This window comes from Quercus suber, unplaced genomic scaffold (assembly GCF_002906115.3).
Source record: "Quercus suber isolate HL8 unplaced genomic scaffold, Cork oak 2.0 scaffold_346, whole genome shotgun sequence".
Lineage (NCBI taxonomy): Eukaryota > Viridiplantae > Streptophyta > Magnoliopsida > Fagales > Fagaceae > Quercus > Quercus suber.
The window spans coordinates 72,656-144,744 of NW_027069798.1; the positions used below are offsets into that span (position 1 = coordinate 72,656).

The 72,089-nt window shown below is 34.9% G+C and overlaps 6 protein-coding genes across 6 annotated transcripts in view; 2 read left to right on the forward strand and 4 right to left on the reverse strand.

Annotated features, from left to right (window-relative positions):
- Positions 1 to 4,593: 4,593 nt before the first annotated feature.
- LOC111989005 (peroxidase 29) lies at positions 4,594 to 5,979 on the reverse strand. Its single transcript, XM_065759904.1, is given in 3 exon segments — positions 4,594 to 4,994; positions 5,328 to 5,688; positions 5,773 to 5,979. Coding segments are annotated over 3 exon segments (969 nt in total).
- Positions 5,980 to 15,547: 9,568 nt separating this feature from the next.
- LOC111997680 (uncharacterized) lies at positions 15,548 to 20,543 on the forward strand. Its single transcript, XM_024029794.2, has 7 exons — positions 15,548 to 15,640; positions 17,212 to 17,602; positions 17,724 to 17,887; positions 17,977 to 18,057; positions 18,572 to 18,647; positions 18,742 to 18,834; positions 20,102 to 20,543. Exons 2-7 carry the CDS (start codon positions 17,230 to 17,232, stop codon positions 20,260 to 20,262), a joined length of 948 nt encoding a protein of 315 aa, XP_023885562.1. The 5' UTR covers positions 15,548 to 15,640; positions 17,212 to 17,229; the 3' UTR covers positions 20,263 to 20,543.
- Positions 20,544 to 39,074: 18,531 nt separating this feature from the next.
- On the reverse strand, positions 39,075 to 40,087 carry LOC111997687 (uncharacterized). The gene is made up of 2 exons (XM_024029805.2): positions 39,956 to 40,087; positions 39,075 to 39,851 (listed from the first exon to the last, which is right to left on the reverse strand). Exons 1-2 carry the CDS (start codon positions 40,010 to 40,012, stop codon positions 39,267 to 39,269), a joined length of 642 nt encoding a protein of 213 aa, XP_023885573.1. The 5' UTR covers positions 40,013 to 40,087; the 3' UTR covers positions 39,075 to 39,266.
- A 3,846-nt stretch (positions 40,088 to 43,933) lies between these two features.
- Positions 43,934 to 45,222, reverse strand: LOC111997673 (uncharacterized). The gene is made up of 2 exons (XM_024029788.2): positions 45,029 to 45,222; positions 43,934 to 44,850 (listed from the first exon to the last, which is right to left on the reverse strand). The coding sequence occupies exons 1-2, from the start codon at positions 45,086 to 45,088 to the stop codon at positions 44,242 to 44,244; spliced, it is 669 nt and encodes a 222-aa protein (XP_023885556.1). The 5' UTR covers positions 45,089 to 45,222; the 3' UTR covers positions 43,934 to 44,241.
- A 21,080-nt stretch (positions 45,223 to 66,302) lies between these two features.
- Positions 66,303 to 68,413, forward strand: LOC111997688 (pentatricopeptide repeat-containing protein At2g45350, chloroplastic). Its single transcript, XM_024029807.2, has one exon. It carries the CDS (start codon positions 66,426 to 66,428, stop codon positions 68,334 to 68,336), a length of 1,911 nt encoding a protein of 636 aa, XP_023885575.2. The 5' UTR covers positions 66,303 to 66,425; the 3' UTR covers positions 68,337 to 68,413.
- A 1,212-nt stretch (positions 68,414 to 69,625) lies between these two features.
- Positions 69,626 to 72,089, reverse strand: part of LOC111997683 (LRR receptor-like serine/threonine-protein kinase RGI5) — a 4,107-nt gene continuing 1,643 nt past the window's right edge. The window contains exons 2-4 of the mRNA XM_024029799.2: positions 71,987 to 72,089; positions 71,027 to 71,887; positions 69,626 to 70,551 (exon numbers count right to left, since the gene is read on the reverse strand). The exon at positions 71,987 to 72,089 is cut by the window's right edge and continues 158 nt beyond it. Coding sequence (XP_023885567.2) covers positions 70,070 to 70,551; positions 71,027 to 71,887; positions 71,987 to 72,089 — 1,446 coding nt within the window. The 3' untranslated portion in view covers positions 69,626 to 70,069. The remainder of the gene's footprint in view (positions 70,552 to 71,026; positions 71,888 to 71,986) is intronic.

Sequence of the window (72,089 nt, forward strand, 5' to 3'; positions counted from 1 at the left end):
CTACAAATTCAGAATTCTCATATCTGCATATCTGAATTTTAGCCCATGATGACTTGAATTATTAGGGTTTCTCTCTTTACAACCCTAGTCATATATAAGGCTTATTTTAAAAGTCATCAAGTATAGAAACAAAGACCTAAAACTCATATACTCTATGTGAAACTACTGCGTTTGTATGCCTTAGGGTTTTGTAACCATGTGCTTCCTGATCTTTATCATTATGAAGTGAAGAACTTTGCAGCCAACAACAATCAATTAAGTTGCTAGAGTTAGTCATGTATTAGGATTTATGCAAAGGAGTTAGTCACAGATTGGAGATTTGTGCAAATCAAAGAAGTCTGCTATAAGATCAAGTTCAATTGGGTATTGAAGCGAAGGTTCAATTGTAGGTTAGTATTTTGGGATAGGCCAAGATAGTGGTAAAATTTCTCATACTTGTAACTGCTTGATTATTGATTAATGGATTCTTGGGAGTGATGACCTTAAATTCACCAGGTGAGGTTTTTGCACTGCGAGAGGTTTTTCCCATTTGTCAACAAATCACAGTGTAAATTTATTTCTATTGTATTTAGTTTATTTAGTGATTTGTTGGTGCCTTCATGATTTGAATGTAATTTGACATAATTAATCAACTTGGGTAAATAAATTAATTAAACGAGGTCAGTCTAGTTTAACCCAACAAGCTTGACTCTTGTTTGAAATAAAATTAAATAAACAAACCTAAATTTTTAATATTTGGCTTAGCTCAACTCATTTTCAACCCTAAAGATAGGAAGCCAATTATTATATTTTTTTTCAGTCAGTTTTACTCAATTAGAGATAGAGTTTTCCTTGCTAGAACATTTGGGCTCACTAACTTGATACATAATGGTGGATTTTTTTTTTTTTTTTTTTTTTTTTGATAATTTGATTGTTGAAAGTGGGAGAATTTGAACCTTAAATGTTTCATTTTTTTTTTTTTTTTTTTTTTTTGATAATTTGATTGTTGAAAGTGGGAGAATTTGAACCTTAAATGTTTCTATTGAAAATATCAAGAAGTGTCAATCAATTGAGCTACAAAGCTCTTGGCAATGCTTAATAGTAGAACTCAAATGCTAAATTAGTTTTACATTTTTCAAACCATGCTGTCACTAAAAAAATATATATGTCATTATTATAAGGGACTATAAATCACTAAATCTTTCATGAGGTTGATATCCCACCTAGAGCTAATTAAGTCCTATTGTGAAAAAAATGGAAAAATCTTGTATGCGACGGTCTTATGAGACCCATGTCTCATTGACATGTGGGTCCCATGCGTGCAATGAGACATAGGTCTCATGAGACCAACACAGATAATACTTTCTCGAAAGAAATAAATATTTGATTGTCTATAACCATTTCGACCCGTTTTGACAATATTAGTAATAGGTAAAATTTGAGAAAAAAATATGGGGAAAGGAGGCCAAAAACTAAAGAAAACAAAGGAGGCCAACGAATTAAATACCCAAAATATACTATAAATAAATAATAATAAAAAGATAATTTTTTTTGTTCTCTCTTTCTTTTCAATTTTCAACAAAACAAAACAAATCAGCAAAACATAAAATAAAAAATAAATCTCCAAACTTCTTCTTCTTCTTCTTCTTCTTCTTCTTCTTCTTCTTTTTGTTTGTTTGTTAATATCATAAGAAAAAAAAAATTAAATTGTTGGGTTAAGATTGCTTGATCCTAGTTAATTAATTCAATTACCCAAGTTGATTAATTAAGTTAAATTGCATGCAAATCTTAGAGGTACCAACAAATCACCAATTAAACTAAATGCAGCAGGAATTAAATTGATACAGTGACAGATCCTAGTACATGACTAACTCCAGCAAGCGCAAAGGTCTTCATTTCATCAACAATGAAGATCAAGAAGCACTTAGTTACAAAACTCTATGGCATACAAACGCAGTAGCTTCTCACAAAAAAAAAAATTAAACTCTTGGTCTCTATATCCGTGTGAGCCAGCTCTTAAAATAATACTTATATATGTCTAGGGTTGTGAAAAAAGAAACCCTAAACAGATACTTCAACATGGGCCGAAATTTAGATCTGAAAATTCTGAATTTGTAAAGCTTGACAGATCGAGCTTGTGTCGAGCTGCCCAGCAAATCTCGATAGCATCTTTTTGTCAAGCTATCTATCGAGCTTTAGTAAAATAGTTTTTCTTCACTTGTTTCTTGGATCAATCTTCATGTCTTTAATACAACCACTTGATATGTATCAAACCCAACTTAGATCTACCGAATTTACAAGTAAAGTGCGTTTTGTTAAATGATTAATCAATTACATAGAAAATACGACCCTAACAAAAATTTTTGCCTAGCCCCCACTTAAGTTTTATCCATTTGTAAATTTGTAATAACTCTTATTTAGTCTTTATAATGCAGCCTTATAAGCCAAGGGCATTGTAGCTAAATTGGTACATCTCTATGTACAAACTACTTTGAGGTCTAGGGAAAAATGATTTGAACCATAAAATTAACAGCATATTGTAATTATTCATAAATAAATAAAACTGCCTTATAAACCCAAAAAAAAAAAAAAAAAATTCAAATCCTTATGAGTCTCTTTGGCTTGGTGATAAATTAGAAAGGCTGTGAATCTAATGGACGGGTTAGAACTTAGAAACGCAAGATCACAAACCCAACTCTATAAACGCACTAAAAGTCGGCCCAACAGCCCAGCTCGAAACCATCTAAACTTTATGAGACTCAGCCCAGCCTTAAGTTGGAACCAATCTAAAGACCCGAACCTTAAGAAATTCAGACCATTTAGCCCAACCTTACGATCATTGTTTTGTGTTACAAGTATAATGCTGGTGGTGATAGCAACATAGTCAATGGTTGATGCTGGTAGGACTAGCAACCATAATGGTAGTAGTTGCTGTTACGTTAATGGTGATGTTGATGGTGATTGTAGAAGTTACAAAATTGATAGTGACAATGACGGTGGCAGCTACAATGTAAATGATAAGTGGTATGGGAGAAGAAATGTTGATAGAATCCGTAAAATTACACTTCGCCAGGAAATTTGAATTTGGAATTTGGATGTTAATTTCAAATCCACATTTCCACTAAATTTTCATATTAACCCTAATAAAGGAAACCAAGTTTGGAAATTCCCTCTTTTGTTTCCTAAAAAAATTTATTAAAAAAAAAAAAAAAGGTAATTCCCTTTCGTATAAAATTCCCTAATAAAAACTTATAGTAAAATTTAACTTCAAGAGCACGTTTGGTAAACTATAATAGACACTGTAATATAATAAATATTTTTATAGCATAATTATTCAATTGTTTGGTTATATTTTTATTATAATGAATAGTTATTCCTTATAAATAACTATTCTTCAAAATGAGGAATAACTATTACTTATTAAAAATACTGAATATCTATTCTTTCACCTTATGTAATAACTTTTAAAAAAAAAATTCCTAAAAAACCATTAGTTGTCACATCTTCAAAATGAAAGAAAATAAATTTTTCTTATTGTTAATTATTTGCTCTATTTTAATCACCCTAAAATAAGTATATTTTAAAAAATTTAACTTAAAAATAATTTAATTACATCTTTTTTTTATACTCTATTAAATTGTGGATGTATATTCAAAATTTTATTTCTAAATGCTCGTTAAATTAATAAATAATAATACTTATTATATTTCAACTTATTATATTTCTTATAATACTTAATCATTTTTTTATGTAATAATCATTATAGTGTATTAAATCTGCTCTCAAATTTTTTTCTCCTCAAAGTTTCGTATCTTAAAGTTGTCAGAAAACCAGCTGATGATAAAAGATTGAAGCCCTAGCCCCTATGTCCTGTCCTATCGTTCTAGCCCTAGCCCCTATGTCTTGTCCTATCGTTCTAACTGAATGCCTAAAGCTTACAGCTAATAATTTGATAATTTTTAATTTTTGATCTAAATCCTAGATCTTATCACAAAATTTCGATCGTTACAGTTAAATTAGACCCTCACAATTCAAATAAAGTTAGAATTAACCCATTTAGTTATTTAATTGAACTTTTGGACATTTTTAATCTAATAAGAGAAGATAGATTAAATAATAAATATTGATTTTTCTTTATAAAACTTTAAACATGATAACCTAACTATAAGCAACTAATCTATCTTAATGCTTGCTCAAATTCCAAAGAAAAATCTTTCAGAATTTAGTAATTCAACAAATATAAGAACATAATATTTTTTATAACTTTTTTACAATTACTAATATAATTTATTATGATTAGTACATGATAAAATAACGTTATTTGTGAACTCATATAAAAGTATGAAAGTAGTATTGTTCTAATCATTACAAACCATATTAGTAATTATGAAGAAAAAAAACAATTGTAAAAGATGTGTTTTTAGCATTACTTATAATGATTAGGAGCGTTGCTGACAAATTTATAATGAGTTGGCCATGACTATAAAATTGTCAGCTTCTTCAAACATAGACTTGAACTTTAAGATATAGGGATCATGTTTATTTACATCACATGACTACGTAAATATAAAATAAGTTGATAGTAAACTATCATCTCTAGTAGTTCAAAACCTCTTAGTCTAATACATTACAACGCTTTCTAATAACACCTTGATTCAGAGAGCCTGAAGTAGAGAGCTTAAAAAAGGCCGAGGAAAATGCACGAAAGAAATCATCCCGATCACTAGCAAAATGTTTCACAATTTGAGCCGTTCGAGGATCAGATACCATTTCAGCATCAATTCTCAGTACACCACGGCCTCCCATTGCATTCTTATAATATAGGTTATCAAATATAAAGGCAGTAGGATCATTAAGAACAAAACTTATGTTCGAGGTTAAAGACCATTCAGGACAATTTTACATCAAGAATGCTTCATACCCAGGTTCCATTTCTTGATGAGCCTTGTCACCTTCAGCTTTGTACAGACGATTCAAAATGCTTGCACAATGTGTAACTCCTAGTGTATGCGCACCTGCAAATTTTACAACCATCCTCTTTAAGTAAAAAAAAAAAAATCCTAGACAATTATTCCAAGGCATGGGGTAAGAAAATCAAGATAGGCAACAATGTGAATATGCATAACAGCTGGAAATTAACATGCCAACATGTATATTTTAAAATCTTGAAATAAACATATATTTTTTTTTATAAAAAAATATGCCAAAAAATATATTAATTAATTGTCATATCACTGCTATGTAATTTTTCAAGACTTGTTGGTCTAGTGTCTTCTTGTGTTTCATGTTTGCGTCCATGTATATATTATGTATGGCAATGAAAATTTCATGATCATTTGATTATATACCGATTAGGGCTACCGATTCTTGAATGGTCATTCCTTTACTAGTGAAAATGTGAAGCATGTCATCAACTCCAGTTGTGGCAGGAGGGACCCAAGCATCAGCTTGTTGATAGCTTGGAGTAGTGAAGGAATCCTTACGTCCCAAGGGAACCTCTATATGTGGCCCTCCGGACATAGCAACTGCCTCACGAGCAGCCAATATGAGAATGTCAGCACAAGAAACTTTCTGGGGACATGCTGCTTCCACCATTGATTTTACTATGCTGATTAACTCCCTTTTCCGAATTCCGAAATTTCTCACTGAAGCCATTTCGGATGATACATTTCCCTCAGTTGGATCAACAAGAATTGATGCATCACACCCCTTTTTAATTATGAAACAATTAACTATATGTTAGTGTCACAATTAAGTCTAACCAAATGTAGTTGCGTGTAAAATAGAGAGAACCTGAACTTGGCAATCATGAAACATGAGCCTCAACAAAGCTGCAGGTGAGGTGGGATCAGTGACAAAGAGAGGTACTAGGCCAGCTCTAACAATGTTCTCAAGTTGTGGACAAGACTTATCATAAAAGTTATAATGGAGAACTTCCCCCTCGGTCACATTCCCAAGTACAAACAAAAGAACCATCAAAACTGTAGTTGTTAGATCCATGTTATCCCAGTGCCAAACCACATGCGAACTTAAATGTAGATATGCACTATTTATAATCCGAGAACCACCACAGTACCACTAACTTAAGCAATAGAGAAATCAATTGTCCTAGCAGTTTCGTATTTACTTGAAAAGGAAAAGAGGAGATGGACAAATTACTGTGGGTGGTTGAAGAAATGGATCCTTTGGTCCCTACTTGAAATGGTCTCTATTTGATGGTTCAAATTGCTACACCATTTAAGTGTGGCACTGTATGTTGTTAGATTCTGGAAATAGAATCCTAACCGTGAAATGAATTCTCGACATGGAACTATATATATTGTTAGATTCCAAATATTAAATTTTAACTTTAAAATAGACTCTCTCTCCATTTCAAATGAAGTGGATGACAAGAAAAATGAAGATTCATAAATTACTCAAATCTTGAAAAAAAAGAAAATAATTGTCTCTATGGAGATCTATTTCATTATTCATATTAAATGTTATAAATATAAATATTGAAGATTAATATATTTTTATGATTCAAATTAAATATTATAAATATAAAAATTTTTCTAGTGTCACGTAATTTAAAATATAAAATTATGTGACATTTCATAATTTATAATTTATTAAAACCATAAAATAAAAATTTAACCGTGAAATATACTGGAAAAAAGTTATAATGGAGAACTTACCCCTCAGCCACATTTCTTAGTACAAACAAAAGAAGCATTAAAGTTCTTGGATCCATGTTATCCCAACACCAAACCACATGGGAACTTAAATGCTATTTGCACTATTTATGAGCAGATAAGTAAGTACCCACTGTAATTCTAACTTAGGCAATAAAGAAATCAATTGCCCTAGTTACGTATTTACTTGAAAGAGAAAAGAGGACAGGTAAATTACTCTGGGTGGTTGAAGAAATGAATCCTTATGGTCTTTATTTGATATGAATATATTTGATTGTGCAAATTAAAAATTATCAAATTAGGATGTATCCAATGCCACATAATTTAATATATATTAAATGGTGTGACACTATGTATGTTGTTAAATTCCTGAAAATAAATTCTTAATCATATAATCAAGGTTGTCAAAATCGCGATCCGGATCGTAAAATCGCACGATTTTACGATCCCACCTCACCAAAAAGATTAAAATCGTAGCAAGATCGTAAAAATATTAGGATCGTAGGTAGGATCGTGTAGGGTCGTATAGGATCGTAGGATCATATGAGATCCTACCGATCCTACCATTTGGCTTTTTTTTTTTCTTTTTTCTTTTTTTTTCTTTTTTTAATGTGGGATTCATTTGGGTCATTTGGGTAAGTCCAGTAAGATAATCCACGGTCCACCTAAAGGTCCTAAACCCACAAGTCCAATGGGTTATCAGAACCCAATAATAAATTGAAGTCCCAAATTTACCCCTATCTCAACATAAAATCTCAAAAAAAACCTTTAGTATTAAGTTAAATGTTTTCAAAAACAAAACCTAAATATTTTAGAAACACTAAGCTCCAGCAAACCAGCACCTCTGTCCCGCGCCTCCACAGTCCTCTGTCGAAAACCCAGCCCCTCTCAGCCTTCTCAATGATGTTGCCGTGAGCCATCCCATCGCTGCCTTTAAGCTTTATGGTAATTTGCTTTGGTAGTTAGTAATTTATCATTTATTTGTACTTTGATAGCTTGATTCCAGATTGTTGTGTTGTGTATATGATTTTGACAAAGCTTTTAAAGTTTTTATTTTTCTATTTTGTTAACTAAATTAAGTAAAATTTGAAAAATTATGAAACAGGATCTTCAGTATTTGATTCTTTGAGAAATATTAGTAAACACAATTAGTAGTTTAGAATTGCACACAATTAGCTAGTTTACCTTAGATTGAGAAATCTCTTTTGGATTACATATTGTAAATTTGTAGTTAGTTATTTTGTTGTTAGCTAGTTTTTATAAAAAAATTATGAAACAGGATCTTCAGTATTTGATTCTTTGAGAAATATTAGTAAACACAATTAGTAGTTTAGAATTGCACACAATTAGCTAGTTTACCTTAGATTGAGAAATCTCTTTTGGATTACATATTGTAAATTTGTAGTTAGTTATTTTGTTGTTAGCTAGTTTTTATATGCTAACTAGCCTAACTTATTTTGGATTTGGAACTTAGAATTTGGAAAATATTTTCCATATGTGTAGATAATATTTTGGTACTAAGTTGCTAATTAAACATGTACTAAACTTTTTAGATATATTATGTCAAAAGTTAAATATATTTTGTTTCGATAGAATGACATAAGAACTTTGTAGTATGTGCAAATTACATTTTATTATGCAATTTTTTTTAATGGATGGATTCATATTTTAAGTGATTATATAACATACAAAGTCATTATCAATAGGTTTTTTGCTTAAAATCTGAAAATAGATAGGATCTTACGATCCACGATTCGATCCTACGATCCACGATCCTACCTACCTCCCACGATCCTACGTAGGATCCCGATTTTGACAACCTTGCATATAATGAATTCTTAGCATGACACTTTGTATATTATTAGAATATGAAAAGTAAATCTTAACCATAAAATAAACTTTCTATTTCAAGTGAAATTGATAAATGAGAACAATAGAGACATGTAAATTATTTAAATCTTAACAAAAATGATCGTATTTGACGAAGCTAGAACTTACTCTTTTTTCCTTCTATGTCAAGATTTTTCAAAACAGAGGTAGAGGGCTCAGGCCCGAGGCAGTAGAACGCAAGAGTTCTGGGATCAACGAGATTGTCCCAGCTCTCGATTGTCTACGCGTACTTGATAGCCTTCTGCACACGTTCTCTATACTTGCTCTTAAGCTTTGGTCGTCTTTTGACTAAAAAAAAAAAAAAAAGGAGAGGGTGTTAGCGGCCATAATTGTAAGCACGACAGAATTCAAGAAACGAAGAAGAAATATTGACGCACCTAAAGTCGGGGTTTCCCACCGACGACGTAACACCGGGAGATCACCCCAAACCTCGCCCGAGGGTGTCTCAAAATCGTCCCCAGACACATAGAAGAATCTGGATTTCTAATACCTGAATGACGAAGGTAAATTTTTGACAATCCTAGTCCTCCTCTCCCAAGGCACTAGTTCGTAGTACCCATGCTCCTTTGACGCTTTCAAACGATACAAATACACCAGTTCATCAACCCTGATCATATCCCCGTCATTAGCTGCCAGCCATATCCCCATACAGCTGACTAAAATTCTCCACGAATTGGGCATAAGTTGCCCCGGAGCGATACCAAAGTGATCTAACAGCTCCATCAAGAAAGGATGGACGGGAAACCTCAACCACAAGTGAAGGCAGCCTCGTAAAAGCATACCTCACCTGGGAAGAAGTGACACGCCCGGTCTTCCTCACTGGGCAGACGAACCCTAACTCGATTCAGAAACTGGAATCTATCTCTAAACCTCGCCAATGTGTCAACGTCTAGCCCACACTCCTCTCCCAGAGCATAAAAAGCCCTAACCTCTCGAGGGCCAGAGACGGCGGTATCTTCCTCCGCTGGGCCGCCGTTGGACGACAACCCAGTTTCAAGCTTGCTCAACCTAACTTCAGACATACCTACTCGCACTCCAACCTCGTTCACAAACCAATCTAAAGACTGACGAAGCAAAGGCAACAGATCAGCCAAAGCAACACTCAGACAGTTACCCTCAAAAACAAAATCCTCAATATTAGAGGAAACCCCTAAAGACCCTCCTAAGCGAGCAAAAAGGAATGAAATTGAGGGGCAAGCTATCCTAACCTCAAAGCTACTAACCATGAAAACCAAATAAAAGACACAACGGTGAACTAAACTCCCATGGAATTTAGAACAAAAGAAAAGAGAAAAGAGAAAAAGATCACATGCAAAGCCACAACAAGGCGAAGAAGAGTAATACAGGAGAATGGGCGTACCTTAAGGAAACGATCAGAAAAGGGAGCACCACCACGCCGATTGCCAGTTCGGAGAAAGGTTGCAGAGAGAGGTCGCCGGAGAGGATGATCAAAGCAAATGATTGAAGGATTTTTGAAAAAAGTGAACAAGAAGAAGTTTTAAACTAAGGCTTTAGAAAACTGAAAAAACCAGCAGGAAGCCCAATAGTCCCACCAAATCAAAGCATTAACTCCACCCACCGGCACGTGCCACGTATGCCACGATTTGCGAAACGCTGCCACTTTGCATTTAATGTGGATCGAAATCCCAAACAACACTCGTAAACTGTAAACTCTTCACATTCTATGGTCGTCATTTAAATAACGAACACAGAATCGGGGGGCAACTGACGGGGCTGACGAGTTCATTTACGCATGGACGATCCCATCAATACGGACAAATCCAAACTCTGGCTAGGTGAGTCAAGTAAATGCTTTACTGACGAAGATATCCAGATCATTCAATGCAAGCAATCAAACCCATAACGGTTACAGGGACAACTGTACAATCCGTTGAAGGACAGTGATGACACATTAAACGGCCCCAGATGTTACCAAAAGGAGCATTAAGACCTCCATAACTACCCCAACGGCTAGAGGCCATAAGAAGATATATAAGTCCTAGACATCGCCAAAAAAAGGGGAGAGAAGTAAGAAAGGAGATTGTTTATTTGCTTTTCTGTTCATCTTATATTGCTTTTCTTTTAAGAGAGTTTCATATTCTGACTTTGGCATCAGAGGCGTTGTGGCAGGCACCACACCGGTGACCATCTGTGGAAGTTGAAGGATCATCTCCATCCGACGAACAGTACTGACGAGTTCACACTCATCAATATTCATTTGAAATTATTTTATTTTATAATTCAAATTAAATATTATAAATATAAAATTTTATCTTTTGTCAAGTTATCTAACATTTTAAATAACCTAGCATTTTATAATCTATACTTTATTAAACTAATATAATAAAAATAAAATTTTAATAGTGAAGTATTAACCAAATAAAAAGAAAAAAAAATCCTAATTTGCTGTAAAAGTCTGGTAGGGGATAAGTAAGTAATTAACAAGATCAATGCCCAAAAGCTTTTGTCAAAAGAGACTTCTCTTAGGATACACTATTCGCTCAAGAGTGAACATTAATTGAATGAGGGAATAGTTACATTTGTACTCAAAGTAAGAGCTTGAGCCTTGTACAGCTTAGGGTCCGTTTGTTTTGGCTTCAAACGGTTTCCGGAAATTATTTTCCGGAAAATTGGGTGTTTGGCTGTTCCTTCAAATTTGGTCAAACTGAAAACCATTTCCGGTTGACCGAAAATAATGCCAAAAACGGGTGAAATTGATTTCCGGTCTTATTTTCACTTCAAATGAAATTTTCCGGAAAAGAGAGAAAAGAGCACGAAGAGAGACCCAGCAGCTTCGACCCAGAGAGAGCACGAACCCAGCAGCTCCAAGCCCAGAGCTCATCGCCGGCGACCTTCGACCCACGAACCCACCAGTCGCACCGCGTCGGCGAGACCCAGCGAGTCGCACTGCGAGACCCACGAGTCGCACTGCATCGGCGAGACCAAGCGAGTTGCACCGCGAGACCCACGAGTCGCGCCATCGCACATCGTCGTCTCCTCGATCGCGCCATCGCACCTCGTCATCTCCTCGATCGCGCCATCGCCTCCTCGATCGCGCCATCGCACATCGTCGTCTCCTCGATCGCGCCATCGCCTTCTCAATCGCGCCATCACACCCATCGCCTCCACGCTCTCTCTTCCTCGATCTCTCAGTGAAAAAAAAAAAAAAAAAATAATGAACTGATTGTTGTTGTTGTTGTTGTTGCCGGAATTTGCTGTTGTTGTTGTGTTGTTGCTGGAATTTGCTGCCGAAAAATAGCATTTTCCTAATAGAACCAAACGCATGAAAATATTTTCCACAACCATTTTCATAATTCAACCAAACACTTAAAAATATTTTCCTTTTCCGGAAAATAGCATTTCCGAAAAATATGTATTTTCCGAAAAACGTTTTACCCGAAACAAACACAGCCTTGTTGTCGGATAACGTTTTAATGGTTAACATTTTGATATCACTGTTTTTTTTTTTTTTAACAAAAAAATCTTGATGTTTTGCTTACAAAATGCTAAGAAGAATGGGGGGTGGACTTTCAAGCTGAGAAGGGGTGTTCATGGGTGTGGTTTGTGGAGAAGTATTCAGATGGGTTGTGAAGTTTTTAGCAAAACATCCAATTAAGGTTGGGTTGGGGAATAGAGTGAAATTTTGGATAGACTAGTGGTGTCGGGATCTTCCTCTCCATTTGGCTTTTCTGATTTTGTACAATTTTGTTGCAAACAGAGCAACTTCTGTAGACTCATCTTTGATATGCCAAGGAATTTGGGAGAGGAGAACTTGGGATGTTCGTTTCATTCGGGGTCCTAATGATTGGGATGCGAATGTCATGAATGATTTTCTCTGATTCTTGGCATCCAATTTACCTTCAGTGACTGATGGATCTCGTATGAGATGGAAATTGATGAAGAACGGTGAGTTTAATATCCGCTCGTTTTATCATAAATTACATGGTTCTTCTTCAGTTGTTTTTCCTTGGAAAGGTATTTGGAAGGTTAACGCACCCCAGCGTGTCTCTTTCTTTGTTTGGATAGCTGTATGGGATAGGATTCTCACAGGAGATAACTTGCAGGCACTAGTGGCTCCACAAGCAAGCCAAGGTGGTCACAGGACCACCTTGACTTGCACCTGACTTGCAAAAAATTGAATATATACACTTACTAAAATATATATATATATATATATATGCTAAAATAACTTATTGTGATCACTACCGAATAAAAATATTGAACACCCTGACTTGAGAATTATAAAAATTTGGTTTTAACAAAAATAAGAGCAATGTTACTGTAAACACAAAATTTCCCAATTGTAGAAAATCAAACAATTGAAAAAGAAATATGGTTTGCAAATATAAACTTGTATTGATAAATAATGAGTACAATCTCTATTTCAATTCTTTTACAAAAAAATACCCTCTGATTCTATCTTCTTTGAACTTGACTCGAACAAGAGATCTTCTTGACTTTGGTTGGAAGATGGATTGAATGGTCTTCACAACAAATCTCTAGCTTTGAGCTTATTAGAGATTTATTGTTCTTCAAGTCTTCAAATGTGAAGGCTCGTAGGTTGAAGTTCTTCGGGGCTTTAGAGGCTTGATCCGTTGAGCTTCAAAGATTTGGGTTTGTTGAAGTTTATGGAGGCTTTTTAGCTTAATTCCAATAGAACTTCAAAGAACTCGAACAAGAGATCTCCTTGACTTTGATTAAAAGACGGATTGAACAGTTTTGACAACAAATCTCTAACTTTGAGCTTATTAGAGATTTATTGTTCTTCAAGTTCTCCAAGCCCTTTGAATGTTCTATTCTTCAAGTTCTTCAAAGATTCTTGAGACAGAATTTCTTCAGAACTCGAGCCTCTTGAAAACTTGGTCTTCAAAATGAGAGGGGGTGTCCTCTATTTATAGTGATTTTAGAGGATAAACTCCACTTTAAATTGATATACTTAAAAGTATGTAGTAGACTTTTGATTGACCCAAATTCTTCTTAGAGATAATTATCTCTATTTATCTATTTTGATAAAGATAATAATCAACAAAGATAAATAATTATCTCTATTTAATTTATTTTAATAAAGATAATTATCTATCAATTTTGAATAGAAAATTTATCTTTATTTTATTCATTTTAAATAAAGATAATTATTCATATATTTTGAATAGAAAATTTATCTTTATCTTGTAGACCAAATAACACATGACAAATTTCAATATTTCAATGTAATATCCATTTTGATGAGACAAATGTCATCATTTGATTTAATTAATTTAATGACATTAATTCAGAATTTGCCACTAAATTTTGATGTGGCATTTTATAATTGGCTTAAAATTTTGCCTCCAACAGTTACATTGATAACATTTTTACAATAATTTCACAATAAATTCAATGTAGTAAGCTGTTACTAATTCTAATTTGACCCAAATATTAGTATTATTTTTTTACCCACCAATAATAGTTTTTTGCATAAGATTTATTGTAAAAATATTATAGACATAGCATTACTCTAAAATTAATTCTCTCCCCCCAACATAATTCATGATCCCTTTTATAAATTAAAAAAAAAAATCTTAAATAACAACAAATATAAACCAAACAAAAATAAGACAAGACCAAACAACAACAAGTGAACAAATTATTTAACAAAAAGCCTATTATAAAACAAAAAGATAAAAATTTATAATCATTTAAATTTGTAGATTGTTCAACCTATTCAATAAAATAATCTCTAATTTCATTTTCCCTTAAAAAATAGTACTAAGAAAAATATTTTGGTTAGAGCCGCTTTATTAAATTTTGTATAATTTAAATTTCTTAGTGACCACCCTAAAAAAAATTCTTAGAGCCGCTGCTGCTTGCAGGCTAGGGGTATTGATTTCGTTGATTGGTGTATTATATGTCGAGTGTCGTTGTTATGGGGAGACAATGGATCATTTGTTGTTACATTGTGTGAAGGCTTATCGGCTGTGGAGCTTTGTCTTTAATACTTTTGGGATTTCGTGAGTTCTCTCACATTCGGTGACAGATTTTCTATTTGGTTTGTGGAATTGGTTGGGGAAGCATTCATCTCACATTTGGAATTTAGTTCCCTTATACTTGATGTGGTGTATTTGGAGGAAATGAAATCGGTGGACTTTTGAGGACTTGAATAGATCCGATAACCAGTTGTTTGCTCTCTTTTTTGGTTCTCTTTTTGATTGGTCTAGAGTTTAGGGACTCGCATCTAGTGATTCTCTCTCTTTATTTCTTAACTTTCTCTTCCTTTGTAATTAGTGCTTCTTTTATGTTCTCGTTTTTCTATCTTTTTTGTTCTTTTTGTTATGCTTTGTACTAATTTGCATTTAGCCATTCAAACTGATAAGTAGAAAGAATGGATAGTTTTTTTTTTTTTTTTTTTTAGCTAAGCTGCAATATTTGTTTCCTTTTACAAAATAATCTAATCTTAAAAATATCAAATTTTGAAAGGACATCATTTACTAAATCAACCCCTAACTTTAAAACAAAAAGATACTAGTTCTAATATTAGGATCTTCTAAAAATTAAATTTTAGGATTATTTTAACAAATTTTTTTAACTCCTATCAATCAAATTAAAAATAAATGGGCATCAGCATTTTTAAATTTTGATAACAAAAATTACTCAAGAACTCTAAAGAATTTTATTTCATATTTTATAATATGGGACGGAGTAACAACCTTATACTACTAGGTTCTACTTAGTTCAATTGATAAAATCTTTCATGATTGAATAAGAATATAAAATATTGCATCTTTTTTTTTTGTCAAATGAAATCTTTTTTGTTTTTTAACTTTTTTTATTAACAATATATATATATATATGTATATATGGAAAATACGAGAATGTTTGAAATTTCTAATCCATGTTGCCTCCGAAGGAAGAAAATAAAATAACACAGAAATAAAACCGAACATTCTAGCTTATGAAAGTCAAGATTCCACTACACGTGTCGTTCTGCCATTCTCAAACAACAGGTATATATACATTTCATTTCCCATTCATCAGAACAAACTAGAAACTCGAAACTGGGCCATTCTCGTTCCTTCTTCTCTCTCTCACATTCTTCATTCATTCAATCGTCTTCAAAGGTAACTCTCTCTCTCTCTCTCTCTGTGTCTGCGTATGTCTGTAGCAGTGTTGGGTTTTTGTAAGTTTAATTCCTTACTTCCCTTGAATTCAAAAACATAACTTATTTTCTTTTCCTACATTTTCGAACTTAATTATCATAGAGAGCATCACGTAGATTTTGGATTATAACATTGTTTCTTACTGTTTTCTCTCAGGGTTTTTTATTTTTTTAATTTTTTTATCAAACATAGTAATCACACGTTTCCTTAAGTCTCTGTATATAATGCTTGTTACAAAGAGAATGTTTCCTGAATTTGGCTGTTTTTGATTTGTTAGTTTATTAATTAAATTTGATAATTACTTTCGTTATCCTCATTTTTTTGATGATGTGTCAACCAAGTATGTCTTTTGTGTATCTGGGGTTGGGTTTCTGTATCATTCTTTTCTTTTCGCACTTTTTCTCTGCAGTGAAAGTGAAACATAGCAGAATAGCACAATCATTTTATTTATTTATTTTTTGTGTTGAATGTTTCTGTCTTTAGCATTTGATTTTGTCAGTTTATTGATAAATAAAATTCAGAGCTGTTTCTCAGAAATCAAATAGAGCTTAAAGGCGATCTTAACGATTCTGCTTATTGAAAAGTCATTCTTTTTGCAAACATTTGATTTGCTGGTTTCATGATCATTTGTAATCGGTTTTTTTTTTTTTTTTTCCAATTGTTTTTATGCTAAATCTCTCATATATTTGTTCTTCCAAGAACAATAACCTCTTGATTCGAGGTCAATATGCCACGGATTTGTATGCATTGCTAAATTGTTTTGTTAATTTTTTATAAATGAAATTAACACAGAAGATACCTATGAAGCACGGGTGCGGATCTGGATTTGGGTGTGGGTGCGGGACTCGGTAATTTTTGAAAAAAATAGGGTGCGGGTGTGGCGATTAAAAAATTATTAAAAGTATTTTTATTTATATTTTTTATATAATTTTACTATTAAAATATTCTTAAAAAACATATTATTATGCCTTGATTCACAAAACAAAGAAAGAAGAAGGTAAGAAACACAAAACAAAAAAGAAAACACAAAAGAAGCAACAAATATTCAGAAGAAAATTGAGAAATGACAGATTTAGGATGTTTGGGTCTCATTCAAAGCCGATTTCAGCTGTTCCGGCATGATTCAAAGCCGATTTCGGCTTGTTTAGGTGGTTTTTGCCGTTTTGGTCACCGGCTGATATGACCCGATTCTGTCGATACAGCTTGCTTCTAGTTGAATCGGCCCGGTTCAGCGTGAATAGAAGCTTAGCGCGAATCGAGCCGAGTTGACGCAAATCCGTTAAAAAAAAAAAAAAGCTCAAAAGTGGCACCGACACGTGGGCAACCATGTCGGACGCCGCACCCCGCGTTGGACTCCAGTGCAGCACCCTCCCAGCCGTGTCCGTGCTTCATAGGAAGATACAAGTTAAATTAGTATTATTTTTCACCAATTCTCAACTTGGTTTGCCAACAAAGCAGATTTGTACTTGAAAGGCAGAGGTTTTTTGAATGTTAGTTGTTTCTTATTCTTGGTTTTTTTTTTTTTTTAAGAGGCATTGGCACAATACGATATGCAGAGGGGAAGAGAAGGTGAAGATAGTTTCTTTCACCCGGATGACCTATTGGGTGGTTTCCAGGGCTTTAGATCTCGTAGAAGTATGACGCCGAGCCTTTTTGGAGATAGGGATCCGTTTGATGATCCCTTTTTCACTCGCCCCTTTGGAAGTTTGTTTGATTCAGGCATGTTTGGTTCAAGTGATCCAGCCAATGGCAAAGATCAGATCAGTAGAGACAAGGGAATAACAATAGAAGAATTAAACTCTGATGATGAGGGACAGAATGAGGAAGATGCAGGCACTGGGGCTGGGAAAGATGATCGTCAAAAGCATTCTCGGTCAGGCATTGAACCTTCTGTTGAGCTTCCAGATGATGATGATGCTGATGGTAATTGAACATACTTGTTTTGTCTACTGGTACATTGTGAATTCTCTATTTTATCTTGGGGTTTTTTTCTTTTTTTTTGTTTAATACTAATTGATAATTACTGCTGTGGTTGATTTCATAGAGACGAAGAGCAAGGATGTGACTTCTTGGAATGACCATAACAAGGTTGAAAGAGCACATTCCCAACCCGGCAAGGTCAGTATGCAGACTCGTAGAGTCACATATGGTGGCGTTGATGGAGCATATTACTCTTCTACAAGAACTACACGGACAGGTGGTGATGGAGTAAGTAACTTTTTGAAGGGCAAGTTGATCCACTGTTTATTTTTATTTATTTATTTATTTCTCGGTTTAATGCTGTGATTTTGAATCAGGTGGTGGTTGAGGAAACCAAGGAAGCAGATAGAACAACAGGTCAAGCTTCACACAGGATCTCTAGAGGAATTCATGATAAGGTAGCTGGGGTTACACAGTTAATTAGAGGACCATGATTACGACAGCTCTATTCCAAAAATCTCAATTTTAGGTTCATCAAGCTTTTGGAATAAATGATAAATAAAAAGAGAGTGTTTCTAATGGATAACCCATCCCTTTGTCCATTGTTGGTGTCTGGTGCAGTGTGTTAGTGCACTTGGTCCTCAATTATTCTTTCCCCTACATGTATATTCTCATTGTTTTGACTGGGAGATTTAAAACCCAAGAATAAATTCCCTGAAATTTATAACAACCATTTCACCTGCACAATTTGTGATCAAGATGTGATTGAGCTATATATGTTTTTATCATACTGTCCTTAGTTGATCCATTTAATATATAACTTGACCTCATGTGGTTCACAGTTACTCATTTCCTTCTTTAAACCCTTGTGGATAAAAGCTGATGGATGAAAGCATAAGGAAATGGTCTCTATATTATTTTAGACATGGAAATGTAGCCATGTTGATTAAGATGGTTGCATTGCTTATGCAGGGTCACTCAGTTACAAAGAAGCTTAATTCAGATGGTAAGGTGGATACGTTGCAAACTTTACACAATTTAAATGAAGGTTTGTTCCTTCTATCTTTCATGATTATTTAGAGACAGATTGTGTTTTATACCATTGTTCAGCCATAGGACTAATGTTTTGATGCTTATTCCAGATGAGCTTGCTGGTTTTGAAGAAGCATGGAAAGGTAATGTTAAGGGGCATTTGCCTGGCTGGGAACGTGGATTTCATATGCATGGCAATGCAGGTAAATATTGTGTTTGTTTCTCATTGTAAATATGTTGCAGTTAGATGATATTTATAGTGACAAACAAAAACTAAGCTTTTTAGAGAATTCATTGTTTGAAACCTATAGAGTGTTTGATCACACACACTATAGGGAGAGGGAATTTTTCAGGCCTTTAATCACTCTAATTTTTTATTGCATCACACTTTCACCTGTCATCCACCTCAATAGGTTGCTTCAGGTATGCATTACTATGCTGTTCTGGAAATGTGGGTCAATTTAACTGAGCCTTTAAGCCCAACTAATTGTAATTATAGCTGGAAATGTAAAAAATTTTAATTTAGTTTTATAGGTACTTCTGAATTAACTTGGCCATACTTAAATAGATGATTGATAAAAACAATTGGGAGTAGCGATCAGTGGTATGTCTTATCCACCGGTCTTTACTACTAGATTCTACCTCTAGTGTGTATTCGAAATTAATTCCATTTCAACTGGGGGCTTTCAGGTAGTAGCATACACCAGAGGACCTTTTGCTATTTATGTCAAGAAAATTTAAGCTGTCTAAACTGTGAAACATAGAAGGACATAATTGTCTGGAATCTAGGACTGCATGTTTGTCACTGTGTAATGTTGGAGGGTCCTTTCGTTTATTTCATTATCTTTAGGTACAAGATACAACTATTAGAAAGGCCAATGATGAATGCTAAACTCTTGGTTATTACACGGTATGGTATTTTTGTGTTTTATGCAAAATAGTGAACCAAACTATGTGCTTACTCATTCCATTGGTATCATGAATATTGAGGCATATAAAGCTGGAGATTAGAGAGTAACACATCCAAAACCCTTTCTTTTTTTAGTCTTCTTAGATTTTATATGTATGGTGCATGAAGATGTAAACTATTACAGAGATACAATTTTTTGTATATTTTTCATTTCCTAGGCGTCTCTGATTGAACACGTCTAGCTTAGCTCCATTACTACTACAATTTGTAGCATGTTCATTGTACTATTTGGCTATACTTATTTTTTGCTTATTTATTTATTTATTTATTTTTTAATTTGGTTGTGGTTTATTAAACATAAGTTTCGTGCTTTCTTTTTTCTTTTTTCCCCATGATATTGTTTTAGAGAAGGCATAACTGATGTTCCATGACATGTTTTCTATGTTCTATCCTAATTTCTTGATGTGCTACTGCTCTTTTGTTGCTGCTTGATTTTTTATTTAACATTTGTTTATTGTTTGGTCTGGCTACCAATTGTTTTAAATCCACTATAATTTTAGGTTCTAGTAGCCGCGAACAGGAGAAAGATATTTGGGGAGGTTGGGCCCTCCCATCTATGGAACAGCCCTGGAAAGCCGAAGGAATGGGATCGAACAATGAAGCTAGAAGCAATTCTTCTGCAGGGAGAACAAAAAAAGTTGTCAGAATCAATATAGAGTAAATTGCTTTACTAGGTAATGTTGGCTTAGTTTCGCATATACATACCTACAAAACCGAGAGCTAGGACTCTGTGCTGACCACCCCAAGTGTTTCTGAATGTTACCTGTGTTACTGTGTTAGCGATGATGTGTTTGGGTGAGAATAGCCGTGTCTAAAAGTTGTTGGTCAATTTACTTTTGTGACAAGATTTATATTGAAGTTCTAAAATATTCATTGTGAAATTGTAACTGTGTAAGTACATGCTTGCGTTCATGCAAAGAACAATCTTTCTATTTGTTTTGAGTTGATTCTTACCTTTATTGGGATTGGCTTTAAATGAAAACCAATGTTTATGGTGGTATTGGTTATGAATTAGATTATTATTGAGTAGTGTCTAACGATCAAACTTTCTTTGTGGCAAGTGATTATCTTTTATTAGACAAGTTAAGTGTTTGTTTAAGGTGTTCGATATCATACCGGCCGGTATGTACTGTATCGGTACATATATCGGAATCGAAATGTCAACGTTTCGTACCAGTTTAATTATCAATCATATACCGGTTATACTGGCCGATTTTAGGCAATTCTAGTTGGAATAGAAAAAAAGTTTCTTTTTTTTTTTTTTTTGGGTTTTGTAATTTTTGAATTTTTGTAAAGACAAAATAGTAACTTACTTGTATTAACTTATTAGTATTATTTATTTTTTTAGTATGCAATGAATAATTAAGTTTTCTATTTTTTATATTGTGTGTTTTTTTCTTCTTTTAATTGATATTAAAGTCTAAAATCATGAATAATTTGTTATGAATTGAGGTAATATTTTATGGTAAATTTTTATATTTATTATAATATATTTATTTATTTATTTATAAATATTAAAAATAACGGTAAACTTGAAATGGTACATCGGTATTGATCGGTATCAAAATATATCGTTTTACTAGTCAAACCGGTACAGATTCCGGTACGAGATTGACTTTCTTGGTTTGTTTGGCTTCAAATTAAAAAGTCAGGTTAATTTATTATTTAGCTTATTTGTGTTATTATTTATAGGTTTTATTGCACTTTTTGGTACTAATTATAGGTCTTATTGTACTATTTTAGTTAACTTTTATTTTTATTTACAGTACTTTTAGTAAAAAGTTTTCAGTTTTAGTAAAACAAACAGAATAAGTTATGTAAAATGAGGATTGAGATTTGATACAATATCACTTTTAAGGATTGAGATTGAAACTTGAAAAGTTCACTTTTAAATTATGACGCTTATAAGAAATTTTTTAACCCTTTAAATTTTGACATTTTTTACTACTGGATACCATTTACCTCACTCAATAAAATTATGTAGTTGCTCTCATCCTATCTGGGACCTGGGTCCTCTACCTTCTGGAGTGCGTTGAGTCTATTGACTCCTTTTCCCCTTCATGATGAGGGATCCCTCACCCACTCTCAAACTTTAAAACTCATTAGTCACTCTTTTAGAACTCCATTGCCACCAAAGCCCTCCTGCTTTTAAAATCTCCCAAAATAGCTACTTTGAAAACACTTCCATCACAGCCAATCTCAGATACTACCAACAAAACACCCCAAAAATCTCACCACCTCCACCATTCTACCCTCTCCCTCTTCCATACCATTCTTTCCTCTTCATACTAAGCATGGAAGAAAGAGAAAAAGCTCTCTTTGAAGTTTCGATTAAGACTTGAGAAGCCTTGAGTGAAATTCCATTAGAGGGAGGAAAAAAAAAAAAAAAAAATTCTCCTTCAGTCCTTTGTTATATAGGGTCTAAGATAAGAAATTCTTTCTTGTTGGAGGAAGGAATATAAGATGAGAGGTTTTCAAATCCTTATTAAGCCAAAATTTGAAGCCTAATTTCCGACTATATGCCCAATTAACCTAAATAATCAATGTGGAAACTTGTTATTGGGCCATAGACACAAGGCAAAATACTTAAATGAGCCCAAATACTTAAATGAGCCATGTAAGACAATTTAATTTCTTATAATCTTTTTCACAATTTTGTTAAGTAGCATAGGTAAGTAATAATTGGGGTCACATTACTCTCAGATGGACTAAAACTAACACAATTGTTATAGTTGTTATAGTTTATATTATGCACGGATTAGAATAGTTAAAAATGTTCAAATCACAATCATAATTATGAAAAAAAAGTATAAAAGAAAAAATATTGTCCTACTAGATCTATTTACACTTAAACCAACAAGGTGAGCTTTCCCACAAAAGCGTACTAAGACCAACTCACTAGAGTGTAAACTAAGCTCACAATTAATGAACTTCAATTAGGCCCTATTTCAATGTACTTTCCCCTAGGATATCCTTAATTACTAGCTTGTATTGCTCCTCCCACAGAAAAGCAGAGTTGCCCACCATTTTTTTTTATATTAATTGCTCACAATCTAAGAGGAAACAACAACCACAAACAGGAAAACAATACCAGAGTAGGAAACCCCTAGTTTTCAATATTTCCAATGGGACAGAGAGACAAGAAAAACCTTATATTATTAAAGGGCGGCTGTAATAATCAATGTAGCGCATTTAGAGCAATGTGATCCCAATTAGATCTCTGTGTTGGTGGTTGAGCCAAACAATCATTTGTTTTTGCCAAGTCATTTCTATTGCAAGTTTGTCTAGACATATCACTTTGCATGCATGTTCTGATTTTAAGATTTATTCATAATTTGAACAAATTGCCAGTCATTCTACAGTGGTTATGGTCAACTGCCTAATATGGTAAAATAGAATATGTTCACAATGTTCTTCTATTCCATTTCCTATCAAGAAAATATGAAGAAGGAAATGAAGTTTTCACTACATTCGCTTCGTTTTATTGTAGCATTTACGATTGTTGGCCTTTTGCCAAAATAAACATTGGCATGGTTTGGCCTGTCCCCAAAAAATGTCACAAATATATCTACACCCTTATCCTTATGCGTCCTTCATTTTAGTACTGTACCTTATTGTTCACCTAGTTGAGAACAGCAGAGCTAAATACACCAATATTTTGGCAATTGTGTAGAAAGTAGAAACTAGAAATCTTTCTGTAATAGAATTTAAAATATATATATATATATATATATATATGAATCTAATGTCCACCATTAAATTACTGCTTAAAATAACAACTTCAATAGCATCTAAAAAGGTCATGAAAAATATAATTATGTTTTAGGACGAGGGTTAACGTTACGGCTATTGCAGGATCCTTCATGGGACTAGTTGGCGACATGTTTGAATATTGCTTCCAAACTTTATAGGCTAGTTTAAGAATTAGATTGTGCTTTGAGTGTGCACAACAAGAGGCACCTAGTAACCAAGAATTGCTCAGCAAATATGTTTTTATAGAAGCGTATTATGAAAATTATTATACTTTATACCATTTATACATCATGTAGACATTTTTTTAAAAATTGTGGACATTGGTGTATACATTTTATATATGATGTGTGTAAAGAGTGTGCACACTATTGGCGTGAAACAATTACAATTCTAAATGATCGCATCTATACTTAATGACGAGAGAGGAATAGATGAAAACTTTATATATGTAAGCTGAAGCCCACCTCAAAATAAGTACTTTAACTCCCAAAGTAGTTTAGAGTTAAACACTTATAAAACCAACATCCAACACTCTTCTTAGAGCATTCGCATCAGTGCGTGTATTTTACACGCCCATTTTTACACTAAAAACCTACTTTTTCTATTTTATACATTCACTTTTACAAAACACCCACATCAATTAAAAAAAAAAAACCTTTATTCAATTTTAAATATTGAGAAAACAATTTATAGTTTCAATTTTTCTTAAACTTTCTTAAGAAACAAACATTAAGTTAACACCCCTTCTCATTCTAGGTTGGCGTGTCTGTGTTTGTGTTTGTATCTATTTCATTTTCTTCTTTCTTTTAAGATAAACCAAAAAAAGAAAAATCAAAATAAAAATAACTTAATAAATAAATATTATTGGTGAGTGTTTGTGTCTGTATCTTTCTTCTTTTCTTTTCCTTTTATTTTTTCTTCAGATCCTCCTTTTCTCTGTCTTTTGGTGCGTATATGTGTTTGTATCTTTCTTTGTTCAAGCTTTCAATCCTTCTCTCTCTCTCTCTCTCTCTCTCTCTCTCTCTCTCTAAACCTGACTCTCTAATCTTTGGGTTTTTCTAGTTTTCTGTGGGGTGGTCAGTAATGGAGGTGGAGATCGGTGATCGGGGTGGAGATCGGTGTGGTTGGGGTGGTCGGGGTGGAGATCAGTAATCCATGGGTCTTAGATTATGGGTTTGGTTGGAGATGGAGATGGCTGGGTTTGGTTGGAGAGGGCTGGGTTTTTCTGGGTTTGGTCGGGGTGGAGATCGGTGGTCGGGGTGGTCGTTTTTGTTAGAGAGGGCTGGGTTTTTCTAGGTTTGATTGGGGTGGAGATCGGTGGTTGTTTTTGTACTGTTTAGTTAACCATGACTCGGACTGGGCTTCGACTAGGTGGATTCGGTGCTGTTGATTTTTGTTGGAGAGGGCTGGGTTTTTCTGAGTTTGATCGGGATGGAGATCGGTGGTCGTTTTTGTACTGTTTAGATGAGGTTGACTCGGACTGGGCTTCGACTAGGTGGATTCGGTGCTGTTGATGGCAAGTTGATGGTGGATCTGGGTTTGTTGATGGCAAATTTGGTGTTGTTGATGGCAGATTTGGTGTTGATTGGCGGGGCGTTGTCTGATCCCCATAGGGAGGTTAAAGGGAATCTTCGACCAATCCCATCTTCCCAAGGATGTTACATCTTTAAGCTTGAGGTTGATCGAGTCTAGAGGAAGGGGACCCTGGATGAGAGCTCTAATGGAACCAGGATTGGACCAGCAGTCAGACCAGAAATCAAGATTACTCTCATGACCTGGAATCCACTTTACCCCTTTCTTAAAAGTGGCCTCACCTATCTTCATACCTTTCCAAGTAGGGGAGCTTGGGAGTTTAGCTTCATTCCTCGAAATAATTCTCTGCCTAGAACAATATTTATATTTAAGAACCTTGGTCCAAGGAGCATCATTCTCAGTGTGAAATCTTCAGTTTAGCTTGGCTAGGAGTGTTGTATTCCTACCTTTAGCCGATTGCAGTCCAAGACCTCCCAAAACCTTAGGCTTAGTTACAACATCCCACTTGACCCAATGCATTTTCCTAGCATGGTCAGAAGATCCCCACAAAAAGTTCCTGTTGACCCTATCAATGCCCTTGAGGATTTTGTTCGGGAGCGAAGCCTGTTGCATGACATAATTCGGAATGGTGGAGGAAGATGCATGAATGAGAACCAATCGGCCAGCCATGGATAGTAAGTTAGCTTTCCACCCCGCTAACTTTTTCTTGACTCTATCTAACACAAAATCAAAGTCATGCTTACGAACCCCTGCATGCTTTAAAGGAAAACCCAGATACTTGCCAAGGTTGTTAGTAGAGCTGAAACCAAGAGTGTTAGACAAAAGATCTCTTTGGTCTGGGTCCATATTTGGCGAAAAGAATACACGAGATTTTTCTTCGCTTACCTTCTGACCAGATCTAGAACAAAACTCCTGTAGAGCTTCATTAATAGAAAGACAAATATCTGTGTCCACCTCAGCAAATAAAACCAGGTCATCTGCAAAGAACAGGTGCGAGAAAGAAGGCCCGTTCCTTGAAGTTTTCACTGGCTTCCAACCCTTGGCAGCACACTTTCCTTCAATTAAATGCCCCAAATACTCCATGCAAAGAATGAAAAGGTAGGGCGATAAGGGGTCCCCTTATCCGATGCCTCTGGACGGGCAAAAGGAGTCCAAGCAGCCCCCATTGATGAGAAGAGAGGTTGAGACCGAAGAAACACAACTCATGATAAGGTCCGTAAGCTTTTTTGGAAAGTTGAACTTGAAGAGCATTTCCCTGATAAAACTCCACTCAATTCTATCATAGGCCTTTTCCAAATCAATCTTAATAGCCATATACCCCTTCCTTCCCTTCGCTTGACCAATTGTGTGAATCAATTCCTGAACAATGATAACATTATCCGTTCCTCTCCTACCCGGAATGAATGCAGTTTGGAAGGGAGAGACAATATTCTCCAAGAGCGGTCTAATTCGATTAACAATGACTTTGGAAATGATCTTATAGACAGAGTTACAAAGACTAATAGGCCTATAGTTCCCAATAGATTCCGGCCCTTGGACTTTGGGAATGAGAACAATGAGGGTTTTGTTGAGATATTCAGGCATCTTACTATCAAGAAAAACTTTCATCACTTCCTTCTTCACCGAATCCCCCACTGTGAGCCAAAACTGCTGGTAAAAACCAGCATGCAATCCATCCGGACCCGGAGATTTGTAGGGTTTCATAGACCAAAGAGCATCCTTAATTTCCTCCAAGGTAACCAAGGCATCTAATGAGTACCTTACTTCGTCAGATAGCTGCACTTGCCATTGAACAGCATGGCTTGGGACCCTCTCTACCTCCATAAGGGATGTGGTATATAAATAGACAAAACCCTTCCTAAAATGCTCCCTCACTTCACCCCCATCAGTGATCCACTGATCTCTCTCATCCTTAACCGAGGCTATATGATTTCTTTTCCTTCTAGCAAGGGCAGACACACGGTAGAAGGAGGTATTGCGGTCCCCTTGAATCTTCCAATTAAACTTAGACTTCAACAACTAGAGGTCTCTCTCTTAATCAAGGATAGACTCAAGCTCAAGTTGCAATTGATTCTCAAGATTGATCAGAGAGGAGCTCGGGGAGTTAGAAAGAGCTTTCTGCACCCCATAAATTCTAGCCAAGACTCTTCTCTTTTTGTGATGAATATTGCCAAAGTGTGATCTGTTCCACAAGGTTGCCTCTTTAGAGAAAGTATCTATGGCATCCACAAGGCTTCTATTACTGCTCCAAGCCTTTGAGACAATGTTAGGAAAGGACAAATCAGACAGCCAGAACTCCTGAAATCTAAAAGGCTTGTTAGAAGCCCGATGGCTGACAGGGAAGGCTTCCATAAGCACAGGGCAGTGGTCTGAATGGCAGCGGGGAAGATGAGTAACTTTTGCATCCGGGTATAACACACACCAATCCGGGTTCATGAAGTATCTGTCTATTCTTTCCAAAATTAGATTAGTAATATCTCTTTTATTAGTCCAGGTGTACTAGGGCCAGCAAAACCCATATCAAACTTATTGCAACCATCAAGACAATCTTTGAAGGCCAGAGAGCGGTTAACACTAACTCCCCTGCCTCCAAATTTATCTCCATCAATCAGAGGTTCATTAAAATCACCAGCCATAACCCATGGCTTATTGTGAAGCTCTGCAACCTTAGTGAGGTTACTCCATAAAATACATCTATCTTCCTTCCTAGGACTAGCATAAATGGTGGAGAAAATCCAAGAAAAATTGGAGGCACGTACCTTAACTTCAACATGGATTTCCTGTTCTGTCTTAGCTAACTCCTTCACTAGCACTTTATCAGCATTCCACAGTAACCAGAGACCACTCGAGAGACCAATAGTTTCTGTGTGAATTGCCCCATCAGAAGGCAGTCTATCCGTGACCTCCTTTGCTCTATTTCCTCCCAATTTAGTCTCCATAATTGCAAAAATAGCAGGATCATGCTTCTGAGTAAGATCATGAATGTAATTTTGAAAAGAGGGCTTTAAAGCCCCTCTACAATTCCAAATTAAAAAATTTATAGGGGATGGGTAAAAGAGAAGAGAACAATGATCGATCAGAGGAAGGCACTTCAACCCCATCCTCCAATTCCATACCAGCAGCACCTACACCTTCTCGGTCTGACCCCTTCCTGAAACAAGGGTTGGAGCGATCATCAACACTCTCATCACCGTTACCTTGATTGGTGAGTGCATCGGCCTTGGCTGGATCAACTAAATGGCCACTACCTTGACCGCCTTGAAGCTCCTGCCCAGTCAAGGATGAAACTGTGAACTCAAAGATGGGTTTAGAGGACCTACACTTCTTACGGGTAGGAGAGACACGGTTAGAGGAAAGAGAGGTGATATTTGCAGCAAAGCTATTTGAAAGGGGGTTGACGGCGACGTTGGATGATGCTTTTAATAGAGACCCTCTGGCAATTGCTTTCTTGCCTTTTACAGAAGACGCTAGCTTCTTAGTAGCTTGTCTTGATGGGCTTGGGCTAAAGCCACTGCTTTGGGCTAAGTTAGTATCTATAGACTTACCAAACCCCATATTGTAACTAGTTAGGCCCGGGTTCGAGCCTCCCACAGGCCCATTGAATCTAGTAGCCCACTTCTCGTGCCCCTTCCTGGGATAACCTCTTTCTTTACGTGGCACACTCTGACTACCCACAGGACCACTAAATGGCGTGCTCACCCAGTCCGGATTTCTTGGAGGTAGGTGAGGTGCAGTCTGCCAGGTGGATTTCCTGGTACTATCCGTATTAACACCTGGCATGGTCCCCGTCCTTCCGTACGTCCTCTTTCTCACTACCATCCACTCCCCGTACTGGTCGTCCACCTCTGATGACTCACCCACGTCAACCATAGGATGCGTCGAAGAAGATGACTGATCAACATGCAAACCTCGTGGCTTATCGAAACACAAACTCTGAGCTTCCACCGACGGGATTGACAGTTCTTTCTCCTTCCTTATAGTATACGGACAACCATTAACTTTGTGACCAAGCCTCCCACAAGAAAAATAGAGGCTGTGAATACCCTTATACATCACTACCTGTTTGAAACGCCCAAGGCAGATAGTGTTCACCAGAGGTTCATTGACATCAATCTGAATACATATCCTTGCATATTTACCACGAGCTTCCAAGGCCGTGTGAGAGTTAATCCTCAAAACCTTGCCAATAGACTCCCTAATCTGCTTTAGTACCTCAATATCATAAAGCTCAATGGGAAGTTCATAAAGTCTGATCCAGACAGCAATGAGAGCAACATTTGTCGTCGAAGGTTTGAAACAAGGCTCCCATGGTCTTATAGAGAGAAAATGGTCTCCTATGAACCACGGTCCTTTCATGAGAATTGAATCAAGATCCTCTTTGGAGAAGAATCTGACCAAAAAGAACCCATAACTAAGGTCCACAAAGTCCATTCTAGCTGATGGCCTCCATAGTTGGCTCAGTTTAGATTTCAAGTAAGTAAAACCCACTGACCTCCCAACAAGCTTGACAATGATAGCTCTTGACCAAGGTCCTCTGATGCGCCGCTTCGTTTCCTTAGAAAGCTTGACATTTACCCTACCAACTCGGTTCCGATTAGCAACTTCCTCATTTTCACAATCGGATTCCACATCTTCATCCATGAGATTCTCAAACTCAAACGCTTTCACATACGCCCCTGGTATGTCGCCCACTAGCTTCTCCTTAAAGGAGCCTCCGAAGAAAGCCTCTGCATTATGGGAATCCGGCGAAGGAGAACCCTTCCTGGATTCATTGTTGAAATCGGCGTGGTGAATGTCCTTCACCTTTTTATTACTCCGAGCCAGCTCCGCTTCTTCTTCTCTAGAGAGCAAACGTGGTTTCACACTGACAACAACTATTACGTATGATTTCCTTTGGAATACTTGTACTTGACACTCGACAGTGACAAAATTGTTAACCATTCTGCCACCACTTATGTCTTAAAAGATAAGGCTAGCACCTACTAGTAGTAGTACTATGTCACTCTAGGAATGACAAGGACGTGTACTACACTTACTTTGCAGCTTTTTTTTTTTTTTTTCATCAATTCGGGCACAGTTTCTTAAACAACCAANTGTATACACCAATGTCCACAATTTTTAAAAAAATGTCTACATGATGTATAAATGGTATAAAGTATAATAATTTTCATAATACGCTTCTATAAAAACATATTTGCTGAGCAATTCTTGGTTACTAGGTGCCTCTTGTTGTGCACACTCAAAGCACAATCTAATTCTTAAACTAGCCTATAAAGTTTGGAAGCAATATTCAAACATGTCGCCAACTAGTCCCATGAAGGATCCTGCAATAGCCGTAACGTTAACCCTCGTCCTAAAACATAATTATATTTTTCATGACCTTTTTAGATGCTATTGAAGTTGTTATTTTAAGCAGTAATTTAATGGTGGACATTAGATTCATATATATATATATATATATATTTTAAATTCTATTACAGAAAGATTTCTACTTTCTACTTTCTACACAATTGCCAAAATATTGGTGTATTTAGCTCTGCTGTTCTCAACTAGGTGAACAATAAGGTACAGTACTAAAATGAAGGACGCATAAGGACAAGGGTGTAGATATATTTGTGACATTTTTTGGGGACAGGCCAAACCATGCCAATGTTTATTTTGGCAAAAGGCCAACAATCGTAAATGCTACAATAAAACGAAGCGGAACGGTTAGTTACACGTTTGATTGGATAGAATGAAACCACGTTTGCTCTCTAGAGAAGAAGAAGCGGAGCTGGCTCGGAGTAATAAAAAGGTGAAGGACATTCACCACGCCGATTTCAACAATGATCCAGGGAGGGTCTCCTTCGCCGGATTCCCAAATGCAGAGGCTTCTTCGGAGGCTCCTTTAAGGAAAGCTAGTGGGGACATACCAGGGGCGTATGTGAAAGCGTTTGAGTTTGAAAATCTTATGGATGAAGATGTGGAATCGATGTGAAAATGAGGAAGTGCTAATCGGAACGAGTTGGTAGGGTAAATGTCAAGCTTCTAAGGAACGAAGCGGCGCATCAGAGGACCTTGGTCAAGAGCTATCATTGTCAAGCTTGTTGGGAGGTCAGTGGGTTTTACTTACTTGAATCTAAACTAGCCAACTATGGAGGCCATCAGCTAGAATGGACTTGTGGACCTTGTTATGGGTTCTTTTTGGTCAGATTCTTCTCCAAAGAGGATCTTGATCATTCTCATGAAAGGACCGTGGTTCATAGGAGACCATTTTCTCTCTATAAGACCATGGGAGCCTTTTTTCAAACCTCGACGGCAAATGTTGCTCTCATTGCTGTCTGGATCAGACTTTATGAACTTCCCATTGAGCTTATGATATGAGGTATATAAGCAGATTGGGAGTCTATTGGCAAGGTTTGAGGATTACTCTCACACGGCCTTGGAAGCTCGTGGTAAATATGCAAGGATATGTATTCAGATTGATGTCAATGAACCTCTGGTGAACACTATCTGCCTTGGGCGTTTCAACAGGAGTGATGTATAGGGTATTCACAGCCTCTTTTTTCTTGTGGGAGGCTTGGTCACAAAGTTATGGTTGTCCGTATACTATAAGGAAGGAGAAAGAACCGTCAATCCCGTCGGGGAAGCTCAGAGTTTGTGTTCGATAAGCCACGAGGTTGCATGTTGATCAGCATCTTCTTTGACGCATCCTTGGTGACGTGGGTGAGTCATCAGAGGTGGACAGCCAGTACGGGGAGTGGATGGTAGTGAGAAAGAGGACTACGAAGAAGGGGACCACACCAGGTGTTAATACGGATAGTACCAGGAAATCCACCTGGCAGACTGCACCTCACCTACCTCCAAGAAATTCGGACTGGGTGAGCACGCCATTTAGTGGTCCTGTGGGTAGTCAGAGTGTGCCACGTAAAGAAGAGAGTTATCCCAGGAAAGGCACGAGAAGTGGGCTAATAGATTCAATGGGCCTGTGGGAGGTCGAACCCGGCCTAACTAGTTACAATATGGGTTTGGTAAGTCTAAGATACTAACTTAGCCCAAAGCAGTGGTTTAGCCCAAGCCATCAAGACAAGTACTAAGAAGCTAGCGTCTTCTGTAAAGGCAAGAAAGCAATTGCCAGAGGGTCTCTATTAAAAGCTCATCCAACGTCGCCGTCAACCCCCTTTCAAATAGCTTTGCTGCAAATATCACCTCTCTTTCCTCTAACCGTGTCTCTCCTACCCAGAGAAGTGTGGTCCTCTAACCCATCTTTGAGTTCACGTTTCATCCTTGACTGGGCAGGAGCTTCAAGGGGTCAAGGAGTGGCCATTTAGTTGATCCAGCAAGGCCGATGCCTCACCAATCAGGTAAGGTGATGAAAGTGTTGATGATCGCTCCAACCCTTGTTTCAGGGAGGGGTCAGACCGAGAAGGTGTGGTGCTGCTGGTATGGAATTGGAGGATGGGGTTGAAGGCCTTCCTCTGATTGATCTTGTTCTCTTCTCTTTTACCCATCCCCTATAATTTTTTAATTTGGAATTGTAGAGGGGCTTTAAAGCCCTCCTTTCAAAATTATTCATGATCTTACTCAGAAGCATGATCCTGCTATTTTTGCAATTATGGAGACTAAATGGGAGGAAAGAGCAAAGGAGGTCACGGATAGACTCCTTTTGATGGGGCAATTCACACAGAAACTATTGGTCTCTCGGGTGGTCTCTGGTGCTGTGGAATGCTGATAAAGTGCTAGTGAAGGAGTTAGCTAAGACAGAACAGGAAATCCATGTTGAAGTTAAGGTCGTGCCTCCAATTTTTCTTGGATTTTCTCCCATTTATGCTAGTCCTAGGAAGGAAGATAGATGTATTTATGGAGTAACCTCACTAAGGTTGCAGAGCTTCACAATAAGCCATGGGTTATGGCTGGTGATTTTAATGAACCTCTGATTGATGAGATAAATTTGGAGGGAGGGGAGTTAGTGTTAACCGCTCTCTGGCCTTCAAAGATTGTCTTGATGGTTGCAATATGTTGATATGGGTTTTGCTGGCCCTAGTACACCTGGACTAATAAAAGAGATATTATAATCTAATTTTGGAAAGAATAGACAGATACTTCATGAACCCGGATTGTGTGTGTGTTATACCCGGATGCAAAAGTTACTCATCTTCCCCGCTGCCATTCCGACCACTGCCCTGTGCTTATGGAAGCCTTCCCTGTCAACCATTGGGCTTCTAACAAGCCTTTTAGATTTCAAGAGTTCTGGCTGTCTGATTTGTCCTTTCCTAACTTGTCTCAAAGGCTTGGAGAGTAATAGAAGCCTTGTGGATGCCATTGATATTTCTCTAAAGAGGCACCTGTGGAACAGATCACACTTTGGCAATATTCACACAAAAAGAGAAGAGTCTTGGCTAGAATTATGGGGTGCAGAAAGCTCTTTCTAACTCCCCGAGTCCTCTTTGATCATCTTGAGAATCATTGCACTTGAGCTTGAGTCTATCCTTGATAAGAGAGAGACCTCTGTTGTTGAAGTCTAGATTAATGGAAGATTCAAGGGGACCGAATACCTCTTCTACCTGTGTCTGCCCTTGCTAGAAGGAAAAGAAATCATATAGCCTCGGTTAAGGATGAGAGAGATCAGTGGATCACTGATGGGGGTGAAGTGAGGGAGCATTTTAGGAAGGGTTTTGTCTTTTATATACCACTCCCTTATGGAGGAGAGAGGGTCCCAAGCCATGCTGTTCAATGGCAAGTGCAGTATCTGACGAAGTAAGGTCTCATTAGATGCCTGGTTACCTTGAGGAAATTAAGGATGCTCTTTGGTCTATGAAACCCTACAAATCTCCGGGTCCGGATGGATTGCATGCTGGTTTTTACAGCGTTTTGGCTCACAGTGGGGGATTCGGTGAAAAAGGAAGTGATGAAAGTTTTTCTGATAGTAAGGTGCCTGAATATCTCAACAAAACCTCTATTGTTCTCATTCCCAAAGTCCAAGGGCCGAACTATTGGGAACTATAGGCCTATTTTTATATATGATGTGTGTAAAGAGTGTGCACACTATTGGCGTGAAACAATTACAATTCTAAATGATCGCATCTATACTTAATGACGAGAGAGGAATAGATGAAAACTTTATATATGTAAGCTGAAGCCCACCTCAAAATAAGTACTTTAACTCCCAAAGTAGTTTAGAGTTAAACACTTATAAAACCAACATCCAACACTCTTCTTAGAGCATTCGCATCAGTGCGTGTATTTTACACGCCCATTTTTACACTAAAAACCTACTTTTTCTATTTTATACATTCACTTTTACAAAACACCCACATCAATTTATCTATTTTATCACCACTTTTATTTAAATAATCATTTCTCCCAATTTTTTTATTATTTCCTCAACTAACCCTTATTATACACACGCGCTCTCTCTCCCTCTCAGCCCATTTTTTCTCAACCATTTTTTCTGATTTTGCTCTCTCTCTCTCTCATCCCATCTCTCTACCCATAACCCATCTCCATACACATTTCTGAAGCAGCTCTACCTCTCGGTCCATACCGTTGCACAGCTCCGATCCACAGCTCCCACGAGCTCCGATCCACAGCTCCGCACCACCACTCCGATCCACGCTCCGATCCAAGCTCCCACACGCTCCGATCCACAGCGCCGAACCACCGCTCCGATCCAAGCTCCCACACGCTCCGATCCACAGCGCCGAACCACAACTCCGATCCAAGCTCCCACGAGCTCCGATCCATAACTACGAACCATCGCCGATCTGAAATTTCAATATGAAACTCCAATCCAAGCACGGCGCCGATCTGAAACTCCGATCCAAGCACGGCGAGAAGAACTCCGATCCAAGCACAACGAGAAGAACGCCGATCCAAGCGCTCCGATCCAAGCACGCCGATCCGCCACAAGCGCCGATCCACTCTCTCTGTCTCCATTGGTGCGTCCGTGTGTGGGTGTGTTTGGTTTTGTGGTGTCTTTGGGTTATTTTGTTGTTGATTTTATGGTGGTTGATTTTTTATTTTGTCTGTGGGAGTGTGTATCGGAGGAAGAAGATGATGAGGGGTTGGTTGTGCAGATGGAGAAGAGAGAGAAAAAAAGGAGCGAAATTAGAAATATTAAAATAATCTATACATGATCTACAATAACCGTGTATATATACACGGTTACTGTAGCTCATGGAAATTTTTAGAAGAATTTACACAGTTTTACATGATCTGATGTGGGAGGATTTTTGGCCAAAATGTGTAAAATGAGGAAGTTTTTGTATTATAGATGATTATCCACATGCTGATGCGAATACTCTTAACAATGTAAAATAAAGCCGGACAAGAAAAATTCATTATCGATATGGTTGCGCATGGATATGGAATTGCCCATGTTAAAGAAGGTGAGAACTAGATCGCGAAGGATTTATGATTAATATACAAGCAATTCATAAAATCATTTGATTTGAGTTTATAAATTATGATTATAATTCACATCGTTGTGGTAGGAAGAATAGTTTAAGTGGTAAAGTTTTTGTGAAAAAATCTATTATGGAATAAACTACAGTTATAATTAAAGTACTTTGAAGATATTTTACTTTCCCATGTTTCATAATTTTAAAAAAAAAAAAAAAATGAAAAATGGGTAGAAGGGAGGACCTGAAAGTTAAAATCTCATATAAAAGTTGATAACATCCATAAAAATCTCTTTTAATCCAAAAAAGAAAAATGATAACCAATGGAGGGAAAGTTGGTAAGAATAATTAAGCTAATACTTCTATTCGAAAAATTGATAAAGGGTGTTGTTAGATATTGCTTATTTGCTAAAAATTGAAACCTTATTGCTAAAAATATTGTAGCAAAATAATTTTTAAATGTGTGAATAGTGCTGTGAGACCAAAATTTACCTAAAAATATGTGTTTTGTTGACTTTTGTGGGTTAATGAATAGTATCCATAAGACCCATTAAAAAAATGCGCACAAATTGGACAAAATGCCCAATCCAAACCCAGGCAAAGCAGTGGCAATTAAATACAGTATATCCACTTGGCACTACAATGTGGAAATTTTTTTGAGAAAGAAAGAAAGAAAAAATCTTTTGGCACTACAATGTGGAAATTAAATAGAATATCTTTTGGTATTCAATCATGACTTGTTAGATTCAAAATTTTAAAATATAATATATGATTTTATTATTGAATTTTTTTAATTACACTAGCATGATACTAGTATTACTTCTTTAAGAAGGAATTAATATTCACTGGAGGTATTATTGTATTAGACCTTCCTTTCCATTATATTATATTGAGAAAGAATATACTTTCCTTCTTAACAAAGAAAATCTTAAAAAGGCAACCAAATTAATTTTTCTTCTACATTAAAAAAGTCCAATTATTTATGACAATTTCAAAGCCAGTAGGTATGGTTACATCTACTCCTCTCTCAATTAAAACCTTCCTCAGTTGCTTCCATGCAAATAAATCAATGGCTAAGGCACATGCCACACCGCCCCCACAACCTCTTATATATAAAGCTAAAGCCCTACAAGCTCTCAATCACAGCTTTTTCTACCAACTAATTTGAGTGCCAATGGCAATGGGACATGGTTGGATCGAAGTGGATTGAATTTTTTTTTAAGAAACAAATCCACCACATATCACTACTTAACGGCTACAAATTTCTCTTTAAATTTAGGGGGCTGTAATGCTTTTTATTGGCTATTAATGAAAAGGTTGATCTTCGCATAAAAAGAAAAAAGAAAAAAAAAATCTCTTTTTTGTTTTGATGGAATGGTTTTGTGTGTGTGTGTGTTAATGTAGTACTCACTCAGAAAAAAAAAAAATAATGTAGTACTCATATCCATGACTAGTGTCCTATTAAATCCCATGTACAAGAGAGAATAATACATTGCTTCCTATCATATTAAGTCATTGACAAACACACAGGCTGGCTCAAGGCCAGGGCCTTAGGGCCCATTACAAAGTGGTCCTACCACTTTCATAAAAGGGTCCCTTTCCCATTATAAAAGGACCCAAATTTTATAACAATTAGCGTATGTTTGGATTGCAATTATAATAATAAATTATTTCTATTTAATTTATTTTTGTTATTATTTATGAGCTCATTATACTTTTAGTACTATTCATAGGTCTCATTGTACTATTTCAACTAATTTTTACCTTTATCTACGGTATTTTTAGTAATAAGTTTCAGTTTTATCAAAATAAGTGATATCCAAACAGACCTTGTATATTTGACAAAAATTATTTTTGCAACTTATTTTATTATTCAGTTTATTTTTGCTACTATTCATGGGTTTCACTATAGTTTTTGATACTATTTATAGGTCCTACTGTACTATTTAGCTAACTTTTACATTTATCTACAGTACTTTCAGCAAAAATTTTCAGTTTCAGCAAATAAGCAGATCCCAAATAACTGTTAATGGTTTAAAAATAAAAAAGGCTATGCTTGATTTTTTTTCAATTTCAAAAGGGTCTCCAAAATATCATAATAATAAGTCAACTTTATGGACTTATTTATTATTTAATGTATGATAATATGGTAATTTAAGGAGGAAAAAAATGTAAAGAAGTAAAAAAAAAAAAAAAAAAGCATTGCTCTATACTGTTTTATGGAATTCTAGTGCTATTACTTGTGAAACCTTAGGTTTGAATTAAAATGAGGAGTTATATTTAGTTAGGCATATACCTTTTTTTTTTTTTTTTTTTTTTTTTTATTTACATATTTATGTTATTTTCTCAAACTTTTACATATAAATATTCATTTTTTTTTTTGCTTTATGATTTGACTGGTGACCTAGCTAATAGACCAGGTTAATGTCCAATCCAGATTTTATAACTATGATTAATACTACTAGGCCATCTTCAATAATTAGCCCATTTCAGGAGACAACAGAAACGAAAACATGCATGAGCCCATTTTGTTATGTGGCCAAATATGGGCCGCGGGCCTAATCTGTGAAGTAGAAAAATATGCACTTTGAGTTCATTTCATGAAGTGAAGAAACGTAGGCCATAAGTTCAATATGTGAAGAGAGAAAATAATATGGATTGTGAGAACCTTTAATTATGTGATGTAAAAAAATATAGGTTATGAGTCCCTTTTGTGAAGTGAAGAAAAAAAAAAATGGTGTGAAAGTCAAGCAGCCGCCAAGGGCAGAAGAGGACTTTATGTAATTAGAGAAATATACCATGTTTAAATCTGATTTATTGCATCTACATTGTTCTCAAGAAACTAAAAATTTTGTTGTGATGATAGAGGAAACCTCATAAAACTTTAGCTTCCTTCTTACTAGATGTCAACAAAATNTTAGTTTTTGATACTATTTATAGGTCCTACTGTACTATTTTAGCTAACTTTTACATTTATCTACAGTACTTTCAGCAAAAAATTTTCAGTTTCAGAAAATAAGCGATCCCAAAAAACTGTTAATGGTTTAAAAATAAAAAAGGCTATGCTTGATTTTTTTTCAATTTCAAAAGGGTCTCCAAAATATCATAATAATAAGTCAACTTTATGGACTTATTTATTATTTAATGTATGATAATATGTAATTTAAGGAGGAAAAAAATGTAAAGAAGTAAAAAAAAAAAAAAAAAAGCATTGCTCTATACTGTTTTATGGAATTCTAGTGCTATTACTTGTGAAACCTTAGGTTTGAATTAAAATGAGGAGTTATATTTAGTTAGGCATATACCTTTTTTTTTTTTTTTTTTTTTTTTTTATTTACATATTTATGTTATTTTCTCAAACTTTTACATATAAATATTCATTTTTTTTATTTGCTTTATGATTTGACTGGTGACCTAGCTAATAGACCAGGTTAATGTCCAATCCAGATTTTATAACTATGATTAATACTACTAGGCCATCTTCAATAATTAGCCCATTTCAGGAGACAACAGAAACGAAAACATGCATGAGCCCATTTTGTTATGTGGCCAAATATGGGCCGCGGGCCTAATCTGTGAAGTAGAAAAATATGCACTTTGAGTTCATTTCATGAAGTGAAGAAACGTAGGCCATAAGTTCAATATGTGAAGAGAGAAAATAATTGGATTGTGAGAACCTTTAATTATGTGATGTAAAAAAATATAGGTTATGAGTCCCTTTTGTGAAGTGAAGAAAAAAAAAAATGGTGTGAAAGTCAAGCAGCCGCCAAGGGCAGAAGAGGACTTTATGTAATTAGAGAAATATACATGTTTAAATCTGATTTATTGCATCTACATTGTTCTCAAGAAACTAAAAATTTTGTTGTGATGATAGAGGAAACCTCATAAAACTTTAGCTTCCTTCTTACTAGATGTCAACAAAATTACAAAAAGAAAATTGTTATCTACTAGCTATTTCCTTTTACTTTCCTCTTTACTCTTCAGAGAATTAAACAAGGTTTTAAGCTTCAATTTGTTTCCTTGGTGGGGAATTAGTGACCCTGAAAACATGTTCTTCACCAGTACACTTATCTACTGCAACCACCCAACGGCTTCTTTTCTGGCCTCCATTAGTAACCATTCTAGTCACCAAAAGCCCCTCTCCAATGGGCAAAAAATGTGTCTTCAATTCAGACCACCAATAAGATCCCTTGTGGAGAGCATTGTACCCTACTATAAGTGCCTTCTTCTCATGCTTTAAACCCTTTTGTGCTGCTAAGAATACCCCCTTATGATCACTGATATCACAATCAATAAGCACAAAATCTGCTTCTTTATAATCATCTAACAAAAGGGTACATGCATCTCCTATGACAAACTCGACCCTGTTTGCATAGGACCCTAGAGCTTTCTTTGAAGCATGCAATTCATCAAGCTTGCTCAAAATGCATACAACATGGCCACCTGTTTGATGAGCTGCTGCTTCTAATGCTAGAGTGGTTGATCCAGCAATGCTAGCACATACAATCACCATGAGCTTAGCATTGTTGCCAGCTGCAAGGGCAGATATGAATTCGGCCACATCAGGCTCCTTACCTCTTGTTCCCTATAAAAATAACACAAAAAACTTGGTCATATAAAAAGATAGAAACAAATTTTAACAAAAAGATTTAGAAAGAGAGATAATATCATTACAGTTCTCTTTCTCACCATCTTTAGGGTGCGGAAATAGGCTTTTGTGGCATAATCAGCAGACCAGCAAGACATCTTTTTTCTTTACGTTTTGGAATCGATATCTTTGAGATTTTTTTCCTTTTTTTTTTCTTTTTTTTTTTTCTTTTTTTTTTTTTTTTTTTCTTTTCTCTTTTTCCACTCCAATCTTGACAAAATCATTAGCATTCTTTTGATTTTTGAGGAAAGGTAAGGGATGGGCTTTACAAGGGAATGATCTAAGCTTGTCGGGGAAATCCGAGAAAAAAAAGATAAACAAGGGATGTTCAATTGAATAATATTTTCTACCCATTTTTTGTTTCAACTGGGTCAGGGGTTTGATTTCAGAATTATTTTGACACAGAAACCAAACGATTAGAGTGTAAAAATGATATTTTTGAAAAGTTAGAGACTATTTTAAAATATGGACAAAAGTTAAAGACCAAAATGACAATTAAATCCTTTTTTTTTTTTTTAACTATAGGCTCATATAAAAAACTACAATTGTTCATGATATGGACAATAAGTGGTTGAAAAAAAAATTTATAAATCAATGTAAAAGTAATAAGCAATCAATCACAATTTACAGTAAAATAATTGTTACAAAAGTCATAATTTTTTTTGTAATACTAATTTTATTTTTCCCCTACAAGGCTAGAATTATTGTAGTTGTTGGTGAAAGATTTGCACTCGTATTGAGAATTACAGTATATAATATTATTGATAGCCCATTTGGATCCACATTATTGCACGTCAGCGTTTCACAATTCACGTTTCCTTTTTTTTTTCCAGACGCAGCTGTGGACTTTTCTCTCGTGAACAGTGCATGGGTGCACTGTTTATGGTACTGTTCACGGGACTCACAAACTTTACTTTTTAGCAATTTTTCATTAAAAATAGGTCTCATTGCACTATTCACACATTTAAAAATTATTTTGCTATAATATTTTCAGTTTTCAATTTTTAATTTTCAGTAAAAATAAGTTGTATCCAGATGGACTCTAACCCGGTGCAGTTTTAAATTTTAAGCATGTAATAATAGAGTGACTATAAAATTCTATATCTTTAACAAATCTTTTGTAAAGAAAAGGAAAACAAAACGAAAAGACACAAAATATATATACCTGGTAGCTTGTACCAAATGATCTTGACTTTCATTCTTCTTTTCTTGATGTCATTATCACTGTACCAATGATTAAAAAAATTACTATCTCTTTCTATTGTCATCATGGTAAGTGCATATTAGTCAACATAATAAAACTCAATATTAAAACGATACATGAGATAAAGACAACATTTTTTTATTATAATATGCATCAAAAAATATTTATTATATTAGAAACTGAATTTTTATTATTGCTATAAGAAATGACAAAATTCATTTGTCACTCTTCCATCATTGAATTTTTATTTCTATTAGAAATGACAAAATTCATCCGTCACTCTTTCATTAATTGTGAGTAACATAAAAAGGTCATTTGCATATATGATAAAATATTATATTCTATAATAAATTACTAATTTTGAGTTATAATAAAATTATGGACTAATTACAATTTAATCACCTGTGATTTAGTTGAAATTTAAATTACCTACTCGTGGTTTGAAATTTAATACTTTACCCACCTGAGATTAGCTCAGTTAAAGATCCGTTACCCACCTCTATTAAAAATGAAACTAAATATGTATTTTTGTTCTTTTTTGTGTCTCTTTCCTCTTTAAAAATAAAAAACATAAAAGAAAAAAAAAAGTAAGACCAGAAAGTAAGAATTTTGTAAAAATTAAGAACAAACATCACCACCATCATAGAAGCTTTTCTTTGGAATCATCAAAAATTGGGTATTTTTAAGGTTTGCCTTCACAAAAGTGCTGACCCAAATTTATCATGTACCCGAGTCTTTCTTTTGCGGATTTCTAATGACAAACCCCTTAAGGACTTGAAGTTCTGCGAGCTTCCATTGCCCCTTGGGCATAAGAGCTAGCAGCTAACAGTCCGAAAGATCCAAATACTTGAGGTTCATGAGTTGGGCTATCTCCTTTGGAAGCACCTTCAGATTGTGACGCTCCCTGAGATCCAAGATCAACAAATTGTTATGCTTACCTATGGAATTTGGAAGCTCAGTAATTAGAGAGATTCCTTGAAGGCTTAATTCTTTTGAACTCGTCAATCCATTTAAGAATTCAGTGCTCTCTTCTTCAATGTAATATTCAATTGCTCCAGGCCAGCTTCCCAGACAAACAACTTTGGCATTTTCATCTTCAATAAAACGCTTGGCTCTTTTGTCTGTACTGCATTTATATCTTTCATCTTTGTTAACAATGCCAATTCAAGATCAAAAAAATTCTCATTAACATTAATTAATGTAACGAGATTTTCCAAATCTTTTTCTGTAAACAAGAAGACACTTGAGGTTGTGGATGACCCAGCAGTCATACCCAAAGGAGAAACAATCAATGTTGGAACCAAGGATGATGTATCAGCTGTGAAGAAAGTTGGATGTTGCTCTACATTCTCTTTGAAATTCTCTCTCATGCTCATATCTTTGTAGAGGTCAGCAACTGAATGATTTTGTGTGTGATATGTATTGACATAAGCTTCTTTGTTCATAATTTTTACAAAACCCTCACTTTTGATCTTATTTTCTCTTATTTTTTTAATGTTGTTTTATGTTTTGAGAGGAGAGAGCCATAAAAGAGAGCAAAAATATATATTTAACCCAATTTTTAATAGATGTGGGTAATAGAACACTAGTTAAGCTAACCTCAGATAGGTAAAGTACCAAATTTCAAATCACGAGTAAGCAACTAAAATTTCGACTAAACCATAAATGGGTAAGTTGTAATTAGCCATAAAATCATCTCAAAATACATTGAATAGAAATTTCTTTTCACTTTTGATCTTATTTTCTCTTATTTTTTTAATGTTGTTTTATGTTTTGAGAGGAGAGAGCCATAAAAGAGAGCAAAAATATATATTTAGCCCAATTTTTAATAGATGTGGGTAATAGAACACTAGTTAAGCTAACCTCAGATAGGTAAAGTACCAAATTTCAAATCACGAGTAAGCAACTAAAATTTCGACTAAACCATAAATGGGTAAGTTGTAATTAGCCATAAAATCATCTCAAAATACATTGAATAGAAATTTCTTTTTCCTAAAATTGAGCTTCAAACATAAGCACCAACTTCAGTTGCATAATAAAGATATAATAAATCTCTCTCTCTCTCTCTCTCTCTCTCTCTCTCTCTCTCTCTCTCTCTCTCTCTCTCTCTCTCTCTCTCTCTCTCTCTCTCTCTCTCTCTCTCTCTCTCTCTCTCTCTCTCTGCAATACAATTAGTTACACCTAACTCCCGAAATCGGCTTCCACCTAAGACTTATAAACCAACCCACACAACGCATCAACTTCTTGACCTGAAAGGCTGAAACCATATCTTGTAAATCATGAAACTCTATTTGTGCCCAATCCAAACCCGATTTGCGTAATTCCAAGTCTTATATAAAAATAAATAAATAAATAAAAAATGAAGTAATTAGATGTAAATTGTCATTCCAAATTTATAATTTCATAAACATTTTTGTTCGAGCAAACTTTTTAAAACTCAAACTATTATGTGTTGTTAAATTTATACAAGCAATTGTTTTTTCAAATCCTTCAAATGCAATTTTAAAGAAAATTCTAAGTTTTATTAGTTTTTTTTTTTAAGAGAGTTAGGTTTTTTTTTTTTTTTTAAAGAACTTTTAATAGAGTTAGTTAAACATTGTATATAGTATATACCTACCGGAAATCTCAAACCTGTCTAGTTACCATTTTAATTATACACATAAGAAAGTTACCTCAACCATGCATGAGAGATGAGACCTTGTCATAGCTATACTGCCATATACACCACTTAATAATTGCTATTCTGCCATATATACCACTTAATACATGATCAACACCAAAGTCCAAACACCAAGAACAAATTCAAAATTGAGAATTTAGACACAAATGCTACTATATTCACATACATAAACAAATATATACATTGATTGAAGCTTCTACTTCTTAATCCCTTCCCCTCGTCCTAAGTCAGCAAAATTCAAAGGGATGAGCTTGTTGGTAATTATTTATTTAACTCTAGACTTGGAGAATTGATTCAATAATACTATGTTTAGGGAAGCAAAAAAGTTTACCATCTTTTTATACAAAGAGTTAAGTAGGGGTAAAACTTAAGCTCAATATGTTAGGATTGTTTTCTCCCTTTGGTAGTTGTGGAAAAAGTTGTGAAATTTCGGTCAGTTGGATTCATCCCCGAAACACGTGCTCCTCGCCGGACTGTGCATCAATATGCCTGATCCAACGGCTACGATGAGCCTTCCTCCCACTACCACCAATAGTAGTACTCCCTACATGAGCAATATCCAACCCTTTCTCCACAGGCAAAAACACAGTTCTCACCACACGTGCCCCTCTCTCAAGCACCCCATGCCATCGAAACCCCGAAACCGCGTTTCCATCTCTCGTATTCGAATTCATGCATGCCAAAACCGCTCCTCTCTGACCCAGTTTCGCAAAACTCAGCACCCTGTCGAAATCTCCACGCTTGCAATCCACCACCAGAAAATCCACACCCACCAGCCCAGCCATCGCCGCCTCGGCCTCACCCACCACCACCTCCGGCGGCGGCGCCACTTCATCGTGTTCTTTCATGGCGTTCATGTACTTTTGTCTTGACTGCTCGTCAGGGACTACGCACACGTATCGCCCGCGCGTGTGGCGGGCTGCGATGGCCAGCCCTATGCTTGTCACGATTGGAGCGCCGTGGAACCAGGCTTGGACTATTAGCTTTGCGTTCCAACCGGCTGCCATGGTGGAGAGGAGCTCGGCTATACTGGATTCTTTGAAGCTCTTACACTGCGTAAAAAAATAAAAATATAGAAACAATCATAGTTAGTGTGTGTGTGTGTATATATATATATATATTATATCATATATTACAATGGAGTTGGTATAGTTTTTTGAGAAAGTTTGAAATAGAATAGTAGGAAAATATATACAGGTGGTTTCAATTTTGGATTCAGAGTATGCTTACAGATTTAACAGTGTCTATGTAAGCTTCTGAAGCAGTTTCTGGGGACCATACGAGCTTCATATCTGTCTTTGAAGAATCTGTGTGCTGGTGTTGTTTGTGTGTGTTATTCTCTCTCTCTCTCTCTCTCTCTCTTTATGTCTTACTCACATATATACATGCACACGAACAACTTTGACAGAGAATGGTGGTGTGGTCCGTGTGGAAGTGACTATGTGATGTGCGTATTGGGTTAGCTTTTTATAAATGCTGGATAGACAGTGAAAAGGACTGCAAGCCTCTTACTTTTGTTACAAGCGTTGACATTGCGTGGCCACACAATTAGAACATATGGGTGTCTTTAAATAACTTTTGGATTTTCTTGGCACCTGGGACCTGAAATATTTAATACTTCGGCAACAGCATTGATAACGCATGAATAAGAAAATAAAAAAGACGTAAATGGAGAGAAAGCATATTCAAGAAAAGAATTAATCTAGTTTGTCTTAACAATTTATTTTTGTAGCGAATAAATCTTTAACAACTACATTTTTTTTTTCAGTTTTCACTCATAATTGTGTAAAACAAATTAAATAACAAAATATATAATATATAAAAATTCATTACATTTAGTTGAAATTCATCTACTCTTAATAATGACTCTTTATCATCAGACTAAGATACTAATCTATTTTTGATGTAGGCGGAAATTGAACCCCAGATCTCTTATACAACCATAAAAAATTTTACCAATTAAGCTAACTGAAACCCACATGAAAATTGAAAATTTAAAACCACATTAACTTATGGTATTACAAAACCATTGTAGTTCATGGTATTTAGTGGCGGTTCTAAGAATTTTTTTTCAAAGTAGTTATTAAGAAACTTAAATTATACAATATTTAATATAAAAAAAAAATATAGTTATATCTCATTATCAATGCTGCAAGCTATCTCTTTCAAAATTTTAGTTAAATAAATTTTTCTTGGAATTTTCTTTTTGTTTGTAAAGACCCAATATATTGTTAAAATGACCAAAGTTTGACTACAAACTTAGTTATAGTTTAAGATTACAACTTTCATTAAACAAATTAACATGACTACATATTTGGAAAATCTAACCGTTGAATTTTATATTTTTTTTATATTCTTGAAATACATGTCAAGTTTCATGTCAATTGAATGTTATTTATTATTTGATCCATTAACTTATTTTTTGCGTATAATTTTATACTACAAAGACTCAAAAATTAAACATTTGATTGATGACATAAACTATTTATCTTTAATCTTCTTGAAGTTTTACAAGAGTGGAGGATATAAGAAAAAAAAAATGTAATCTAATTGTGGAATTGTCAAAATTCGTATCTAATAAAAAAAATTATTGAGTGGAGTTGTAGCCTTAATTTATAACCAAGTTTATTGCTAAAATTTGTCCAAAGTTTAATTATATTGGACTTTAAAAAATTTATTAGGGTGGTCACACATTTTTTTTAAGGTAAAAAAATCATAAAATTTTTAAATTTTATATATAATAATGTCTTTTTTTTTTTCCAAGCCAGGGTGGTCCTGTGACCACAAGACCACCCTAACTCTAACTTGGAGCCGCCAGTGATGGTATTCTACACGACCATAGTTTATATATTTATGACTAAAGATAAAGTTTAATTACAAAACTGATTGTAGCCTAAAGTTGAAACCCTACTCAATAAAATAAACATTACTCCATATTTCGAAAATCTAACCGTTGAATTGCATGTACTTTATGCTCTTAATACACATGTCAAATTTTGTATCAATTGGGTACTATTACTATATTATCTATAAACTTATATTTTATGCATAATTTTAAACTACATAAACTTGCAATTTAAACAATTTATTGATGATATAGCTATTGATCTTTAATTTTTGAGAAATTTTGTAAACATAGATGATATAAAAAGAAGATGTAATCTAATAGTAAATTTGTCAAAATTCACATCCAATAACAAGATATTGAGTAATGTTGTAGTGTTAGGTTACAACCAATTTTTTTACTAAACTTTGTCTCTAAATTATTATATCTTTTATTGGTTACACATTTATGATAATATTATAATATGTTCTAACATCCCCTTCAAACTCAAGGTGGATGACTGATTAAAGGGAATTGTTAACCAATGCCGCCTTGAGGGCATTGGTTTTGGAACCATTTTTAGAAACATTTTATTGGAATAATGATAAAAAAAACATAGATGATATAAAAAGAAGATGTAATCTAATAGTAAATTTGTCAAAATTCACATCCAATAACAAGATATTGAGTAATGTTGTAGTGTTAGGTTACAACCAATTTTTTTACTAAACTTTGTCTCTAAATTATTATATCTTTTATTGGTTACACATTTATGATAATATTATAATATGTTCTAACATCCCCTTCAAACTCAAGGTGGATGACTGATTAAAGGGAATTGTTAACCAATGCCGCCTTGAGGGCATTGGTTTTGGAACCATTTTTAGAAACATTTTATTGGAATAATGATAAAAGGGTAAAATATCATTTTCGTCCCTAAACTATCACAAGAGTTTGTTTTTCGTCCCTAAACTATTACAAAAGTTCGTTTTTCGTCCCTAAATTTTCAAAAGTTCTATTTTCGTCCCTAAACTTTTTCAAATGTATTGATTTTCGTCCCCCTCACATCAGCACTCCGTCAAGAACTTTTGGAAGTTTACGGACGAAAATCAATATATTTGAAAAAGTTTAGGGACGAAAATAGAACTTTTGGAAGTTTAGGGACGAAAAACGAACTTTTGTGATAGTTTAGGGACGAAAATAAAACTTTTGAAAGTTTAGGGACGAAAAACGAACTTTTGTGATAGTTTAGGGACGAAAATGACATTTTACCCATGATAAAACAATAAATATTGTTAATAGTTTTTTATATTTCTCATAAAAATTGTATCAAAACTTTCCTGATATGACTTATTAACAAGAGTTCAGTTAATATATGTCCTTAGAGTATACATTAATCATTTATTTTGGAAAGTTTTTATAGAGAATTGAAAATTTTGTCAAAATAGTAAATCACTTTTTCATTTTTTCATAAAAGAGTTTCATAAAATGGTTTATCAATGTATGCCCTAAGAAAACACGTTATTAAAATCCTATTAACAATTGTCTTAAGTGCATTTGTTAACATGACCCTTGATTAAAACTTGAATAACAATTTTTCAATTTAAGGAAGATCTTCAATGCCCATTGAAAGAATTGGAGACAATAAATAAATGCCTAGAAAATATCATCATTAATTGTAGAGGAAGAAGCGTACGATGCACCTAAAAAACGTGGAAGAACTCAGACACAAGAGCGCAGCTGCGCAAGTAGTCGCATCTCCAACAATTGTACTATGCGGACTGCGGAGCATGAGCGTGTCACCAAAATGAAACTAGTGTGTTAGGTTTTTGAGTGCATGTGAGACACGTAAGGGTTTTTCTAGAGCAGGAAGCAAAACGTGCAACTACAAGGACGCCCATGATGGGGACTGAGACTATGTATAAGGGTGCGTAAGACATTAAGGCAACAATTTTGAGAAGACCTGGATGCAAATCTAAGAGCATCCGCATCACTTATTTCAATTCTACTCTATTTTACTAAATCAAAAAGTTACTTTATCAATTATATAATCCAATTTTACACTACTTTCACATCCCAACTTTTATTTTCCTATTCTACTCATAAAAATAATATATTTAAACATTAAAATATATTAACCAACAAAATGTACTCCTCCACAACCAAACTCAGAACCCACCTTGCCACCACCACGCCACTGGCCAGCAACCACCACCATAACCAAACTCACCACCATCAACAACCACAAGAAACAACGCTGACTTGCCGATCTCCATAAGCCACTGAGAGAAAAAACCAGGCCGCCGATCTCCGATCTCCAAAATTGCCAGAAACACACCAAGAGAAAAAACCACTTCAAACCCACCACGTCGACTCGCCGATCTCCCCAAGCCACCGATTAGCAAACCCACGCCGTCAATTTGAAACCCACGCCATCATCGATCAGCAAACATCACTACCTCGCTTTCGTCAGACCTTGGTTCGACCAACAGCGAGTCAGAGAGTGAGAAAGGGTAGATGAGAAAACAGAAGGAGAGAGTTAAGAAAGAAAGAAAATGTCTTAGCCCAGAGAAAAGAGAAAGAGAAGACAGAGGAGAAAGAGAGAGAATAAAAGTGATTAAAAAATTTATACAATAGTGTTACAGTGCCATTCTACATGTAGAATGGCACTGTACCACAATTCTAAAAAATTTTACAATTCCTCAATTCTACAATCCTAGATGCTAGCTCTTTTAGGCTTGAAATGCCAAAATTTCTTTCAATTTGGCATTTACAATTGCTAGTGGGGATGCTCTAAGGAGTCTAAGTATAGTAGATCTAAATCTCAGGTGTGCAAAAGTGACAACAAAGGTATATTAAACTATAAATAAGAAAATAAATAGATTTAAAAGGAGAGAAAACATAAACAAGGAAATAATTAACTTGGTCCAGCTTGGTGGCTTAAGTTCATAGCAATAGCAGAAATCCCTCAACGGTTATATCGTGCAATTTAGAAATACGTGTGTATATTGAAAATCCTAAAATTACAGTACCCCATAGTAGTACATAATATTTATTTTACAAAATCATAATTTATATGGTAATGAAGATATTCTAATATATTTAATAGATTACATATTTATGATAATATTATAATATATTGTGAGGACTACTTATTCCCTGCTAAAGTCATTATTAAGAGTTTGTTTGGATACCGTTTATTACTGACAACTAAAAACTGAAAATATTAAAGCAAAATAATTTTTAAATATGTGAATAGTGTCATGAGACCCAGTTTTAATGAAAATTTTGCTGAATCAGACAACTTATGGGTCCCGTGAACAGTGCACATGACCTATTGACAAAGACGCAAACGGGTTGAAAAACGTTTTCAGCGCAATCCAAACTAACACTAACAAATTTTGGTTGAAAATTTTAATGTGATCTACAACTCTCAAGTTAACAAACGGTGTGACATTAGTTTTCACCACTTGGATTTTCGTAAGAAGAATTCCATGGACTAGTTCTCCTAAATTGTTTAACAAGGAAAGTTATCTTAGCGTGAGTTTGGATAGTGTCACGAGACCCAGTTATTATTGACAATTGAAAATTGAAAATACTGTAACAAAATAATTTTTAAATGTGTGAATAGTGTCATGGGACCTAGTTTTAATGAAAATTTTGCTGAATTAAACAACTTATAGGTCCCGTGAACAGTGCACGGGACCCATTGACAAAGACACAAATGCGCTGAAAAATGTTTTCAGCACAATCCAAACTAACACTAACAAATTTTGGTTGAAAATTTTAATGTGATCTACAACTCTCAAGTTAACAAATGGTGTGACATTAGTTTTCACCACTTGGATTTTCGTAAGAAGAATTCCATGGACTAGTTCTCCTAAATTGTTTAACAAGGAAAGTTATCTTAGCGTGAGTTTGGATAGTGTCACGAGACCCAGTTATTATTGACAATTGAAAATTGAAAATACTGTAACAAAATAATTTTTAAATGTGTGAATAGTGTCATGGGACCTAGTTTTAATAAAAATTTTACTGAATTAGACAACTTATAGGTCCCGTGAACAATGCACGGGACCCATTGACAAAGACACAAATGCGTTGAAAAATGTTTTCAGCACAATCCAAACTAACACTAACAAATTTTGGTTGAAAATTTTAATGTGATCTACAACTCTCAAGTTAACAAATGGTGTGACATTAGTTTTCACCACTTGGATTTTCGTAAGAAGAATTCCATGGACTAGTTCTCCTAAATTGTTTAACAAGGAAAGTTATCTTAGCGTGAGTTTGGATAGTGTCACGGGATCTAGTTATTACTGACAATTGAAAACTGAAAATATTGTAATAAAATAATTTTTAAATGTGTGAATAGTGTCATGAGACCCAGTTTTAATGAAAATTTTGCTAAATTAGACAACTTATGGGTCCCGTGACCAGTGCACGAGACCCACTGACAAAGATGCAAACGCACTAAAAAACGTTTTCAGCGCAATCCAAACTAACACTAAAAAATTTTGGTTGAAAATTTTAATGTGATCTACAACTCTCAAGTTAACAAATGGTGTGACATTAGTTTTCACCACTTGGATTTTCATAAGAAGAATTCCATGGACTAGTTCTCCTAAATTGTTTAACAAGGAAAGTTATGTTAGCGTGAGTTTGGTTTCAACTGTGTTTGCGTCAAAACCAGTGGGTCCCGTGTAGCTACATTTGGGTCAAAATCAATAGGTCCTATGCACTGTTCATAGGACCCACAAATATTTTTTCCAGCAAAATTTTTATTAAAATTGGGTCTCACAATACTGTTCACACATTTAAAAATTATTTTGCTACAGTATTTTTAGTTTTTAATTTTCAATAATAAGCGGTATCCAAACAAATCCTTAGTATCCTTTAAAATTATCCTCAAATGAATCAATATTCTCTTCTTTGGCAACTTTCAAGGCCATGGACTTGTTCCTAATGGTTTGAGGGAGGGCAAGCTCACATGTTTGCAAGAAACCAACTATTCCTCAACCTTGATAGAGTCTAGGTCCTTACTTTATTCTATGGCAGTAACCTTAGCACGAAACCTCTCAAAGTAAAGATCAACTTCCTAACAATTTTAGTTCATCAATCTTTTCTCCTAAGTTAAAAAGTGGAATTAACTATGTCATTCAGCATGGCATAAAATTTGTTAAAGGTCCCACGTCCTCACCCATCATAGTCTTTTCAAACCGACATGTTAGTATTTGTAGTTTCGAAACTTTCATAGCTTTGGTACCTTCATGGTTGGTCAGGAATGGAGCCAGAACTTAGAATTAGGGGAGGTCGGTTTTATTGTTAGCTATATGCAGTGACTTTGGCTTTTGGCTCTATTGCTTAGTCGGCAAAGGTTTTCTTTCATTATTATTATTTTTTATGTGTGTGTAGAGTATATCTTTTGTTGGTAAGGACAAAATTGTTTAGTTTAAAGTTTTTTAAAGGGCTAAGTTGTTTCTTTTTGGTAAAAATTGGTTGATTAGTCTCAATTTTTTTTAGCTTTGCTATTGCCTATTGGTAATTTTTGTTATTGGGCTAATATTTTGGACTTGTATATATTTTTTTAGATTTTAGATCAATAAATTTTTTTATGGACTTTAAAATGAGGAAAATACTATATCTACAAATTTTTGTTGTGATTAGTGGTTATTAGTAAGTAAAAGAGCGATGTAAGTGATGGACCCAGATGCAAACCAGAAAGAATTTGCTACCTCAATAGTCTGAAAAATGTTATAAAAAAGTTTGTAGTTGTAGCATTTCTCTTATAATGATTAATAAGAGGGACAAAATGTAATTTTATTGAACGAAGTTGCTAAAATTATTACCTAAATATATAGTTATATAATTATATTATTTTAAAAAAAATTAGGTCCATGAATGGCTCCGTCCATGGTTGGTCTCTACTCTCTACTCTAGTATGATCCAAACTTCCTTTGCATTTGCATTCAACCCTTCGCTATTTAGGTTAGCAATAGCTAGAATTTCGAGGGACCACTGATCACTAGGGGTTTCAGGTTAAGTCCAACTTCTCTCAACATAAAGTTAGACTTCCTCGTCGATGGACTTAAAGGAACACTCCGATGTGCATATTCTAGTATGCATAATTATTACCATCGGCAAGAAACCTTAAAATTATTTTAAAAGGAACTTCTTTTGACTCTTTTTTATATTGAGTAATGCTACAGACACAAACTATTTTATAACATTTTTACAAACTGATGATGTAGCTTTAGTATTTTCCAAATAGTTATTGCAAGTAAAAATGTGATATTAGTGATGGACCCATATTAGAACTAGTAAGAATTTGTCATATCAACAGATTGTAAAAATGTTATAAAATAGTTTGTATCTGTAATATTACTCTTTTATATTATGCAGCGAATTACCAAATTATATTAGTCAACCAATTACGTAAATCTAATTAGAATAGGTTAATTACCACAAGCATTAAATATCACCATATGATAAGTAATAAAAAGTAAAGCAATCACCACAATATATGGTGACGAAATAATGGATGGACGAATTCAAAGAAAAACCCACTAAAAGGGTTTCCTTATAACCCCAAGAAGGAATTCATTAAATAGAATGAAAGTTAACAATCTAGAATAGACCCTTATTACTAAACTCTACCCTATAGAAAATTTATTGAAATGACCCCTGTGGGGGAGTTTTTTTGCTCTAAGGAAACTTAGGAGTACTCCTTTAGGCAATTTTTGTTCTTTATCCCACATTGGAAGGGTTTCCTTCCTCCTAGCTCTTTATAAGGCATAAACCAATAACATTAGAGTACCACTAGTTTGGTTAGGAGTACTCCTTTAGGCAATTTTTGCTCTTTGTCCAACATTGGAAGGATTTCTTTCCTCCTAGCTCTTTATAAGGCATGAACCAACAGTATTAAAGTACCACTAGTTACCAATAGCATTAGAGTACCCTACATTCATGACTTTAAGAACCAATAGCACTAGTGGTACTCTAATGCTATTGGTTCATGCCTTGTAAAGAGCTAAGAGGAAGGAAACCCTTCCAATGTGGGACAAAGAGCAAAAATTGCCTAAAGGAGTACTCCTAAGTTTCCTTAGAGCAAAAAAACTCCCCCACAACCCCACTATATCAGCTTGAAGCTAATTGGACTTTTCTATTTTGAAAACCTTCAACGAACTACATTCATGACTTTAAGGACCACCTTGAAGATTTGATCTCCCGCAGGATTTGAAATGACTCTATGATTTCAGCTCTAGTCCGCTTTATGCCAACTAAAACACCGTATTAATTCTTCTTTTAGCCTTTTGAACTCATGGGTTAGTTGATTTTGAGGTTTAGTTTTTCTTTATTCAGTGTACGACAATCCTCCAAGAACCTCTTAATAAGCCCTTACATGTGTTTGCATGTAGGGAACACTTAATTAAGTTGACAACCGACTTATTTGAAACACGTTAGAATCAAGTTTTTCGATTCTCAATCAAGCAAGCAGCGGTCGAGAGAAGAGTCGAGACCCTTGTTTTCAATAGAGCGAGTTGCTATGATAGTCTGACAAAACCTATGCTTCCATCCTTCAAGGGGCAGTCGAAATTATAGATTTCTTTTCTTCTTTGAGTTGTTTCTTAGACACTTATTCGTGACCTTATGATTATGCACTACAAACTCAATCGAGTTACAATATCATGAAATTTGTCAACTTAAAACCTAATAATATATAAATATTTCTTTGTTGAAATCTCTTATGCATTACATAACATTATATTCTGTCTAGTGTAAAAGAAAGACAAATAAATTACATACTACAGTGTCGGCAGATGAATTACATATGCGCATGCTCCTGTACACACATGGTTTATGTGAGATTAATTTCTTGACCTTTTGATTTTTTTTTTTTTTTTTTGAATATGAAATCATGAGTCAGTACAAAGGTGGCTTTGAATTTTATTTAATCATACAGATGATCCGGGGTGCACGTTCATATCCCCGGTTCCCACTGTTATATTTTTTCATTGTCCCCAAGTTGGACCAGATAGAAATTTGATTATTTTAAAGCTGTAGTGAACAGGTCAATGAGTGACCAAGCAGACGTTAGTACGAACTGCCAACTGCTCAATCTTCAGTTCTTTACCAAGCATAGAATAAAGTATAGCATTGCATTTGTTTTCTTGAGCTGAAGTCACAAAATATATATATATATACATGTATGATTTTAACTTTGCTCTTCGGTAAACCAAAATAAATCGTCTGCTTCATTTTAATCTGATAACGCACAATGAACTCAAGGATTCAAAATTTAAGGGTGTGGAAAATAAAAAGTTCCAGTTCATGAAAAGTTTTAAGAGTTTTCTTGAATGTAAAACTAAAAGTGAAAATCTGAATGACCACTCCTGCTCCTGCCTTCTGAATTTTTCGATTTTAAAGTTGGGACCATATGAAATAGGTGTAGACATAAATTGTTGTATTTGATTTTAAATTAGATAAGTCACTGGCTCTCACTGTCTGTACAGCCCGTACCTCGAATTACTCAACTTATTACGATACTTAAGCCTCCACAAAGTCAAGAAGAAAACAACGACCTTCCCACCTTTTATATATATATATATATATATATATCCATTTTTTTATGTTAATGAATCAAAGATTGTTATATTTCTATTGGGATAATGGCGCTTTTTTTTGTTGTATACGTAGTCATTATATATAATGATCTCACTTCATATATACTGCTAAATAATATGGACAGTTGCACATGATCTACAACATAATTTAACAATATCTTCTTTTCTGCAAATTGTTTCTATCAAGTTTTAGGAATGATAGTATATAATTAAGCAACCATGACGAAAATTATTTTGAAAAGTGTGTTAGCAGGGTTCTTTTTAAGACTTTGCTGATCGTAACATAGGTTGTTTTTATAAGGGAACAAGTTGTAATTAAGATTATAAGTTTCAGGGGACAGATCATGAACATAACTTCTGCTAAGTCAAAACCAATCCAGTTGCTATAAAGTATAGAATGGTGCCCTTAGACCCAAAGAAATTTCTTAAAATAAAAATAGCTAGAATGGCGCTAATGAAAATTTTGGTGATGCATTTGATAAAATTGTCGACACTTTAATTTAAGACTTTTTAAGTCCATTTAACAAGCACCATTTTTGCGTGAGGTTGAGGGTTTCAATATTTTTCTGCCAGGATTGGTCTGGATAACCACTAAACTTTTGACATGATCTGATTATCTTGGATGGCCAAGATACTCATAATGATTTTTTTGCCTTTTCTTTTTCTAATTTCGATGTTCATAGTAAAGAATAAGTTATAATAGTTCATGACTTCATGGAACCCCTTCGACTTGCAAGGCGGCTTATAATAGTTCTAATGATGTTATAAGTTACAACTTACAAGTTATAACCAATTATAACTGGTCTACCAAAGCTGCTGCTTAGCTCTTATCATGAATAATTAATAAAAGATGAAGATAAAATTAAAGAAAGTGATAGAAAAGCGTACGAGAAGATATCTCCTAATTGTTTATATGTGTATAAAACAAAAGTATGACACCAACCGATAAGGGCTTGAACCATCAAACCCCAAATTTTTATATTTGAATACATTTGTTTTATACCTACTCTTTTGTTTTTAGTGTTCCTAACAGACTAGGAAGATGCCAATATTTGGATTGAGTTGGTAATGATTTTCAAAATCTATCTGAGAACAAAGACCATAACAAGCATTATAACACATAAATCCTGTAGATTCATCTTATTTGATTGGAAAGAGCTTTATTAATTGTTTATTAAAATTATTTAAAAGTTAAAATATTTACAAATAGAAAACATGTTTCTAATTTTGTGTTTTATTTACTTGAAGCATAGTACTTATCTAACATAAGCATGTTGTAATTTAAATTAAAAAATAAAAATAAAATTGTTGCTCCAAAACTCTTCAAAAGAGTAGTTATCAAGGCAAGCCTGGTCCAGTTCCTCTCTATTTTACAAACCATATTCATTTTGTTTATTTCACGGTTCAATTTTTTTTATGTCATTTAAAATTTTAATTTACATAACGGACTATACACCTCTAAATTTGTAAAATCTAATCTGAATAATGAAATGGATAAAATTCGATTGGAGAGGACGAGTTGTAAAGGCAAACCAGATCTAGTTCACATTTACCTTTGGTAACATGTTGTTTTACTGGGCAATGGGCATTATGAACAAAAGCTCTTGAGGCACACATATACATTAATTTCCACAGATTAAACCTTTATACAGCTTGCTTATTCGAGATTTTGGGGTACTCTTTGAGGTTTAATTTTTAGTTCAGTATCAAAAATTGGAATGAGCTTCTCTGTTGACATGCAAGATATAATGGCCTGACATACAAGGGCCACAGCTCTCTGCAGAATTGGGGCTTCCACAAAAGCTCTCGCCCACTTATAGGTTATATTTTGGGCTACTCACCTGTGTTTCGAGTTCTGAATGAGCTTCTCTGTTGACATGCAAGATATAATGGCCTGACATACAAGGGCCACAGCTCTCTGCAGAATTGGGGCTTCCACAAAAGCTCTCGCCCACTTATAGGTTATATTTTGGGCTACTCACCTGTGTTTCGAGTTCTGGTCACTAAGTTTATTTTGATTCTTTTATTATGGGCATTAACATTAATTGTTTCTCCTAATTTTAGATATGCATATTGATGTTTGTCATGACATTAGTATGATTTTTTGTCCCCTTTCTCCTATTGATATGACATTTATTGTTGAATGAAATTAAACTCATCCAGATTTGGAAAACTTAATTTATTAGGATGTAAGAGAGAACGATAAATAAACAAATGTTAAAATACACTTTAACCTGTTTAGAAATTTTCACAATTTTCGATAGCTTATTTACATTTTATCTATCAAAATATATAATTCTTGATAGTTTTTATGTTTAATATGTGATAAAAAAGTTAAAAACTAGCTTTTAGAAGAAAAAAAAACTAGTTTTTATAATAATAATTATTATTATTATTATATAGATATTTTTAAAAAGAGCTAAGATAAAAAAAGCTTCTTTCTTCTTTTTGTGGCCCTACTAGGTACTGGTTCTCAATAAATTTTAGAGATAGATAATGGTTTTGAACCATGTGGAGCTTCGCAAAAAAAATGTTATTACCAAGTTATCACTTGAACTCCATTATAGTCTTGTTGCTTAATTTGTAGTATTATTTTGTTTCCCTTGAGCAACTAATTGAAATTCCCTCTCCTCAATTGCACATAGTAGTGGCACTGTGTGTGTGATTGAGAGTGCTTGAAATTTATTTATATTTATTAATTTACATTATTATATGTTGTGTAGTATTATTTATTATAATTATGTTGTTAAGGTGCTATTGGCAATACCAAATCCACTTTATAAGACCTATTTAAGCTTGGGAGATATATATATATATATATATAAAATCATAGTTTTCAATACATAGGTTATATCATGAATTGATACGATTCATACAAAAATGTTAGAAATTCATTACTATGTATTATTTTATTATGTTCAACCAAATAGTCTAATAATTTTGTATTAAAACGAGTTTACCAATTCGTTGGACTCATTTGCTCCATTTGTTTTGAAATAAGAAAATAAAAAAGATTTAGAAAGAGAGAAAACATAAGAAAGAAAATAATTAACTTGGTCTAGCTTGATGGCTTATGTTCATAACAGAAATCCCTCAACAGCTGCATTGTGCAATTTAGAAATTCGTGTGTATATTGAAAATCCTAAAATTAAAGTAGCCCTTAGTAGTACATAATTTAATGTTACAAAATTATAATTTATATGGTAATGAAAATATTCTAATATATTTAACAGATTACATATTTATGATAATATTATAATATATTGTGAGGACTACTTATTTCCTGCTAAATCCACTACTAATAAATTTGGTTGAAAATTTTAATGTGATCTACAACTCTCAAGTTAACAAATGGTGTGACATTAGTTTTCACCACTTGGACTTCCGTAAGATAAATTCCATGGACCTTCAAACTAGTTCTCCTAAATTGTTTAACAAGGAAAGTTATCTTAGTATCCTTTAAATTATCCTTAAAGAATCAATATTCTCTTCTTTGGCAGCTTTCAAGGCCATGGACTTGTTCCTAATGGTTTGAGGCAGGGTAAGCTCACATGTTTGCAAGAAACCAACTATTCCTCAACCTTGATAGCATCTAGGCCCTTACTTTATTCTATGGCAGTAACCTTAGCACGAAACCTCTCAAGTAAAGATTAATTTCATAACAATTTTAGTTCATAAGTTAAAAGGTGGAATTAACTATGTCATTCAGCAAGGCATAGAATTCGTTAAAGGTCCCACATCCTCACCCGTCATGGTCTTTTCAAACCGAAATGTTAGCATTTGCAGTTTCGAAACTTTCATAGCTTTGGTACCATCATGGGTGGTCTCTAGTATGGTCCAGACTTCCTTAGCATTTGCATTCAACCCTTCACTATTTAGGTTAGCAACAACTGCACATTCAAGGGACCATTGATCATTAGGGGTTTCAAGTCAATTCCAGCTTCTCTCAACATAAAGCTAGACTTCCTCATCGATGGACTAAAAGAAACACTCCGATGTGCATATTCCAGTAGGAATAATTATTACCATCCAAGTGAGGTAAGAAATCTTAAAATTATTGAAAAATGAACTTCTTTGACCCCTTTTTATATTATGCAGCGGATTACCAATTATATTAGTCAACCAATTATGTAAATCTAATTAGAATAGGGTAATTACCACGAGCATTAAATATCACCATATGATAAGTAATAAAAAGTAAAGCAATCAACACAATATATGGTAATGAAATGAAAAATGGATGGATGTATTCAAAGAAAAACCCACTAAAAGGGTTCCCTAACCCCCAGAAGGAATTCATTAAATAAAATGAAGTTAACAATCTAGACTTATTACTAAACTCTACCCTGTAGGAAATTTATTGACATGACCCTACTGTATCAGCTTCAAGCTGCTGGACTTTTCTATTTTGAAAACCTTCAACGAACTACGTTTATGACTTTAAGGACCAACAAGTTGATTTCCTGCAGTAACTTTGGATTAATGACTCTATGATTTCAGCTCTAATCCGCTCTATGTCAACTAAAACACCGTATTAATTCTTCTTTTAGCCTTTTGAACTCATGGGTTGGTTGATTTTGAGGTTTAGTTTTTCTTTATTCAGTGTACGACAATCATCCAAGAACCTCTTAATAAGCCCCTTTATGTGTTTGCATATAGGAAACACTTACTAAGTTGACAACCGACTTATTTGAAACACGCTATTAGAATCAAGTTTTACGATTCTCAATCAAGCAAGCAGCCGTCGAGAAGTGTCGAGACCCTTGGTTTCAACAGAGCGAGTTGCTATGAAAGTCTGACGAAACCAATGCTTCCATCCTTCAAGGGGCAGTCTAAATTATAGATTTCTTTTCTTCTTTGAGTTGTTTCTTAGACACTTGATCGTGAACTTATGATGATGCACTACAAACTCAGTCGAGTTACAATATCATGAAATTTGTCAACTTAAAACGTAATAATACATAAATATTTTTTTGTTGAACTTTCTTATGCATTACATTATTGTCTAGTGTAAAAGAAAGACATATAAATTACATACTACAGTGTTGGCAGATGAATTACACATGCGCATGCTCCTGTACACACATGGTTTATGTGAGATTAATTTCTTGACCGTACCTTTTGATTCTTTTTTTTTTTTTTTAATGAATATGAAATCATGAGTCAGTACAAAGGTGGCTTTGAATTTTATTTAATCATTCAGAATGAATCGGAGTGCATGTTTATCCCCGGTTCCTACTATATATATTTTCATTTCCCCAAGTTGGACCATAAAAATTTGAAAGCTATTTTAACGTTATTTTAGTAACATTGTTTATATTTTTTTAAAATATATATAATTAAAAAATAGTAAAAAAATATAAAACGTTATTTAAAAACTAAAAATATTATTAAACCACTCTAAAAACAGGGCCTTATTATTTTAAAGCTGTAGTGAACAGGTCAATGAGTGACCAAGCAGAGGTAGTACGAACTGCCAACTGTTAGCTCGATCTTCAGTTCTTTACGAACCATAGAATAAAGAAGTGACTAAAGCGTTGCATTTGTTCTCTTGGGCAGAAGTAATGAGAAAACCAAAATAAATCGTTTGCTTCATCTTAAAATTACAGTAGTAGATAATCTGGTAATGCATAACGAACTCAAGGATTCAAAATTTAAGGATGGAAAATAAAATGTTCCAGTTCATGAAAAGTTATAAGATTTTTCTTGAATGTAAAACTAAAAAAAGTGAAAAAAACCGAATGACCACTGGCCTGCTCCTGCCTTCTGAATTTTTCGCTTTTAAAGTCAATAAAAATATCTTCAAGTTGGGAGTTGGGACTAAAAGTAGGTGTAAAAGTGTTGCATAATTGTTGTATTTGATTTTAAATTAGATAAGTCACTGGCTCTCACTGCCTGTACTGGCTGTACAGCCCGTACCTTGAATTATTCAACTTATTACGATACTTATTAGCCTCCACAAAGTTGAAAAGAAAACAACCTTCCCACCTTTTATATATCCATTTTTTTATGTTAAAGCACGTTGATATTTATACAGATGTGATGTGAATCAAGATTGTTATATTTTTATTGGGATAATGACGCTTTTTTTGTTGTACATGTATGTAGTCGTTATATACATAGGTTAATGTCATACACACTACAAAAAAGTAATTAGCACTGATCTCACTTCATATGTACTGCTAAATAATATGGACAGTTGCACATAATCTAAAACATACTTTAACAATATCTTCCAATCAGCAAATTGTTTCTAAAATAATCTAGTTTTAGGAATGATAATATATAATTAAGCAACCATTACGAAAATGATTTTGAAAAGTGTGCTAGCAGGGTTCTTTTTAAGACTTTGCTTATCTTAACATAGGCTGTTTTTATAAGGAAACAAGTTGTAATTAAGATTATAAGTTTCATAGGGGACAGATCATGAACATGACTTCTCCTAAGTCAAAACCAATCCAGTTGCTATAAAGTATAGAATGGTGTCCTTAGACACAAAGAAATTTCTTAAAATAAAAATAGCTAGAATGGCGCTAATGAAAAATTTGGTGATGCATTTGATAAAATTGTCGACACTTTAATTTAAGACTTATTTAAGTCCATTTAACAAGCACCATTTTTGCGTGAGGTTGAGGGTTTCAATATTTTTCTGCCAGTATTGGTCTGGATAACCACTAAACTTTTGACATGATCTGATTATCTCGGATGGCCAAAATACTCATAATGATTTTTTTGCCTTTTCTTTTTCTAATTTCGATGTTAATAGTAAAGAATAAGTTATAATAGTTCATGACTTCATGGAACCCCTGTGACTTGCAAGGCGGCTTATAATAGTTCTAATGATGTTATATTTACAAGTCATAACCAATTATAACTGGTCTACCAAAGCTGCTGCTTAGCTCTTATCATGAATAATTAATAAAAGATGAAGATAAAATCAAAGAAAGTGATAGAAAAGCGTACGAGAAGGTATCTCCTAATTGTTTATATGTGTATAAAACAAAAGTATGACACCAACCGATAAGGGCTTGAACCGTCAAACCCCAAATTTTTATATTTGAATACATTTGTTTTATACCTACTCTTTTGTTTTTAGTGTTCCTAACAGACTAGGAAGATGCCAATATTTGGATTGAGTTGGTAATGATTTTCAAAATCTATCTGAGAACAAAGACCATAACAAGCATTATAACACATAAATCTTGTAGATTCATCTTATTTGATTGGAAAGAGCTTTATTAATTGTTTATTAAACTTATTTAAAAGTTAAAATATTTACAAATAGAAAACATGTTTCTAATTTTGAGTTTTATTTACTCGAAGCATAGTACCTATCTAACATAACCATGTAGTAATATAAATTAAAAAATAAAAATAAAATTGTTGCTCCAAAACTTTTCAAAAGAGTAGTTGTCAAGGCAAGTCTGCTCCAGTTCCTCTCTATTTTACAAACCATTCATTTCGTTTATTTCACGGTTCAATTTGTAAAATAAACGAAATTTGCAAATTTTTTATGTCATTTAAAATTTTAATTTACATAGTAGACTATACACCTCTAAATTTGTAAAATCTAATTTGAATAATGAAATGGACAAATTTTGAAATTGGAGAGGACGAGTTGTAATGGCAAACCAGATCTAGTTCACATATACCTTTGGTAACATGTTGTTTTACAGGGCTATGGACATTACGAACAAAAGCTCTTGAGGCACACATATACATTAATTTCCACAAATTAAACTTTAAACAGCTTGCTTATTCGAGATTTTAGGGTACTCTTTGAGGTTTAATTTTTAGTTCAGTATCAAAAAGTTGGAATGAGCTTCTCTGCTGATATGCAAAATATAATAGCCTGACATACGAAGGCCACAGCTCTCTGCAGAATTGGGGCTTCCACAAAAGCTCTCGCCCACTTATAGGTTATATTTTGGGCTACTCACCTGTGTCTCGAGTTCTGGTCACTAAGCTTATTTTGGTTCTTTTATTATGGGCATTAACATTACTTGTCTCTCCTAATTTTAGATATGCATGTTGATGTTTGTCATGACATGAGTCTGATTTTTTGTCCCTTTCTCCTATTCATGATATGATATTTATTGTTGAATGAAATTCAACTCATCAAGATTATGAGAACTTAATTTATTAGGATGTAAGAGAGAATGATAAATGAACAAACAAATGTTAAAATACACTTTAATCTGTTTTGAAATTTCGTGATTTTGGATAGCTTATTTGCATTATATCTTTCAAAATATATAATTTAAAAAAAAAAATTAGTTTTAGAGAGCTAGGATAAAAAGCTTCTTTTTTCTTTTTGTGGCCCTACTAGGTATTGGTTCACAATAAAGTTTAGAGATAAATCGAAAATGGTTTTTAATTTTTAACCATGTGAAGCTTCACAAAAAATATTATTACCAGGTTATCACTTGAACTTCATTATAGTTTTGTTGCTTTGTAGTATTATTTTGTTTTCCTTGAGCAACTAATTGAAATTCCCTCTCCTCAATTGCACATAGTAGTGGCACTGTGTGTGTGATTAAGAGTCCCTGAAATTTATTTATATTATTAATTTGCATTATTCTATTTTGTGTAATATTATTTATTATAATTATGTTGTTAAAGTGCTCTTGGCAATACCAAATCCACTCTATAAAACCTGTGGGGGATGAGGGGGTCAGGCCCAAGTTAATGGGCCGAATACCCACGAGAGAACTGTTTCACATCCGAAGAGAAGGATGTGGAGAATGCAAGGCCCAGGGTGGAGTGGAATCCTCTTGGTAGAGAATCATCGCCGTCCGAGGATGATGTCTCCAGTCCGAGGAGGACATCTCCTGTCCAAGGAAGACGTTTTACCCTGATATGATATCGGAGACTAATTGAGTAGGGGAAAAGCCTGATTGACCGTCCGAGGACTCCACCTGACCAAGATAAGCTCAAAGCATATTCAGGAACGATAAGGATGAGGAAATATCTGAGAGAAAAGCTGCTGCCACCGTATTCAATGCATTGCAACAGCTTTTCTGGCCGCATTTATGTGGAGAAGACCTCTGAACAGTGCCTCCTAACCTATCGCCACTCACACAGAGATGAAAAGAAGCTGCCTGACGTGACAGGTACTTAAGCAAATTCATGGATGAGAAGCACGTGGACGATGGAGATGAGGGTGAGAGTGACTATATAATAGAGAAGGATGGAAACTAATGAGGGGGAGAAAAAGGAGAGTGGTAATCCATTGTTAGTAGTCCCTTGCTAATTCTAGTTCTTTGACCCATACTCTACAAATTAATTGTCTTTGGGTTTACGTAAAGATCTTGAACCCTACAAGACCTATTTAAGCTTGGGATAGATATATATACATATATATATAATCATAGTTGTCAAAACATAGATTATATCATGAATCGATACGATTCATACAAAAATGTTAGAAACTCACTGATATGTACTATTTTATTATGTTCAACTAAATAGTCTAATAATTTTGTATTAAAACAAGTTTACCAATTTGTTTGGACTTATTTGCTCCATTTGTTTTGAAATAAAAAAAATTTCTTTGAAATTATTTTTTTCCCCATTTTCAAGTGATTGTCTACATGTAAAATATGGTCAAATTTGTAAGATATTTTCCAATAAAATCATTATAAAAGTTGTAAAATGTTTTACTTTTAAGATTTTGGTAAAACATTTGTGAGTGAGTTAGGCCTGGGTGACCATGTCTACCCAATTAATCAAAACCCAACATAAAGCCTGAGGCCCATCAGGCGAGTTAAACTCAATACGCACGAGGGAATTAGCATTGGGCCTTATCACAACGGGCCCAACCCCAAGATCAGGACCATGGTTGAGGGGACGACAACTTAAGAGGCTCTTGAGTGGTCGGCTAAACGTTAACCGATAAAAAGGTGGTCAGGGTGAAACACGAAATTAGTGAGATCAGTAGCCGAGGACTGATAGTGCCATTAGGGATCTACCCCTGAATACTATTCGGTGCTTGGAACAAATTCCAAGGGAATCCTCTAAAGTCATAAGGAATGTGTGCAGAAGTGGGAAGATAATGATTATGACCCCACTAATAAAATACTATAAGAAGGAGAAGATGATAGAGGGGAGGGGGTTGAGAAAACTTGGGGAGTGAGAGACAAAAGGCAAAACACAAGGAAACACTAGGAATCTAAGGGAAACTGGGTGAAGTTTGGGGCCTAGTTTGTAGGTTTGAGACTTAACCCATGTATAAATAAATTGTGTCCCAAATACTGTAGTTGAATTAGTCTTGGTCTACCACAACATTTTACAAAAACACATAGTAGCTTTACCTCCCCACACGGTCACTAATCTGGTGGGTTGGGCAATTGGTACCAACAGTCTAGTGGCTAGAACCACCATTCCGACAACTGGTGTCAGCAGTTTGATAATTGGAGCCAACATTTTGGCGACTAGTGTCAACGATTCGATAATTAGAGACGTCGTTTCGATGAAGGTCCAGTCCATGAAGACACCGCTCCGATGATAATTCTATCACCGAAGCCATCTTTTCCACGATCCAGTAACTAAACCTTCAGTTGATGACTGATGTCGATAGTCCAATGGCTAAAAAAGCAGTTTTGGCAATCTTGTAACCAAAGACGTCATTTCAACAGCAATCCAGTGGTCGAAGCCATCGTTTTGACAAGAAGTGTTGGTGGTTTGATCACCTAAGACAACACTTTGGCAGTAGTCGTCGATGGTTTGACCACTGGAACCACCATTCCAACTGCCAATTCCAACAATCCAATCACTAGACCAGCAGCTTTGATGGTTGAGCCACCAATTTTGGTGATTTGTTTGAAAATCTTCAAATTTCAATAAAAATTTCAATTTAAACTCACATGTTTATATATCATCCAACAAAAGCAATTCTTACAATACAATAAAAAATAAAAGAGAGAGAGAGAGAGAAGTATAGTAGGATTCATGAGTTAATATTTTTCTTTTTTTCTTTTTTCTTTTTTCTTTTTTAAGATTTAATTATACGACCTATGCAGCTAGTTGGCTTATGCTGTGCAGACCGTTAAAAAACGGTTGGCTCTGCCGTTAAAACTTGACAGACCGAACAAAGCTGTACAGAACCAGACTCAGAGCTCTATACTCTGTCCTAAGTTTTTATCTGTCTCAGCTGAACTGAACTGAACACCTCAAGTTAATGCTTCTCTGCGTAAACTCTCATCACCAGCCATGGAACTCAACTCTCCCAACTCTCACTCTCCTCCCAAATTGCAAAACTTCAAACGACGTGAATCAAATCCATGCAAGACTTTTAACAACTGGGTTTATCAGAAACGATTTTCTCACCACCAAAATCATCCTCAATTTCATTTCTTCGCCGCACGCACGTCTCGTTGAATTCGCTCGCCACGTCTTCTTTACGCGCCACGCTTTTCGAGTTCGTCGAAAACAAGAGGACCCTTTTCTTTGGAATGCGGTTATGAAGTCGTATTCTCATGGGTGGGAACCAAAACAAGCTTTGGCTATGTTTTGTTTGATGCTTGAGAATGGGGTTTGTGTGGACAAGTTTACTTTCTCTTTGGTTTTGAAAGCGTGTTCGCGGGTGGGTTTGGTGAAGGAAGGAATGCAGATTCATGGGTTGTTGAAGAAAATGGAATTTGGGTTGGATGTGTTTTTGCAGAATTGTGTGATTTGGTGGTATTTGAGATGTGGGTTTGTTGAAATTGCTAGGCAAGTGTTTGATAGAATGCCAAAGCGGGACTCGGTTTCGTATAATTCGATGATTGATGGGTATGTCAAGTGTGGCATGATTATAACGGCACGTGAATTGTTTGATTGTATGCCGGTGGAGGAGAAGAATTTGATTTCTTGGAATTCAATGATTAGTGGGTATGCACAATCTAAAGATGGGCTTAATGTTGCATGGGAGTTGTTTGAGAAAATGCCTGCTAGGGATTTGGTTTCATGGAACACAATGATTGATGGGTGTGTAAAGCATGGAAAAATGGAAAATGCTCATCATTTGTTTAATCAGATGCCGAAAAGGGATGTGGTTAGTTGGGCAAATATGATAGATGGGTATGCAAAATTAAGTAGTATTGATGTAGCTAGGAGTTTATTTGATGGAATGCCAGAATGGGATGTTGTTGCTTGTAATGCCATGATGGCTGGCTATGTTCAAAATGGTTATTGCATGGAAGCTGTAAATATTTTTCATGATATGTTAAGTAAGAGTGAAATAATACCTGATGCTACCACATTGTTGATTGTTCTTTCTGCAATTGCCCAATTAGGACACATTGAAAAGGGGATTGCCTTACATCGCTATCTAGAGGAAAATGGGTTCTCTTTGAATGGAAAACTTGGTGTTGCTCTCATTGATATGTATTCTAAATGTGGCAGCATAGGGAATGCTAAGTCAGTCTTTGAGAATATTGAAGAAAAAAGCATTGATCATTGGAATGCTATGATTGGTGGATTGGCCATTCATGGCTTGGGCAAATTGGCTTTTGATTTGTTCATGGAAATGGGGAAGCTTTGTGTAAAACCTGATGATATTACATTCATTGGAGTGTTAAATGCTTGTGGCCATGCTGGCTTGGTGAAGGAAGGGCTGGTTTGTTTTGATCTTATGAGAAGAGTTCACAAGGTGGAACCAAAATTGCAACATTATGGATGCATGGTTGACATTTTTTGCCGTTCAGGGCATATAGAAGAAGCCAGGGCACTAATAGAGGAAATGCCCATCAAGCCAAATGATGTGATCTGGAGGACTTTGCTTGGTGCTTGTAAAAATCAGGAAAACTTCAATATTGGAGAGCCCATAGCTAACTACCTAATTGGGTTGGATTACAATAATCCAAGCTCATATGTACTTCTGTCTAATATTTATGCTGGTCAAGGAATGTGGAATGATGTTAGTAGAGTTAGGATGATGATGAAAGAAAGAAACCTAAAGAAAACTCCTGGTTGCAGTTGGATTGAACTCGAGGGAACTGTCCATGAGTTTTTTGTTCATGATAAGTCCCACCCTCAAGTTACAGAGATTTATTCAATGTTAAATAATTTGTGGATTCCCAATTCAGGGGCCAGCTATTGTCAGAGTTGAGTTACTTATCTATGGATAACAAGTAAATTGCCGAATGCAACTTTGTAAAAAGAAGCCCCACCTTACCAACTTTGCACTCACTGCCATTTTCATAGTATGTGTTAAGTGTAAAAGTTGATTGCCTAAAGACACGATTCTTTGCATCATATTAAAAACTGAATGTATCTGCATCACATTGAAAGAAAATTTATCAACATGAAACTTAAATACCTATTCCCTTCTGTAGAATTCCCTCCCTCTTCTTTTGGGGAGGATTGGCATATCTTAGTCCATACATATAACATTCTAGTTGTGAGAATGCAGAGTACGTTTGGAACGTAGGGAGATTGAGGGAGAGGACACTCTATTCTCCTCTCCCTCCATCCAAACATAGGGTAGTGTTTTGTAGAAAGGAGTCATATTATCTGATTGCATGTTTTAAAATCATGTATTACCCAGAAAAACTTCAGTGGTTTATTTGGGGGGGAAAGATTCATCCTTTATCAAGTTTTGATGCCATTTAGCAACTTCTTATTTTTTGTTATTTCATAATGAAGTCAGCAATAACATGGCAATTCCATCCAAATCATAAGATCAACTCCTCTTCTTCTTCTTTTTCCTTGGGTTTTCTTTTGTGGATGAGGTTGCAAAACGCAAATGTCGATTCTGACCACATAACAACCACCATCATTCTCCATGCACCCTCCCTTACTCAGGGAACCATAGATGATTTCACTGTACAGTCACGCTTTGAATGGGGAATAAAAAGGGGAAACAGAAAAGACATAACAAATGAAGAAGACAAGAAACATTCACAGGCACTACAGCAAAAACAAAAAAGCCTATCACTCTATATTCAGACACTCTTCGTTTTCATATATGGAACATATGATGCATGATAAACCATGTCAGCCAATAACTTTAGAATACATTCAATATGAATGATTTCATAAAAAGCAAGATTCCAAGACTGCACCAACATAAAGAGCCAAAACATTAGTTTAAAAAAACTATTTAAAAAAATAAAATAAAATAATAAGTGCCAAAGGCTTGCAACGTAGCGTTGAGGTTGGAATTGGGAACTTAGAATTGCTCGACTGCTTTGTTTCCAAGAGATTTTGTCCAATTCCAACTGGCCATTACCAGCTCTAGAATATTTTTTTCAAAAGCACAATTTCACATGTTGGAGATACAAGGTGTTGGAATTTACTGTGACCGATTTAATTATTTGAAAGGAAAAGGCCCTAAGGGGTTTTGCAATTGAAACCAACAGCACCATTCACAGAAGGGGAGAAAGTGATAATAGTGTATACTACAGCAAGCCAGTGATCAATGACATTGCAGCAAAACTTTCTTAAAAAAAGTACAAACCAAAAACTTCAATAACTAGTCCTGCTAATGCTAATAATAATAATACCCTACACTCCTCTCCTTCAATTTATTTAGCCAAAAATAAAAATAAAAAGAAAAACCTAGTTCTGCTAATAAAGGAAACCTACCTTTTACATAGCTAAAGTTTAATACGAATCACTTCTGGTCCTCCCACAGATACAAGAACCAGTACATACATTCACAACTTCAGTCATTAAGCAATAACTCAACTGTAACAAGAAAACCTAAATAACTGAGAGCTTGGACATCAGTAAGCAGTTAGTAACAGCCTCTTTTTTTTTTTTTTTTTTATAAACAGCCTCATCTATAGTAACAGCTTCATCTAAACCTGTGTCTCCGAAAAACAAAGCAAGAAGAGATAATCAAGAGCTGCTAATAGGTCCACTGAGCTCTTGCATCACATTTTCCATGGACGGCCGTTGATTAGGGGAATCATGGGTGCAAAGCAAAGCGATTCTCCCAAGTTTAGCTGCTTCTAATTCCGAGAACTTTCCCTCTAGGTTCACGTCAACAAAATCTTCAAATTTGCTGGATTCTGCCCCATGGCGAGTCAATTGGGTGATTATACGCTTTCCAGTGAGGATTTGGAATACAATCATACCAAATGCATATACATCACTCTTTTCAGTGAAGCGACCAGTGTTTGTATATTCTGGAGCTAGGTATCCCATGGCTGCACTGGCCTTGAGTGTGGAGAAGACAATGTCATCTGCTAGAAGTTTGTGCAGGCCTGAATCTGAGAGCAAAGGATTATACCGTCCATCGATGAGCACTTTCTCAGCTGATATATTCTGGTGAACTATAGCAGGTTTGGTTCCTCTATTCCCGTGCAAATACACAATACCTGACCAAGAAAGGATAGCAGAATTTAGAACAAGGTAATGATTCCATCCCTCCCAAGAAATAAAGCAAATAAGATTCTTGAGACTATAGTTGTATAGAGAAGCAACACCAAAACAACTTGAGAACCACTACAATTGATAACTTTTGTGAAGGTGAAATAAGCTGATGAGTGTCACATTTTAAGGAGATCTTTTCTAACTTCTTCCAAAATCAGGGAGTGTCCCTTCCTTAATAGGCGTAGTTCATTTTCAAACAGCTTTGCAAGTATTGTGTAAGTTAGAAGCACTGTTTTAGTCTGTTCGACGGAACATCCACATACAAATTTGTCTGGATGCTTCTATGTTCATTTTAAAACCAAACAATTCATAAGATGTTCTCCCCATACCCCCTATTTTCTCCCCCAACCTCCAAAACAAAATTTTAAATAAGTAATAACAATAATAGCTTTATAATCAAGAAGACAGAGATAGAATGACCTTTAGCAATGCCATTGATGATAGATACTCTGGTGGACCATTCAAGAACCTTTCCACTGCTACCCTTAACGTCAAGATACTCCAACAGACTCCCATTTGGGACAAAATCATAGATAAGAAAACACTCCCCCCTGCCTTTCGAACAGCAGAAGCCTCTTAACCGAACAAGACTTTCATGTTTCAATGAGGTCACTATCTTCAAACCCTTCAGGAAATCAACTTCATCTGACTTACAGCTTGTTTTGGCAATGCACTTTACAGCAACAACAGACCCATCTCTGAGGACTCCTTTGTAGATAGAAGAGAAATTGCCCTTCCCCAATAAATTCACCTCTGAGAAGCACTGAGTTGCACGCTCCACATCCTCTAAATTGAACATAAAGCTTTCAAGAACCTCCTGAGAGAACCCACTTCGACCTTTAGATATTGGGTCCCATCCATTAGAGTACTCAAGACTAATGAGAGGAGACACACTCTTCCTATGGATTTCCATAACCTGATCAGTACTAAGTCGGCTATCGGAAGTCTCAAAGGCACTTCCAATTTTCTGTTGTCGTCGACGATACCATGCAAATGTGAAAAGCCCAATAACCGCCAAAGCAATAATAACTCCAATCACCACCAAAATTGCACCTATTTGTGGGGATTTTGATGTTTTTGAACACTGGGTTTTGCCGCAGTCAGACTTTAAGGGCACTGACTCTGGGAGAGTTTTTGAAGAAAGACTGCCAGGTTCAAACGGTTCTGGTCTATTTGGGTTTAGACCATCAGTACCGTTGCAAATATTTAAGCCAGAAAACCCAACTCCACATAGTCCTGGATTGTTCTTGTATTGGAATCCACCATTCAGTCTCTTCAAACCTGAGTTTTCATCCACAAGGCCATAAAAATTAAATTAAAGTTTCCAAAAACATCTCTACAAAAAGCACTAGTGGATGTCAGTGGACAAGATCATATTACCTGAAGGGACAATGCCTGTGAGAGAGTTATTTCTTACATCAAGAACTTCTAGGATGGGAGGATTATCTAATGTTAATGGAATAGAGCTGAAAAAGCTATTAAA

Coding starts and splice junctions, on each gene's coding strand:
- LOC111997680 (XM_024029794.2), top strand. CDS start 17,230: ATGCAGAGGGGAAGAGAAGGTGAAGATAGTTTCTTTCACCCGGATGAC. Junction 17,603..17,723: donor AGATGATGATGATGCTGATG/GTAATTGAACAT, acceptor TTGATTTCATAG/AGACGAAGAGCAAGGATGTG. Junction 18,058..18,571: donor CTAGAGGAATTCATGATAAG/GTAGCTGGGGTT, acceptor TTGCTTATGCAG/GGTCACTCAGTTACAAAGAA.
- LOC111997687 (XM_024029805.2), bottom strand. CDS start 40,012: ATGTCTTGCTGGTCTGCTGATTATGCCACAAAAGCCTATTTCCGCACC. Junction 39,852..39,955: donor ATTTCCGCACCCTAAAGATG/GTGAGAAAGAGA, acceptor TTATTTTTATAG/GGAACAAGAGGTAAGGAGCC.
- LOC111997673 (XM_024029788.2), bottom strand. CDS start 45,088: ATGAAGCTCGTATGGTCCCCAGAAACTGCTTCAGAAGCTTACATAGAC. Junction 44,851..45,028: donor ACATAGACACTGTTAAATCT/GTAAGCATACTC, acceptor TTTTTTACGCAG/TGTAAGAGCTTCAAAGAATC.
- LOC111997688 (XM_024029807.2), top strand. CDS start 66,426: ATGCTTCTCTGCGTAAACTCTCATCACCAGCCATGGAACTCAACTCTC.